General features: G+C 42.2%; 1 protein-coding gene and 1 long non-coding RNA gene across 7 annotated transcripts; both read left to right on the plus strand.

Annotated features, from left to right (window-relative positions):
- The first annotated feature begins 8,648 nt into the window (after positions 1-8,648).
- On the plus strand, positions 8,649-13,127 carry LOC108502692. 4 transcript variants are annotated; one of them, XR_001876563.1, is made up of 4 exons: positions 8,649-8,715; positions 10,104-10,283; positions 11,782-11,929; positions 12,371-13,127. It is a non-coding gene; the product is annotated as an uncharacterized LOC108502692 (long non-coding RNA). The 4 variants fall into 4 exon arrangements; XR_001876565.1 differs by having other exon boundaries at positions 11,782-11,884; XR_001876564.1 differs by having other exon boundaries at positions 8,649-8,667.
- Positions 13,128-23,881: 10,754 nt separating this feature from the next.
- On the plus strand, positions 23,882-49,986 carry HECA (hdc homolog, cell cycle regulator). 3 transcript variants are annotated; one of them, XM_017825905.1, is made up of 5 exons: positions 23,882-24,132; positions 38,690-39,730; positions 42,907-43,061; positions 45,659-45,857; positions 49,744-49,986. In XM_017825905.1, exons 1-4 carry the CDS (start codon positions 23,904-23,906, stop codon positions 45,821-45,823), a joined length of 1,590 nt encoding a protein of 529 aa, XP_017681394.1. In that variant the 5' UTR covers positions 23,882-23,903; the 3' UTR covers positions 45,824-45,857; positions 49,744-49,986. The 3 variants fall into 3 exon arrangements, with proteins under 3 accessions (XP_017681394.1, XP_017681395.1, XP_017681392.1); XM_017825906.1 differs by having other exon boundaries at positions 45,659-45,700; XM_017825903.1 differs by having other exon boundaries at positions 45,659-49,986.
- The last annotated feature ends 12,624 nt before the right edge of the window (positions 49,987-62,610 follow it).

Genomic DNA, 62,610 nt, shown 5'->3' on the forward strand with positions numbered 1-62,610 from the left:
CAGGCGGAAAGTAAGAGGGCAGAGGAAAAAGCTCTTTCAGTTGTTTTCTAGCTTACTGCTAATTCTTCTTAGCAGGTAAAAGTGCTGTCTCCAGTAGGGAGAAAGAGTTGTTGCATGAGGAAAGCAGCAGTGGGTGAGTAAACTGCTTACTGCTCTTTGCTTACACTCTGCAGCTGCAGCTCTTAAAGTTGCAGGATGGGTGAATTTCCTTTTACTTAGCAGCGTTATGCAAGTGCAAAGTGCTTGAAAAGTGTGTCCTTTTTTCCAGATACAGGAAAAGCATGCACAGTTATGGAATTTCTACAAAGCTGTGTCATTCCAGCTGCCATCCCTTTCATCTTTGTTTGTTCTGCTTCACACAACAGGAAGACAACTTAGATCCTGTATGCAAACAGATCTGGGCTGCCTCTGTCTGTGCTGGCCCCGGGATCTGGAGAGCAGGGAAGTGATACGCAGAGAAACTTGAGCTGTCTGGATCTAAGCCAGCTGGAGTGGAGAAGCAGAGCAGGAGCTCAGCACAGCTTACTGGCTCCAGTGCTCTGTCACTCCGATGCAGCAATGCTGCTTCCAGACCTGAGCTGGCAAGTGCCTGCACCCCTGCACTCCAAAGGCAGAAAGAAAGGGGACAGACACCCAGGCCTTCAGCTGGAGGGGTGAGACCAGACAGCTCTGCATTACCAGATAACCACAGTCTTCTGCTTCTGTTTTGTCGAAAGCCTGAGTCATTGTCTGGGTTCATAGGGTAGCCTGAGTATGCTGACTGATTTTTTTTGTGATTGTCTGACATGCCAGTTTTGGTACAGAGGGCACCAACCTGCCCCAATCAGGATGTAGTTCTCTGTACAGGCTCGTGACAGTTCTTAAAACATTGAAGGTGGCTCAGCCTTGAAAATTTAGTGAAAACAAAACAACCAAATGAGTAAGTGTAAGGCTCAGTGCTGAGTTGGAGTTGAGATGGGACTATGAAGAGACCTTTATATATCTCATTTAAGATTTATCTTAACAATACTAATAAAAGTGCTCAGAGCTTCTGGGAGCCCCACATAGAAAGAGACAGAGTAACTTGGCATTAAAACAAATCTGTAACAATCAGAGAAGAATGTGACTTGTGTACTGCCTGAGGGAGTTCAGATTCATTTTTCCTCTGCTTCTGAAAGCAGAAGAAGAACAAAATTAACAAGGATGTATATCCAAGAATTGTCCTCAGTACAAAGTTTAATGTATCTTCTGGCTCCAGAATTGTGTAGGGTTCTTCACTTCAGGTTAATATACAGGCACTGTTGATTTATTTTCTAATTTTTTTTTCCGAGAAAATTAAATACTAACGTTTCTTCACATGGATGGGATCACACATCTGTTAAGGAAATAATTACCACAGCAAATGGCCTGGACATGAGATGCAGTTCCTGGAGCACTTGACACAATAGTAGAAGGGCTGACTATAGGGAAAGCATTACCTATTTCTGTAAACAGTAGTACAATCAGCAGTCCCCTGTGATGGGTTCATGACCTTGCCAACCATGGGTCTGAAGGAGATGTGTAGGTCAGTCAGGAGCACCAGTGATTCCAAAATAGAAAGTAATTCTCCTGACTGTGAGGAAGTAGGAGGAATTAGAGATCTTTTGTAACAGCATAAGAGGTGTCAGTAGAGCTGTTACCTGCATGTGATAATGCTGGGAAATTAGCAAAAGTATAGCTTAGTTAATTCAGACTCTATAAGATCCGAGAGCATGGTGGAACCCTGAAGAGAGGTTAGATGAGCTCCAGGCAAATCTAGCTGGTACAATGTAAGATGCTATCAGTGCATATCTTCAGCTGAGACTGTTAAAAGTAACTGATTGAGTGGAGTGTGTGCACTTACCTCACCTCAGCTGTTTCCGTGCAAAATGCAGTGACTGGAGATAAACATGCTTTTCAAAGCAGTTTTGACTAAGCTGTGAAGGTGCTGAGGTGCAGGTCATCATAACCGCTTGTGAGAGGTGGTGACATCTTAAACTTTGCAGCTATTTCTCCTGTGAGCATAGTTCTTTTGCTGGGAGCATGAGCAAAGCAAGGGTTGAAATGTACATGACACTATCTTTTACATGCATCTCTCATGTTGGAATGAAGTTTGAAAATGAATATTGTGTTTTGCTTGTTTCTCATCTCTCGTCCAAAGATTTGCTGGAGGTATTCTTTCTGCTTCAAGGGATTTCTCTTGGTGACAGCAATGTCACTTTTGCCATTCATAGCTGTGTAAAGCTGATTATCTTTGCCACAAAAAAATACTTGAAGGAAAGAACAAGAGTAAGAGGAGCAGGAAATTCTTACATGCTGAAAACTTATTATATTGCCACTGATATTAGTGGTTTAATTAAAGTTAGTTGGATGTTTTAGGAACAAGCTGAGATTCTCCTCTACTCCAGCAGCACAAAATGCTAAGTATGTTTAAACAGTTGCAGAGCATTTGCCAAGGAGACACAACATGAACCAATAATTGTCACAGGACTGGCCTTAGAGCTCCATATTAAAACATTAACCCTTAATGTTATCTTTGTATCACCTCCACCTAATATAAAAACAAGTCCTAAACATTTGTTCCATACTCTGCAGCATAACTGATGTTCAGCATTACTTGAAAATCCTGTCTGATAACTGTATTATGGGAATCATGCTTTCAAGGACTTAAAAAAACCCCCAAGGTATTTTTTTTGGAAGCTGGCAAAGTCAGTAATTTTGCAAAATTCATGTTCTTGTTCATGTTCATGTCCTTCTTGAGAAAGTATGGGACGTTTGGTCTCTTATGGATCTTTTTGTCTGATGTGTAAGAAAATGATTTATTCCAAAGTCAGCCACAAAAGGTAGAACTAAATATGAACAAAGCAACTTGAAGGAAAATGAGCTCCTAGACCAAAAAAAGGTGTTTCAGTTCTCTGACAGTTGTTTGGAGCAGGTGATATGACTAGATTGAAGAATAGGAGTTTGGTGGCCCAGAGTCATATTTAAGCCTGGATACCTTTAAGGACCAAAGTCAGTGTGACATACTTTGTTTTGAAACCCAAGAGATGATGATATATGCCAGAATACTGGGGGGTGGGGAGGGGGGCGTTCTGCTTTCCTACAGATCAGTTAATTTTTTACTTTGTAAACTGTCAATTAAGCTTATGCAAAAGACCCAAACTGTTCCCTTCAGTGCATTTATTATGTACCAGAGTAAAAGACAAGGACAAAAGTACCGATTAGTACTCTCCAATACACGCAGGCAGGATCCTAGTCAAGACTGTTGATGTTACAGGTGATGTTAAGAAACAGTGATCTACCTTTGCTCTAAGAGCCAGCACCTATATCAATATAGATCTCCTAAGGATTTGATTTTCAAGGAAAGATCTCTTCAGCATTTTGATCTGAAATGGCATTCTCAAAAAAATCAAGAGCAGGTTGAAGAACTGCTCCAGTCCAATGATTTCCAGGAATCTGTATGGTCAAAATTTCCAGGTACTTCTGTTTTAAAAATAAGTTGAATGGATTAGTTGAGGATAAGTGCTTGATAGTGTTTCTAGAAAGCAGTGTTTTTAGGATCTAGTTACATAAACTGCTCTAATGTGAAATTATTCCAATAATTTCCTGTGAAATTTTCCTGAGGGTGGCAGTTCAGTTTAGTTCTGCCATTCTGTGTACAGCTTTAGCCAGAAATGCACTGTAGAAGCACATTTAAGCAGCTGAAGCTAGTCTGCTGGCAGGTATTTTGAATAATGCACCAGAAGCAGCATTATTTTGTGGTGTAGCCTAGATGTCATTGCAGATTATGCTTATCTCTGCCAGACCACCTGGGCGACTCGGTGAGGTTAAATAGCAGTCTGGTAACCTAGAGAGGGAGTAGCGCGACCTACAAACACTCTCCGAAGTCTTGTCAAATCAAATCCAGATGAAATGTCCTTTCAGAGAATGCTTAGAGTTATACCTGAGCATTTTCACAAATACAGCAGCATTATGTCCATCATCTTGCTCCTTTTTGGAGCTTATTCCTGCACAACCACCGTAAGCTGAGTGACAGTAAGAGTTTTGCTGCCACCTTGCCATGCTTAAAGCTGTTCTCCAGAGAGAAGAATTGTATGTACTATGTAATTGTATATGCATAATATGTGTATGTATTGGTATAACAGGTACGTAAAACCTATTTTTTTCTGAGTGGGGAAACACTCAGTAAAATGACAATTATGTTTGCATGGGAATATAGTGATGTGCATTTTCTGGTCTTTGCTAAGTCTGCTAAGTGCCACAGAATATCATGTTAGAATAATTAATATCTGTATCTTGCAGAATTAGGTCTTTTGTGAAGCTTTGGTAATAGAAGATGTATTACTGCCAGGTCTTTATGAGTGAAGAGGCCTTGCTCTGTCTGCAGCTAATGTTCTAAAAAGCTTCCTTTATTAACTTGTATTTTGGAGCACAGTATGATTTTCTTGGATATCTGTTTTCAGTTTTCTTAGAGAAAAAAAAAGATAGTCAACAGCAGTTGAAGACACCACCATTCATCAGGACTTCAGCACTAGGTAGCAGTTCACACAGAAGTCAAGATACAACCATGGAAATAATTGCATTGCAGGTACCTTCCGTGGCGTTGGAATACTTAAATTCAAGTATGTGATGTTTGCAAGGTACTCTGGTAGATCCAAGTCCACCTAAGTCAAACCTAAGGTTTGACTTGAAAAATTTACTGGAAACCTAAAATTAGGCGAGCCTCTGTCATGGTTTGAGAACCCCAAAATCTAATTCCCTAGTCCAAGCCCCCTACCACATCTCAACCCAGTGTGAGATGGTTTTCCAGACACCACACAAGACTCAAAATGGGGGAAAGGGAATATATATTACAATGACTGTACAAAATAAATACTACAATACATTATATACAATCTTAGCTATCTCTACCACGACATAAAAGTATTTACAATGGATCAAATCTCTTCTCCCCTCCAAATAAAGGTCCAGGAGGGAAGTAGGAAAAGATCTTTTTCCACTCTCAGAGCAGCAATGTCTCATAGGCAGAAGGTTCTCTTCTTCTATGCAGCAGCTGTAGCTGGATCTCTGCCAGTACACACAAGGGGGGTATCGAAGCCCCTCGGCCACTCGTCTTCAAGCGAGGGTCTTATCTTCCATGGGCTGCGTTCACCCAGACAACGGTCGCGTCACCACGTCGTACCACAAAGCACGGGGTCTTCGTGACGGTCTGTATCTTCAGGGGATTCATGTCCCCTTTGCAGAGCTCTGTGCTCTGTCTCAAGCAGCGGGGTGGGGGGGGACGACAAGGTCACCCTCTCCACATTCCTTCTCTGAGCTTTTCAGCTCCTTCTTACAGTGCATGTTGCACTTCACCCCTCCCTTCTAGGAAGTGAGAGGTCTCCAAGGAGTTTGGGGTCCTTTGGTTCAGTTCTTACCCCAAAAACTCTGTCTGTAGAGCTTAGGTCTGCTCTCTCTGCTGCTAGCTCTCTTTCTCTCGGACAGCTCTGTGTCTTCCTTGGCTGCATGTTTGTTGCTGCTTCTTCAGTTATCTCTTGGCTCTTAGCCACAATCTCTGGACGCTGCTGCTGCTCTGTCTCTGCTCACTCACGGTGGAGAAAACTTCTTTAGCTTTCAGTTACAGGTACTTAGCCCAGCCTTACACTGTTCCAAGTCCCTGCAGCACCCCCCAGCTGGGGGCTGGGGGGCCAGAGCCCCCCAGGGGGCTCCTGTCCTCACTCCTCGTGGCCTTACAACATGGCTACTCCTTCAACAACAACTACAACTACCTTCTCTTCCATTCTGCTTGTGATATGTTTATATTTTGCAGAAGCCCCCGGGCAGATGGAGCTCGTCAGCCCCGTAAGGCCATCCATCTAAGAGAAGGTCACTCTAAACAAACCTACGTTCTGAGGACCTCACTGCCACTGTCCAAGCTTGCTCGGCCCTCTAAACAAACCTACGTTCTGAGGACCTCACTGCCACTGTCCAAGCTTGCTCGGCCCCGGCAGATGAACCTTAGGATTAAAGGGTGGGCTCAGTTCAGCGCACACTGGGTCTCAAAAAATTGATTGCGCAGGCTCGAAGGGTAAAAAAAGACCTTTCCCAAATCTTCGCTCGCGAAGCTTAGCCATACATTGGGTAAAACCTCAAGGGTCACCACCCCCTGGGGTTTTACCATTTTATAACTTCAGGGGGAAAACTGTTTCCCCCCACCACAGCCTCCATGCACCCAGAGGCACTGCCACCTTCTCTGTGCTGAACACCAAAGTGCCTGTCTCAGACATATGTCCATAGGGGATCAGCACACACGTCTTAAGTCCACCAGGATCTTCTGCTGGGAAGCAGGGACACTGAGTAGTCCTCAGCTTTATACAAAAATGTCTGATTTTCTCCTTAAGCATCCACTAAGAGACTTTTTATAATCTTGGCGAATGGTTCTGGCTTGAAGAGAGTGGGAGCATCAGCAGCAGGTGGGCGCAGGTTGCTGCCAGGCCCCTGCATGGCACATGGTGTGCCAAAAAACATGTCAGCAGGTGAGGAGAAATCACTACATAAAAAACTGTGCCTCAGACTCCTTGGGAAGCTGGTTTGCACTTTTGTGTCAAGCAACATCAAGGCTGAATGGTTTGCTCAGAGCCAAGAGTGGGATTCCCTAACCTGTGTCTTTGTGGTGTGGAATACAATGCCACTCTGTGTGCGTACATTTGTATTGTGTTACATTTAAGCAAGCCCAGCCAGCTGGCCTGATAGTGGGGAAGTGTCATAATGGGACTTCTCAGAATTGTTCTCTTCTCTATAAACACTTTTGGCAGTTTATAGAATCACAGAATATTTCTAGTTGGAAGGCACCCGTAAGTTTGAAGCACACATCAGCTTGGTTTCCTCTCAAACACCTTTTATAGTGAGAAAAATAGCTCCCAATCATGCTTGGGACCCCATTCAGAGTTGTGCACCCTAGTAAGGGTCTTGACAGCTTTGTTGACATTACTGAACACATCTTGTCTTAGAAGTATAACAATATGTGGCCCAGAAACCGAAGGGTTAAAAAATGGCAATACTGCAGTCCCACTGCCATTACTAAGTTTAGGCCTGTATGCAACGTGCTTCCCTTACATTTTTAAAGCAGCCAAAGACAGCAGGGTTTGCACTTCGATGTAAAAGTGAAACCTTCCCCTCTGCCATCTGCAGCCTGCGCACCAGCAGGATGTTGTGGTGGGTGACAGCCAGGGGTGAAACACTTCTGCAGAAAAGGAAACAAAACCAATTCATGTCAGCAGAAGCAAGAGGGAGTAAACGGTATAAACAGTGCAAACTAAATGATACTGGAAATTTTTGCTTTATGGCAATCCAGACTGCTAGTGATCATGCAAGCACATATTTTAAATTGCTATGTTGATAATCTCTATTTTAAACAAAAAAAGAAACATCACTGAAACTGTCTAGAAAACTCCTAACTTGAGCCATACCTTGCAAGCTGCGTTACTGTCAAGTCTCATGTAAATCTCATTTACTCTCCTGTAAATGTAAGAAACAAAACTAATAATCTTTACATTATTAGTTACAGATGATGGCAATGATCTTGGCCAGCTAGTGATGTCTTGAGAGTATGCAGACAGTTGGCACTTTATCTATTTATAATTTTTAAAATGGCAGTGCCATCCCTTCACTCCCACTCCACTTCTCCCACATACACTCAGCATTTTATGAGTCAGGCTGCAAAAATATCAAGAGGCTGATGCAAAAATTAGATTTTGGAAAGTTCTTTTTTAAAGAAGGCTTGAGGTGCTTTTTCTTTGCTTTCCTTATTGTCTGGCTGTGAATGGGTCATATTTCCAAGCCTGTACTGTCTGCAGTACAAGGACAATGTTTTCATTAAATCTAAAATCTGAGAGTATTGTATGGTTAAGGCGAGGCCATGAAAGAAACAAATATTTTTACACCAGATTTCTAAGAATGCTTTTGTATTTCGTAGAATCTTTATTTTTGCAAACATCTATAAATCAATGGGATGGTTCACATGAGATCAAGCCATGTATTAGGCTGTGGCTATAGAAGCAAGAGGACAGTCATGAAAATCATGAGTCTTATCACTGTGTTCAGTACTTATATATGTTTCCATCCTCAGCACAGGTAGTACACATCAGGCCATTCAGGCATAACATCATGATCCTGTGGCTTCATAACTACAGTAGTTAGGGATACCATACCATTAACTAGACGATACCAAGGCCACAGCTTGGACATACAATCATACTCTAGACACATTTGTCTCATGAGAGAGGTTTATATTACTGTCTTCACCCATTAGCATTATGGTTTGAAAGAATATGGCATGAAATGTGTTTCAGGTTTAAAGGTTCACTGGGGTGGTAGAGATGTGAAGGCTGCTGAGTGACCTGGTCTCCTGGTTGCTGGAAGGCAGCAATCCTGGGGGACTAGCCCAGAATAAAACTCCTGAGTAAACCTGAGGTTCCACTGGGTGCTCAGCCCAGTCCTGCCCATGATTGTGAGAAGGGGCTCTGCTCTGGGGACACTGTTGTCTCTACTGTGGGTACAGCCATGTAGCTCCTCCTCACTTAGAGGCCCATAGGGTGAGGGGTGGGCATGAGGCCTCCACCTTCTGCCTCTGAGATGTGCCTTTTGGGGTGATGATCCAACAGAGTGATATCTCTGAGCTTGTTGGAGAAGGTAAAGTGTGAGTTTGTGTCTCTGTAACACCAGCAGTCTATTTTACAGGTATCTATATTTTTGTTTTACTTTGTGGCTCTAGGGTATGCCCAAGCAGCATAACCCTACTTGTTATACTGCAAAACATCTCCATCTTTGCATAATGGGCAGACAAAATAGCCTTTTGAATTCTTAGCCCATAAATCCCAGAAAAATCTCTCATAAAGGCATCTGATCACAGAACCCATCCCTGTGGCTTTCCAGGTAGCACCAGGGCTTTTTGGTGGAAACTCTCCAGTGTAAGTATTGTACTTTGAATTTGTGCAGTTATGTGTGGGGCACAGCACAGGCTGAAGGCCATGCTGGATGCGCAGCATGGCACAGCACAGGCCCAAGACTGCTCAGGTTAGCTGTGGAGTGGATGACTGATTCCTTGATGCACAGCAGTCACAACACATGTGAACTTTAGTTGATTCCTTAACGCTACTCCTTGGCTCACTTCTGAAATGAAGTCATTTAATGTACCAGAGAAAATGGGAAGAAAAATCGGGGAAGTACTTTCTGTTGTTTTCAAATAGAGTAACTTGTCTTTGTGGGAACTTGGGTATGTCATGTATTGGAGTGGACTTTACCTTAAAAACTGTCCCAAGGGGAATTTTGCCAAATACACATTTTCTATTAAGTAAGAACTGTATTGTATCACATAGGATATTAACAGGTACTTAATCCTACTGGGTGTCATGTTCTGTTTCTGTGCCTTTCCCTTCTTACAAAGTGTTGGTCTTTTCTGATTTCCAGAGCTGCCAGACACTCTAATGTTGGCCCATGTTATACTGACCCACACATTTTCTTTTCTGCCCTGTTGTGTCTGAACTGCTGATTCACTGTCCAGGGAGCAGACTGTGGGAGCTGTGGTTACAATCAGGGAGGAAGTGGCAGAGACATGACTGAATTTCGTTTTGTAATGTTCACTTGCTTTATTCCAAAAGACATGCTCTCTCCTGTAGTCTCTTGCCTTTCCTTTTTGCAGAAGTTTCATTTCCTACATAGTGGAGCAGATGAAGCAAGGAGCCTCATTAATTCCCAGTCTTGCTTCTTTTTCTTATTGCTGTTCTCACTATATGACAAGATCCCTGTGAGAAAATAAAAGGAATAACATTTAATTAAAGGTTATCTTTCATTGTACATACACTAGGATCCAAATTAAGGTGTCATGGAAGGTATCATTTATAATTCTAGAATGTTTAAACTCAGTCTAGAACATATTATATAAATGCTGTATGATGAACATATATACTTATTGATAAGCATTATCTCCATGTTGATAAGCACTTTTACATACGAGTCTTCCATGAGGAAGATGGATAAGCAGGGTCTCACTCTGGATCCCTGTAGGAGTTGTTCTTGGTAGCATACTCTATCCTCCCTCTTCACAAAGGGCTCTGTTATTCTGGCAGGATATTGGTGGGGCAAATGCAGATGGCAGAAGGACTGCAGCAACCTGAAAAATGCTGTTTGTCATCCAAGCTTGAATGGAACTCCATGGAAGGCAGGCAGCAAACTTGTCACCACTCTCCCCTCCAGACTTGCAAGGGCTTGCTATGAGGCAGAGGTAGCACTGAGCTCCTCCAGAAAAGGTCAGATATCTTTTGCAATAGCAAAGACTAATCAAGCTAAATATGTAACTCCTCACAACCTGCACATAGAAGTTCAGTTTGCTCTCTCATATCATTCTTACTGCTGATCTAAGTCATGGCAAAAGGCAGGGAAACTTTTTCAGAAGAATGATTTTGGCATGCTTAGAAATTTGGTAAACTTAGAAATGTGTTTAATTCTTTTTTTGTGGATACACAATGGCTTTTAGAAGCAAGTGTAATGTTTAAACACATGCCATTTGATCCCATGTCACTAATTACATCTTACCGAGCATCACCAATTGACAGCTGTTTGTTCCTAAATCCTTTTTTTAGAGATTTCCTTTCTTAACATTTTCTATTAGCACAGTACTAGGTCTCGGACAGTGGAAGTCTTGCATAAATAATATAGAAACTGAATGAAAGCTGTGTTTTCCCTTTGGTCCTCAAGAATGCCTATGAGCAAGGTTAGAGGATGATAGTATTTTCCTACTCTCCAGCTGATGTTGCCCGTAGGAATGAAGCTGGTGTTCTTCCAGTCTTTTTTCACTTTCATTTTATGTAACTTCCACAATTTTGTGCATGTCCTTCATCTTTTTATCTTTTTTCTGCTTATTATAGCAAGGCAATCTCATGGAAGCAAGAAAATTTTATCTCCAGCTTCTTTCTCCTTGCAGAAGAGAGCACTTGTTCATTGTGCCTTTTCACAATGATGGCAAAATGACGTACAATTATTACTAGATTAGAAAAGGTGTTTGTGCTCAGTTTGCACAACAGCAGGTGATTACATCAAGTGTAAACTGCTGTATGATTAGGCCCAGTGTTTCTAAATATATGCAGAGCTACAAAGGGTAAGTTATATTGAAAGTTTTCCAGCAGAAAGTATTTGATCATACAGCTTGTACTTTGATGTTTGTTGAATATGTTTCAATCAGAGCTGTAAGATTGGGCTTAACATATTCAAAGCAGTTTGAATCTTTCAAGATCATGTCTTTTTTCCATTTCCAAACCCAATGGCTTCAAATCATCACATTCCACCACAGCTGAAGTGATTTATAAGTCTTAGTGCTGCAAACTGCAGTCTTCCAACCTGGAACTCTCTCCACAAAATATTAGTGTTCCCCAATGATTTCAAATCACTTTGCACACTGTAAAAAGAGCTAGGCAATTTAACACCCTTAAAAACTCCCTGTGTTTGGCAGAGATTTGTATTTAAATCCAAGGCATGTAGAAAACCAGGCTGATTCAAACCACAAGATGTATTATTTTGTACCTTTGAACGTGAAAGGTATTTCCCAAGTTTTTTTGCTCTGTTAGTCAGCTAAACGTGTCAGAGTCTGTAAAATTACTCTCTGCCTCTTAAACTTCAGCAAGTTCTCGTAAAACAAGCCAAGAAAACTGGTGGGATTTTTTTGGCATAAAATACAAACTTATATTATGCTTTCCTAAACTACATACTGTTTCTCACTACTGTTTCTTCTGTCCTTTGTCTTCTCCATAGACTATACAGAACCTCCTGTTCAGCATGGGGCATTGTTTATATAGACAATAGGGTGGCTCTGAGACCATACAAAGAAGATCCAAAGCTGCATTCAAGGATTAGAGTAAATCTGTTGGATTTCTTCCTCCTCTTCCCTTTCTATGATCTGGTAAAATGAGGGGACTTAGAGTAACAGCATATGAGGTGGGATCAGTGGGTGCTTATGTGTTGGTTGGAAGCAGATGGGCCTTCCAGATTAGTTGCCAGTGGATACAAAAGTATTTGCACAGGTGGAGTAAGAACAGTCCAGTGTGGGAATTCTCCTGTTTTGTTTTGTGGGGTTTTTTTGTTTGTTTGTTTGTTTTTGTTTGTTTGTTTTTGTTTTTTAATGCAGAACAGTCTATCCTTCTACTTTCTGGAAAGAAAAGGCCAGGGCTTACTGCCTTCCCTAACAAGTTGCAAGCACAAAATCTGTCCCCTCTACCCTTATGCACATAAATACTACCTTCACTCATGCTGGTTTTGTCTGGAGATGAACTGCTTCAGCTGGTTCAAATTCTTTTCTCTTCTTCATGTTCCTTTTGCTCTGCACTTTTGTTTCCCCATACAGCTGGAGTCCCTGCTGGTATTTTGGATAACTAGAATTTTGTCACTGACCTGGTAATGTCCACAGAGACCTAACCTTTGTTATTAGCCCTCCTGAATGTAAGTGCCAAAATCTATGTGTTTGCCTTATCTCATCAAACTGGAACCAAATTCTGGTGTCAGCACATTGCTGCCACATCACTCAGTCAGTCCCCTTCAAGGCTATAATGAAGGGCAATAGCAGCCATGGACAATACTTGTGGTGCAAGGTGCAAAGGTTCTTTGATAAAAGGATTCCTTCCTGAGTATGTGACTAGGGGATTTCAGCAAAAACCCTGAGAGCAAACAAGCTGAATCACATAGTTCTTTTATAGCACAGAGAATTACTGATGTGTTAGTAGGATAAATCAGATGTCAGCTCTCCCAGAGCACCAGATTTGGCCAGGCATCTTATTTTCTCTGCTAAGTTTGATGTTGTGTTTTTAAAATTTATTTACTTATTTATTACATTTTCTTTCTTTGTCCTGTAGTGAGAGGAAAGGTCTGCAAACTGAACCATACCTGCATGCTTATATCAATCTCATGGTCCTACAAGCAGAGAGTCTGTAAGGTGAACTGAGCCATAACTACAGGAGCAAGAAATTTGTATTGGTTTGCCTTCTAAAGGAACAGTCAGCTATGGGACCTGTGAAGCACTTACTGTTATGCCTCTGAGTTTAAGGAAAGTCCAGGCTGTTGGTTTTATTTTTTAGGGAGAATCTTTCTGTATTTGTATGCACACATAAGAAATGTTGAAAATTAAATGAAAATAAAACATTAGCTGTTCTTCAAAGCTTGTCACTGTTATTTGTTGTGCCTGCTATTTTGCTACTATAGCAGCAACCAGAATCCTCTAGAAATACTGTATAGGGCTCCTTGAGACCTCAATTCATCTCAACAAAGAAAGAACAAGTTACAAGAAGCCAAAAGTTAAGAAGTCCAATGTGCTCCTCATAAAGAGGGAGCACACTGGATACCATGACAGGTTGACTGCCACCTTCCTCTGTTTCAGAGGAGCTAACTTGAGTCTGACTCTGAAAGAGAGCAGTTCTGTTGCCTGAGGGGTGCAGGATGAAAGCTAGCATACTAGAAAGTTTGGATAGCTGTTTCCCAGTCCTGGCACTGGCCCCAGCTCTTTCTGTGACTTGTTTTTCCTGTATGTAAGGTGAGAGTTTCAGTATTTACTTACTTGGCAAGGTGAAATGATGATTAATTTGTCTTGGTTTTTGCAGTCTGATGTACAGAGTGCAATTAGTTGCAATGTGTGCACACATCATCCCCCGGGCAGGCCACCTTCAGGCTGTTCTGGCCAGCACCAGCATGAACGCCAGCAGGAGCAGCTGCTTTCAACTCCTCCTGAACCAGGGAGGGAGGTGCCTGGATTTTCCCTTCCTCAGTCCCACACGAAGCTGATTGTTTGTCTTTCACCTGAAGGTTTAGTGCAGGTGTGGGCGTTAACCATTCCCCAGCTTCTGGGCTGGCCCCGTGTGTGGGGATGAAGATCCAGTCTATGTGAGCTGGCAGTCATAGGTGGCCAATTGCACTATAGATTGCCCAGAAATATCACCCTTATCCTTCAGTCAGGACAATGCCTCCCATGAAGACAAATTTCAATCTAATTGTACCAATATTCTTTGAGTATAATGAGACATAATGCAAAAAGATTGTGATGACAACAATATAAATCAGCACAGCAGTTAATGGGAACACCCCACAGGCCATTCACGCATACGCTTCCATTAACTGGTCTTAATTCTGTGACTTCATTTTTTTCCTGTTTCACTGTAAAGGATTTGCAGGTCTGGATATTAAATCTATCTGAGTTTTGTAACAGAGAAGTGAACAACACTGCAATCTAAATTTAAACTCAATAACTGACAGCCTACTCTTTCTGATTAGAGAAAAAAAAAAGGTCATCTCTTCCAAGAAACTTCATCTCTTCTCAGTGTTTCCAAAGACTGAATATCACCTTCACTCTCTCTGCCCTTTTCATCATGTGCCTAGGGCTATACTCCATAAATTCTCTATGGATTCACTAGCATTGCTAGAGCTTGTGGCATTGCTACAGGTTCCAATGCCAGCTTCTCTTTCCTGTAATGCAGAGGTCTATAGTACAGAAAAGAGGGAAAGAGCTCTAATGATCTACCCCAGAGCCCCCAGTCCTACTTGGAGATATCAAGGAATGATGGTAAATTAGATAATGAAAAAAACCTCAATTTTTTTCTTCTTCCTGGCTCATAGAAGATTTTTTTCTGCTAGAAATTACATATATACTACAATTTCATTATTATAATTTACACTGAGTTCATGCATTTTTCCTGGTGTGAAGCTCTGTGATACTCAACCCACTTTTATTTTGAGAGTTGAAAAAGACTTCTTACAGCAAGAAGAGACCTTTCAATCTGTGACAGGAATGGCACTGAGGTTAAGTCTGGCAGCAAAGGCTGTGCCAAGTAGAGATGCTGTTGGCATTTCTGTACCACCTTTGTGTACTTTATCACCTTTACCCATTCCCATTCTGCCCACATCATCCCAACTATTACTTGTGGCAGAAGTGTATTGAGTTGTTACCTAATGGAGTCTGCTCCTGAAAATCACAGATCTCAGATGTTCATAGCAGCAGCCAGACCCAGAGTAACAAGTGCCCTCACATTAAGGGTATTTTTCTGTGGTGAAGCAAGTACATTGGATGTTCTCTTATCTTTTCCTTTCTGAGTTTTCAGATTGCCCTGAAAGCTTTTTTTCAACTTTTCATTGAAATTATCTGAGGCCCCTGTTAATTTGATGCTGTAGCCAGCAGTGGGGACTTTGAGAGACCTCAGGTTGCAATACCCACTGCCTGGATTGTGTCTCCATACAAGCAGCCCAGGAGGACCCAAGAGGGAGTAGGTAAAGCCAAGCATAGGTTAGGGTGTGAATAAGCACAGGGAAGATGGTGCTGGGAATATCTCCTGGGATCTTGCTGTTTGGAGCGCTGGCAGTTGGCCATGCCAGACCCCCTTCTGAGCAGCTGTCTCCAGCTTGCTGGTTTCTGCCTTGTTCAAGGAAGCAAAGTCTTGTACATTGTAAACAACTGGAGCTGTGTCAAAGACACCCACCTCTCTTATCATTACTCTTCCTAACAGAAAATTACTACAGAACCTTGAATTTTGGCTAAGCATTAAGGTTAAAACACAAAAAGAAGAGAAATGCTAAAATACACAAAGTATGCCTGGTTCTCTTCAGGCATCCTGCAAGATTAATTTTCTATTCCTCCTTACCCCCTGCCTGAGGCACCACATTGTCTATAATGCAGGATTCACTTGGGAATGTACTTTGTCTTGGAAGTGATCCTTGGTATTTCTGATTATTTTTTTTCCCCTGGGAACTTGTCATTTGCGGGAAATATTAATGATTTCTGAGTTTGACATGATATGGGCCAAAGCTGAAAATGAAAATAGAAAACAAAGATATTGTCCTTGAGCTGGGATTATGGCCTTTTCAGACAGCTTCATCTAACTAAAACACTCCTGAAAAACTGTATGCATTTTTGTATCATTTCAGGATAGCACTATGAGGTTCTTAGAAGTTGCTTTGTAAATGCATAATGCCAATAATTTTTCAGTGTAAGGTTTGCTTTTATCCATGGATTTCAAGGCATTTTACAAGGGACAGCCATATCATGATCCCATCATTCTAATGAACATGAGATTTTAAACTAGAGAGAATGATTTGCTCAATATCATACCATAAGTGTGTGGAATTGCTAGGAAGAGAAGGTAGATCTCCTGGAAGAAAAGTCAATATTCACAAAAATTAGGCAGCAGTCCCTATCCCTGTATCTCAGCATGAACTGAAGGTTTCATTGGCTATGTACACAATTTTGAGTCACTAATACAGAGTCTATTGGAATTGAAGCTATTTCTGAGTGACCTCTCTCAAAGCTTGCAGTTTCATTTATTCATGGGGTTTAGTACTGCCTTTACAGCATCCCATTTGTCTTGTTTTGTTGGCCTGTAGAAAAAAATGGACTATTCTGCAGACCTGAGTCTGTGCAAAGAATGATACACTATTGGCAGATAAAACTGGGAAAATATGAAAAAACTAAGCTCCCTTTGGCATCTACTGACTCAAGTTGGATTAGTACAGTGTGAAAGGTCAAAGTACTGGCAAATTCCTTCTCTCAGCTGGGGGGAAGTGAGCAGAAATCTCAGAGGCAGAAAGTACATTCTTCAATGGGGAATTTTGATGGATAATATAAATGAGCTGAGAAAGAGAGGGAGGAAAATCCCATTGATTTAAGTTAAATGTAACAGCCATAGCTATGAGTAGGTTTTGTCTCCATTTCTTAATAATGAAAAAGTATTGAAAGTAAAACAATTAGTAGAAAATTATTAATTTAAAAACAATTAGTTGAAATAGATCTGTGAATGACATCATCGAGGCTAAGAAAATATTTTCTGAGTTTGTCTTTTTTTTGCATTGTTTTCATACAGCTGCAAATTACATCTCTTCCTTTCTTACAACATGTCTTGTTCAAAGCAATTTTTAAAAACCTCACAATTAATGTTTTGGTGAACAATCAAACTTGAAACCAGATCCAGAATTTCCCTGAAAACCCAGATAGTCTTATTTGCTTTTTAAATGGGAAACGATGGATTTCATGCTTCTGAGAGCAAATGACTGGGACCCGGATCCTCAGGCCAGACTCCTGAGGCCTTGTGACATTTAACAGGCAACTTTTCTCTTCTTTCCTCTGCCATCAGTTCATTATGAACTCTTTGTCAGCAGCATCCCCTTCCCTCCCCTTTCCTTACATTTGGGAGTCCATGTAGTAAAAAGACAGAAGTAGCGTTGTCCTAAGACCTCTAAGCTGCATAATGCAGACCAAGTCCTTTGGTCACAAGCAGACCCAAGGGAATGGACTCTCTGCTGGCTCTGGGATCTTCATGGGGCTGAAATATACTTCAGGCTCTTCTTTGTCATCCACACATGTTTTTTGTCAGGCACTGGACTTGTGACTTAGGTCACGATTTGACCCATATGCTGGAACACAGAGTTCAGTGGACATCAATAGCAGGTGAGCAATTCCCTACCTGACATTATCTAACTGTACCAATCAACATCTCCCATGAATCTGGGGGAAAAATCTAAAAGCTCACACAGACCTATAAGCTATTCTACAACAGATTTAAAGCCTGGAATATGTCTTTCTGTAAAATGTACTTACCCCTCGCTATACTTAGGCATGTTCTCAGAACAATCAGTCTGGATTAGCTCTTAAAATAAAATTAAAGTTGCAGCAGCAGCCATAACAGGGTTGTCACCAGCAGGACCCAGACTTGGGGCATGCTGAGGGGAACAGCTGGTTCATTTCAGAGAAATGAATAGCCAGCTATTGTCCTTGCACCTGGCCGGTACCGGCTCCCACAGCTGGAGATGATAAACAGGGCGACCATGAAATGACTGGTGTACTTTTCTGGAGAGGAATGAATTAAGTAATAATTGTGGCAGAAGTGTATGATGTGTAGGAATTACGTACAAAGCAGGTGTCACGAACATGATCTTCCACTTTCCCCCATCAACGAAAGCTTTTTAGCTCTCTTGTCTTAGGGACAGAAAAACACTGGGGAGACGGTCTTTTCACAACATGGAAAAAAGGGGAATCACCAGACCAGGGAATGCAAATGAGCCTTCCAGACCACTGGACAAGACTCTAATCCTCATTATTCTTTGCAGATGCAGTGGAGATTTTGATTGTTGCTTTTGTTAGCTAAATGCAACTGAGATATGATTTGTACAGGAAGCCCATCTGTTTGTAAGGACGAGGATGATTGGAGAACAGCAAGGCTGAGCTCAGCCTCCCCTGCTGCTTACAGCAGAGGGTGTACGCAATTGTTCCAAACATCGGCGATGTCTTCAGGCATGGAATATGGAATAACTCACTATTATCACCACAAAGGGCTTAACCTGGTGACTGGGAAGGGGCAGGTAGGCCTGCTGTACTGGCTGTGCTCAGGAGGCTGAATAAACAAACCTTGTCCCTGTGCCTGCAGCCACAGCTGCCCTGGTTCCATAACAAGGCAATAAGGTCTGGGGCAGTGGGCCTGGGTTTCAGCACAAGGTGAACATCATGCTCATGCTTTGCTTTGGAGTCAGGGCCTTAACCTTTGATCATTAGTGCTCAAACTTCCTTGAGCACAAGGGACTTTATACAGCATCACTTTCCTTAATTTCACATACAGCTCTGCAGTGCTTTGCAGCTTCCCTACCACAGATGTCTAAACCAATCTTCCCATTCATTTGAGTAACAGCAATTAGTAATAGCGGAACCCATCTCCTGAGATCTCATTATAAATCCCCAAACCCAGGCGTTTACACATAATTAGTGATAGCAGAAGAGACCGATCCCCTGCCTGTCACTCATCCCAGGGATGGCAAGCATATCCCTCCTTACATTTTTGGAAGCTCAATCTAGTTTTTCAAAAGTAAACACCACAACAGTAAAATAAAGACTGCTCCATCCCTTCTCCTTCAACAACTGTTGCTATACCACCTTTCTACAGATGCAGAGAAAACTTGCCTGTGTGTGGCTTGGAGCCTTTGCAGAAAATAGCATCCATTATTCAAAGGATGAGTAACAGCTCACACATTACATGTTGTGTTTCCTTTTTTTTTTGTTAAGAAATGCCTGAAAGAAAGGCTAGCAACTTCTTTGCAGTGAACACCCATGGAGAACTAGAAAAATTCCCAGGTTATGGATAATTTTGTGTTTTGCAGCTTCCCAAAACTCAGGTATTTTTCACAGACACATGATATTCTCTTGGAAAATCTGTGCCCTGCCTGTCATCTCAGCAGTAACTATGTGAAATTGATATAATTTTCTTTAACTTCATCATCTACCAACTTCTGAATAGCAGCAGTGAAGGTAAAAAATGCCACCAATTTTCCCTCAGTAGTTGCAAAAGCTGTGAATGTGCTGCTCTGACACCAAAGCTCCCAGGACTTGAAAAATACCTGGCGCTTTGCAAGAGTCTGCATTCAGCCAGTTGTCGCAAATAATTTCTGAGAAGCTCACATTTTCTGATTAAACCACTTTTCCTTGGCAAACTTCACTGGCCAACTGCAACGGTAACAGCCTGTCTGCCATTATTTCATATTAGAGACAGAGAAAGATGCTTCAGGAAACGCAGCTTTTATTGTCTTAAAAGCTGGAAGGATTCACATAACACTACTCCGGAAAAATTATAAGCGACTTCTAGGACGAAGACTCCTTACAGACAGTGGGTTGAAGAACAGAAGTCACTTCATCTCTTGCTTTCAGAGTTTCAGCCAAAGCCATTGAAGAGAGGGAAGCTGCAATACAGATGTTCCCAGGCACTCAGCTAGGGGCTTTACTGACAGAGGATAGGAGGTGAAAGACCACTGTGGCATCAGTGGAAAGTGCAGACGGGAGCCACAGAGAGAGAGGATGAGAGACTTATCTCTCTTCAGAGCGGGTTTTTTTGAAAGACAACTAACCGGAGCCCAGATGTGAGTTTTTAGTTGTCTTAAGAAGCTGGGTGAGGCATAACCTGTTATCTGGAGAGGTGATGGTAATAGCTAGCAATAAAATAAACCAGTCAAAGTACTCCATTTTGTCTCCCACAAAGGATGTTTTATTTTTATTTCTTGGTTATGGGTAGTTCTGTTTGATCAGCTTGAATCTGGACTTGAATGAACGTTTTACAGTTGTGGAGAACTGCAGAGGTTTGAGTTTTCACTATTTTAATCTAATTCTTTCTTTTTAACCTTAGGCTTACATAAAAGCACCTACATAGAAAGTTCATAATACAGGTTATTTGTATTAAATATTTCTGACAGGAACATCCCAAAATGATTCACAACATCTTCCCACTAGCTTTCTCTCACACTTTTTGACAGCCATGGAGTGAAATACGTCTCTCTCTGTCAGTAATTTAAGTAAAATGGCACTATTTTATCTGCTCCCATCTCTAGTCAATTGAGTCTCTTTTCAGAGTATGTCCCTGATTTCAAGTGTCTAGTCTGTACCTACTAAGAAAGTCTTGTTGGTTCCTATACCATCGTGCTGATCAGGTGCAGTAATTTTTTTCTGTTATTGACGTTTTCAAGCTCATTTTTTAACCTCAAAGGAGATTACACCAAGAATGAAATACTGGCCAATACCTGTAAACCCAAAATATATTGCTTAGGGGAATTTTTCTTCTCTGTAGAAAACAGACTTAGTACATTTTCTCAAAATCTCTTGATCCTTTCTACGTGCAGCTCTTTTGAAGTACACAAACGTGATGCTGTTTACGTTACTACAGATGGGTGTTAAGGTGCCTTTTATGTTCTAAATCAAAATTCAGTGAGATTTAACAATTTGTGAACGGCTGCAAACCAAGTATGTAAGGTCGGCTTTCTGACTCTGTTGGTAGCTCTTTGTATAGGGAAAGAAATAAAATATAAAAAATACAAACAAATAAGAATAAAAGGCTGTGAAAGGTGATGTGTTTTGCTAACATCTTCCTTGTTTGTTTAAGGATTTATCTAGTCTGATAAAGGAACTCCTAAGAAAGTATGATAAATTGAAAAGATCTAAGTGTGAACAGAAATCTGGTTCAGTTTTCCAAAATTTGTGTGAATGATGTAACTACTTACCCGACTTCTAAAATAACTAATTTCAGAGTGAAATGGTCACAACTGATCTGTGTAGTATATATAGAAAGAAAAAGAGATACTTACTTTTGAGTTATGAAGGCTTCTGCAAAGGATTGGATTGTGAAGAGAGAATTTGCAGGACCAGTTGGTGTGAACTTGCTGCACTCGTCAGAAAGATATATCTCCAGAACAAGTCCTGGCTGATGATGTGCAGTAAGGACTTGCTTCTATGGGACAGGGAATGGGAAGGCCTTTGTGAAGAGGCTGGTGGAGACCCCTCATGTTTAGGGATCCTCATTACCCCACAACCAACCATGGGTCTAAGTAGGACATGTACAAGGGGACTGTGCCAGTCTCGTTCCCCTGTCAGACCAGGCCAGGGAAATCAGGCAGCATATATGGTAGCATTAGTACTTGCCACACTTGTGGAAGACTTTTTTCACGCACAGAACATTACAGCAGATCTCCATGACTGCTGAAATTGTCGCAAATTACTTGATCTCTGCACTTGATTTCTATGATCTCATCCTGAGAAGCTCTTGCTCACACATGGCACAACCCTTGTAAGAGTGTAAAAACTGAGTGGACATCACTAAGATTTGACCTTCCAAAGCAGGAAGCTTACATTTTGCAAAACTGATGTTTGAGATGTTACACTCCTTTACCCAACCATGAAAGTTACTCCTCCAGCTCTTCTGATTCATAGTAAGGAGCTGCTGTCTTGGCTCAAACTGACACATTTAGTCAATTTAGTGTCAAATTTAGTCTGACACACCGCACGTACTCTGGACATGAGAATCAGGCCTCTACTTTACATCCATGGGGTTTTCACTGTTTTACAGGAACTTGAAGACTTGAAAAGTTTTCCTTGGAGGTCTGATGCTGTTACTGCAGGCAAACACCTTTACTTGCCAGTGAATGAGATAGTGGAAGGGATCCTTTTTTTGTTTTTTTTCTCCTGTGTAAACTTAAAGAAGGGTAAAATCTGCTCTTGTCAAAACAAATAGAAGGTTTATAAATGAGTTGGCTGGAATCAAGGTTTGCCTAAACTTGTGGCCTCAGAAATTGGCTACACTTTCTCCATTTCTCTGGTTTCTAAACAGAAGTGCAATTTAGAAGGTTCAAAATTGTCAACCTAAGATAGGCAGGACATTTAGCTATGGCAATGCAAGATACTGAAAAGCAAATATTTTCAGAAGGTTTCCATGAACACAAGAAACTGCTTTAAAATCTCTCTAAAATGTTGATTTCTGCAAGGAAAGAGACTAGGCTATGTGACTCAAAGCTTCTTGTGATAGCTGCTTCAAGACTATTTCAAAATATGGCGGCTAATTTTCTTGCAAAACTAAGGCTCTGGCTTAGGTAGGCCCAGGTACAAGATGATCTGGGATGTATGTGCAGTGTCTCCTAGCAAAAGATTTGGAAACTGTTCCAGTCCATTTGCCCAGTCACTGTAGATAAAACTGTGACTTACAAAATACAGCACCTTCCCATCAGACTGACCTCACTTATGGCATGTTTTGACCCATCCACTTTGACTTGACCTCTAGAGCCCAGACAGCTCAGGCATACTCTTGTCCTTCCAGCCCGGATCAGTCACAGACCACTAACCATAACTCCTCAATTTCTTGCATGCCTGTGTACTTCTTCTGTGAAGAAATCATGGAAGCCTAATCTGCAAGACTTGGAAGAGAAGGAAAAAAAGTTAATCTTTGTGCAAGGAAAAGCTTGCCAAGCTCAGAATAACAGCTCATTCTGGGAACTGGTCTAATGTTCTTATAATAGGTGGTAATTTTTTATTCCCGAGTTGGATAAGCTGGTAGGTAGCAATGTGAGCACACTGGCAGATGGTACTTGTGAGCTGATGCTGCTTGTCAGCCAGGCAAAGGCATATCACGAGTGCTGCTGTTTTGCAGCTGACAGGCAGCATCTCACATCCCTGGGTGCAGGAATCCCGTGAATATTAGTTACCAATTTTCCACAGGGCCTCCCCCACTGAGAACTCCTGGACTCCTGCAGAAAATGAAGCTGCTGCCCCTCCACAAAACCTCTGTAGAGGCTCGGTGCTTCAAGCTCTGCTCCAGGCGCGTGCAGCAGTTTGAATGTCTTCATCCAACTCATATCCTAAAGGTTCGTCCCGTCATCCGTCACCCACGGATCTACCCCTACCAGGAGCCACAGAAGACGAGAAATCCAAAGTCAGGGCTGTACTGCTGTAAGGCTTTGTGCTCCTTGACCCACCCCCCAACATGAGACCGCATTGTTTTGGTTTCCTCCCATCCTTCCCCCCCCTTTTATTCCGGCACACTCAGGTGACATTTTCCAACTGTTCCTCGCTGTTTGGACATTTACACCGCCTGGGATGCCGTGGTGGGACCCAGCCCTCACCGCACGGGCTAGGGCCGGCGTGAGAAGCCCGCAGGGAGACCCCCGGCCCCCGCCTCGCCCCGCCTGCGGGGGCACCGGCTACAGCCCCGATCCCCGCTCTGGCTCCCGGCGGCGGGGCGCGATACGTCCCTTCCCGGGAAGCGCTGCGATCCCACCGCCCGCGCCGGCGGGAGCGGGGCTTTCCCTTTCCCGATAAGCCCCTCCCGCTGCCCGCGCCTGACTCAGCCCCAGCCCCCCCCCGCACACGCCGCTTCCCGCCGCCGCCCGCGCCTGCTCCGGGAGGAAGAGGGGCGGCGGTGGCGGGCGGCCGAGCGGGACACGCCTTTCGCCCTCCCCGGCCCGGCCCCCCGGGCCCTGCCGCCCACCGCGGGCGCGGCGCAGCGCAGCGCGGCCGCCGCGGCCCCGCCATGAGCCGGAGGTAGCGGCGGCGGCGCCTTCTGCAGCCGCCGCCGCCCGCCCGCCCCGCCGCGGCGGCGGCCGGGCCCGCGATGCCGAACCAGAAGGGCGGCAAGGGCAAGAAGAACAAGCGCGCCAACAGCAGCGGCGACGAGCAGGAGAACGGGGCGGCGACGGGCGGCGGAGCCGCGGCGGCGGCGGGCGGCGGTGCCGCAGGTGGCGGAGCCGGAGCGGCGGCCGCGGGCGGCGGCGGCGGAGGGTGCGGCGGGGCAGGCGGATCGGCGGCCGCGGGCGGCGCGGCGCCCGGAGACGTCAAGAGCGGTGAGCGGCAGGGCCGGGCCCCGCGGCCTCCCGCGGTGGCGCAGGCGGCGGCGGGGACCCGGGGTGCGGCGCGGGGGGACCCGCGGAGCGGGGGCGCGCCCGGCGGGACGGGATGTGCGGGCGGGTGCCCGGGGCGGAGGGCGGGTGTCGCCCCCGGCCCTGCGCGGCTGCTGCCGGCGGGATCTCCCCGGAGCGCGCGGCGGGGCGGGGGCTGCGCGCCGGGGTGTCCCCGCCCGGTGTTCCTCCCGGCGGCCGTACTGAAAGCGGCCCCGCTGCGCCGTGGGCCGTAGCCTTGAGCGGCGGGGGCCGCCGGCCCGGGAGCGCGGTCCGCGGGCAGAGCGCATCCCCGGCGGGCGGGAGACGCGGCGCCTGCCGGCAGCGGCCGCGGCTCGTCGGATTCGGTGCTCAGTTGAAAAATCCCCGCTTTATTTCATCACGATTGAAAATGGAGTCCTGCCTTTCGGTCCGTTTCGTTTGCCGTTGTACAGCAGTTGGGTTTGTCAGGGTAACGTACTCACTTTTTCATCAACCATTTTATGGTGCTTTTGGTCGATGGGTTGAGTTTTGGTTCGGAGCAATTTTGGTAAGGTGTTTTTTTGCAGAAACTTGTGTTGCTATTCGTGTTTGTTTTACTGTGAAAGGATACGTCAGGCTAAAACTAAAGGCAGGCAAGGATTTTATTACACTTTTTGCTGAGCCAAAAAAACTCCACCTCTTAGGTCTGCTGCTAGGTTTACAAACTGTGGCATGGAGTCCCTACTCTTGACTTTTTTCCTTTCCCAAGTTGGATGTCAGCTTCTTACTCTTGATGCTTTACAAAAAGTGAGAGGGTAGCTACAATTGGTTCTATGCTTTGTGGTGGTAGTTTTGCCTTGGCTGCTTTCAGCCACAAAGGCAGTTTCAAGAGCCATAGTTTGGTTTTCAAGATGTCTGATTCCTGTGTATTATTTAATGGAAACTTTTCCTTGGAAATAGTAGCAATTAATTACGAATCACTTCAGCTTACAGGGTGTTTGCCAGACTGCTTTTGTAAGAGTATTACTTACTCCAGAGAATCATGGAGAAAGCTTAGAATTTCCTTTTTCGGTTTGTTTTGGTCTTTTTCTTTACTATTTGCTTTAAGTGAGTGAACAATGGGGGGAAAAAAGAAAAAGAAAGGTTACCAGGAGTTAGGGAATTTCTAGAGCATTTTTATCATAACTTCAGTATGGTGTCCAACGTTCACTTTGCAGGTGATGTCTCATACATGGCACCGTTGGCTTTCATTTAGGTGGGGAAAAGCAGTGTTTGGAAATTTTTTTGCTCAAGCACAAGTGGCAGCAGAGGTGCATTTCTGGTGTGGCTTTTTGCCTGTGGATAATGAGGTGGTGTTCCATGTGCAGATGCCCCAGAAGGTGATGCCACTGAACACTGGGTGGTGGTACACCTCTCTAGCTGGACAGGTTGTTAGTCTTCTTCAGCTGTGAGACTGTGTGTGCCAGGTGCCTGACTATCCTTCCTCTGTGCTGGCCAGCTTCCTCGGAAGTTGAGACTTGCCTGTTTGAGAGCTAACCTGAGGTGCTCCTTTATTCTCTCTCCCTGCTTCTGTATGACTTCAGTGTTCAGAAACATCCTTGACTATTTTGCCAAGACCCTCCCCTCCCCGTTTTTTCCCCCCTCACAGCAGATGTACAACATCAGCTTTGACATTTGCTGTAAGTGCCTGGTCAGCACACCTGATCCTTGCCTTGACATTGCATCTAGTCGTACCTTTCTTTTCAGATAATCATAAAGGCTGGAGGAGTAGATGTGGTTGCTAGCTTTATTTTACACTGGCTACTGCCCATCAGATAATCCTGAGCTGTAAGTTTCGTGAATTGTATTCTCACTGGTAAGTCCAAAGCTTTCAACAGTTTTGGTTCAGGAGATGAAAGGAGAAACTGTTCCTGACATGCTACAGAATTAGGAATCTGGCTCTCATATGCGAGGAAAAGATTAGATGATGATAATGGATTCCCTGAAGTCTTCAAAACCGATGAATCTGAAATGAAACTCTGTACTGTAGCCATGGCCTTGGAGACAACTAGCCCATTACTAGACTCAAGACATTTGTAAGAGGCTGTTCACTTTAGGGTTGCTTGATCACTAAGCAGTTTATGGAGGATGTGGCCTGCTGCAGTGAGTGGTGAGATTAATAGAGTTCTGTACACAGTCAAGCCTCACTTATTCATGGGAGACTATCTGGGTTGCGGATTAAGTGTGCTGGGTGCAGGGAAGCTCTTCATCGTGCTGCTTTTGGATTGTGCAGCTTCATGCTGTGACTCCTGCTACCCAGGTTCACTGGTGCTGTGGATCCCCAGGCTCATTCTTCTCTCCTGCATTGTCACCATATGCTGTTCTAGAGTAATTTGCATATGCCTGGTCTCATCGGTCTCCTACTCTATCTTTACCCTGGAAAAGCAAAGGATGGTCATAATAACATAACCTGTTTTCTTTCATTAATGTGACAAGACAGAAGTATGCAGAGATGAAAGCATCAGATTTAATAATTGAAAATGTCTGTGCAAACCTTGGCTTTGCATCATGGTGTCAGTATGACAGTCTAATTATGCAGTCACATCAGGACTCTGCTTCACTCACGAAGAAATAGTGATTCGGATATGGGTTTTTTTAAGTTTTCAGAGTTCATTCTATGTTCCATGTATTATTTCTGCCCCCACCCACGTGCCATAATGAAACAGAATTTTCTAATTTCGTCTGGCTTATCCGTGGAGCTTGACTAGTGGTGCTATGTAGTAGGGAACTGCTGTTACAGCACCCCTTTACGGTGGAAAGTTGTTCCCTTTTACTTTTTGATAAATTTTGGTTCAATCCCTGCACAATTTTCCCTCAAACTATCATTCAGTTTTTGGCATGATATCTGAGAAATACCAGCTTTTCCCTTACCCCAAGAGGGCATCTGTTTATGCTTTTTTGTTGTTGTTGTGATGTTTTAATTTTTACGTGTTCAGAAATCAAATTGTGCTCGAAGGGTTCTACAGTCGTACGTGGGAATCAGGAAGACAGAGAGCATAACCACTGACAGATGTGATGGCTTTTCTCCATCTTGCACTGTGATTTCTTAGCAGGTATTGGGATGATGCCTAGAAAGAGGATTCACATTTTGTGGCTGTGCCTTTCATTCCTCTCTCTTCAGTTAGACCAAGCAGGAAATCTGTATATAATAGAGTAATCTTTCTTGATGAAAGGAGTGGTCATTTTCTGCATTGAATGAGGCACAAGTTGTGGGAGAGAGAAGTGTGGGGTGTGGGTAGACTAGTTTAACAGTATCATAGTGTACAGAGAGACTGAGATGTGGTGTCACAGAAAGCCTCATTTCTTAGATTCCTTGTCTTTAGAGTGATTAAATAATGTTTCTAAAATGTTTTTAGTTTTCTTGATGGTTTTCTGGGTTACTTTTCATAACCAAACTGAAAAATCTGAGTGGTTATCATGTAACATTATGCCAGCAGCTGCATAGGATTGTGCAACCTCATTGACACCAGCATTCCTGATGGCAGTAGTTGGTTCCCTTTATCTGTAGACATAAAGAAGTGTAACATTTTGTGGATACTTTGCCCTGATCAGCAGAAGAGGACGATGATCGAGGGGGTTTACTTTCAGGTCTGAGGCTCTTGAGTAGCAAATTCCTATTCTGTTCCTGCCATGCTGAGGCTGGGCACTTCTACACCATCAGGTCCAGCTGTTTTATCCCTTTGTCCTCTGAACTTCTAGCTTTAGTCTCCACATGCTATTGTTTCTGACCCTAAAATTCTTTATTCTGTCCATTTTCTTTGACTGGTTTCCATTCTTGGTGTCCCTGTCCAGTAGACCCAGGTCCTCTTCCTCCACTTGGTGGTTGCTGTCTTAGCATCTTGCTGCTTCATCTCCTTGTCCTTGTCACTCTGGTCTCTCCAGCACTGGTGCTGTGAAGAGATGAAAGAAAGAAGCTGGCTCTCCCTACCTGTATTTTCCCCTTTAACATGGGGTTAAATAAAGCCAGCTTAATTAAATTCAATGAAAAAGCTGTTCCTGAATTGTTGTCTTAACAGTATACTGGCCACCCGTTTTAAGACCATAATTTTCCCCTTCTGGTATAGGTCAGCCCTTAAACTGCACAAGTGTCAGAGCTGGAAACTTGGTGGGCTGTCAGGTGGAGCAGCCAGCAGTCAGATTTGTGTCAGATTTGAACACTCTTTACCTAAGTTTCACAAATTTTTTAGACTTATGTACTTCCAAATAAAAATGCTAACGTAGAACAAGTGTACGAAGAAGGAAATCAGCACAACAGTGACTAATGTGTTGAAAACTGTGACTGGCCAGCAATTATGATTTACTAAAAAACAGAAATTATATCCTGGAGGTGGGATAGTTACAGAGGGCCAGAAAATTTGTCAGTGCAATGTTTAATTTAAAAACGTATTTTCAGAGCATGAATTGTAGTAATATTTAAGCCTGGATTAATATTTGCTGTCAAATGTTCCCTGCTGCATATAACATTCAGTTCCAGTTTGGCACTCTAATGATATTCAGTATTGGCACCTTCTGATTATTTAGCCTGAGGGAGTCCCATTGATATCAGTGAGGCCACCTGGAAAATTAAGTTTCTATTCTGTTGCAGTGACTACAGAATTTAATACCTATTAATTTACTAAAGGGAAATAATTTTGCTTCATAATTCCATTGCATTCGTCTAACTGCAGAAATCAATTGAATGCAAATTTTGCTGTCTCAATGCAAATCAGGCTTGAAAGGACTTTCATGTTAGTTTTAGAATTTTTAAAACTATGCAATTACATGCTTTGGTAGCAAATACAGTTCATGTTCTGCAAATCTTTGCAAATGGAATCATGTCTATGGTATTAATGAATAAAACAAATACTGTTCTTTCATGCAAGCACGTACACACCCATTTAAGGTTTTTTTTTAAAGTTATTTGCTATCAAAATGGTTATCAGTGACCTGACAGCATTCTCTGTTCATGTGATTAGTCATTGCTCAAGTGTAGCGCTTTCATGAGTAAGGGTTAGGCTTGATGTTTGTTCTGTTTCATACAAGGAAGTACAGTTTTTGAACTGATTCCTTTCTTTGTCTGTACTCATCCCATATCTTACTCCCAGTGATCTAACAGGTAGTGACAAAACGATTTCTAGTCCTTGGAGTCATTTGTAAGTTTTCTTCAGCCTCGCTTACAGCCTTGCATATTGAGACATCCTTTGAGATTAAAGTACTTTCATGACTGGCAGGCATCCATCCTTCTCTGCTTTTTTTCCTGCAGCGTGTGTGAGCGAAAAAAATGGAGGTAAACCTTGCATCCAGCTCAGAGTAAAATATTCTGCCAGGGGAGGTTTAGGTTGAATATTAGGAAAAAATTTTTACAGAGAGAGTAATCAGACATTGGAATGGGCTGCCCAGGGAGGTGGTAGATTCACCGTCCCTGGAGGTTTTTAAGATGAGACTGGATGTGGCACTTAGTGCCATGGTCTAGTAACCGTGGTGGTGTTGGATCAAGGGTTGGACTTGATGATCTTGGAGGTCTTTTCCAACCTGGTTGATTCTATGATTCTGTGATTACAGCTAATCTTCAAGGTGTATAAATTATAACAGCATTAGTAGGGCATGAGCTTTCTTTAACAGTTTTGGTAGAAATTCAAATAATTTCAAAGAGGCCTCTCGAAGCAGTAATCTAGTCACTGGACTGGGTAATTCCATTTTGAAAGCTTGTGGGATCTTGAGTGGAGCACTGGCATTTCCTGGTAGATTTTAGTGACATTTATCTTGAGAGCATTCACTTCAACCTTCATATCTTTGTCTCCGAATCTGTCAGTCCTCCTTCCCAGACTTGAGGGGGATGTTGCCGTTGTTCCTGTCTTGAATGCCTGCTGGGAGAGGAGGTAGCTTCTCTTAGAGCCTGGCTGTTTGAGTATGTCTGGCACTCTCAACCTCCACTTCTGTGCTACTGATACCCGTTTTGGGAGCAGTGTGCAGTTGAGGTTTCTGTGTACTGCACAGATGCCAAAGACAGTACATGACAGGGCTGAGAGCCAGCATAGCATTGTGAGGGAGACGTCTATGGGAACCTACAGCTCCTTGCTCAGGAGCTGCTGTCTTTCAGAGATGCTGGGTACTGCATCTCCTGTTTCCCACTGAGTTTCTACCAGCTTCTTTAGGCTTTAGCATGGGAAATTAAAGTACAGTCTGTCACACTGAAACTTGGGAAGGATAGCCCAATGACAAAAACATCCCCAGACTTGAAACTATAGGAGGTGCTGATACCACTTGATTCAACCTATTTTCTTTTCTCTTCTGCCTTCTTGTGCTTTTGGACTGGGTCTGGTGGCTAACTGGCTCTCAGTCTGGGTGAGTCCAGCCTGCTGCATTTACATCTGTACTTGGTATTAGGGTATCTACTGCATGCCACGGTTATCTCTTTATTCCCAGCATGAGTTGGAGTTTGCAGCTGAAAACTTACTAGGCAGGTGCATTAAAGTCTTGCTTTACTTATTAAAATGTCTGTTTCCTTAGGCACCAAGGTTAGTTCTCTATAACAGTTCAAGTTATTAAAAGATCTTGGAAGACTAAAATGAGAGGGTTTAGTGGTGGAAGTGCTCTTCTATGAGGATGATTCATGTGCAGACTAAGCAACAGCCAATGTTCAAAACACATTAAGGCCTACCAGGCTTGAGATAGTCACTAATCTCTGCATTCACCACAGTAGAGGTCACCAGAAAAATCCACCCAATGCTGAGGAGTGCAAGGAGTCTTCCTGGCTAGGGCATGATTGCATATGGGATGTAGAACCAGTTGTTGCCTGACCTCTTTAAACCAACTTGGAGTTCGCATGGGAGTATCAGGAGTGCATTGGCTTTAGTTGTCCTGGTACTGATACAGCTAGAGGCTTGGGTCTGTTCTCTTTGGTATGGTGAATTGGGGATATTTTCAGTTGAATTCAGGGTACTACAGCACAAGCCAGGGCAAGATTTCTCCTATGCAGAGAGGGCCTGCGCATCCTAAGCAAAAGCCAAAGCTGGTGATTGAGTTGTTGTCTGTATTTGGATGAAACATATTAAATGCAAAGAAGCTGGCTAAGTTGGCTAGATGATAACTGTGCAGGTTATGGTGACTTGTACAAGACCATGTGAATTCTCATATGATGGATTTCAGCAGTGTAGGCAGTTGGTCCAGCTTGGAGCACAGATGGCTGTGTAAACAAACTGCAGAATTATTGTGCAGATGTAAGTGCCTATCCTCCTTAGTTTGTACAGTTTTGTGCTTGACTTTCTGCCTTACTTTGGTGAGGTGATGGCTTAGCTGGGAGTGGGTGGTTGAATGAGAGCCTCAGGTAACTGACTTTGTATCACATGTTAGTTGCTGATTTCATAAACAGCCATTAGGTCAGGCTGTCCTGTAAGTTAGAAGGTGTTAATGTGGCAGGTATGAGTTAAGCCTTCATGATTTCCATGGCATCTTCCTACTGTTGTGTAGTTTCTAGGCTTCTTATTTTTTTATTGTGAAGAGATTCCCTTGGAGGCCAAGTGTGAAATTAGCATAAGTGAAGTGCATGGAGATAGTCCTGCCATCTGAATTCCCAGATGAATCAGAGTTTATCAGCTCCAAATTACCTGAAATCCTTTCTAGGGGAAGGTGATCACTTCATGTGACTGCTCACTTAATAGAATTAGTGACATCTTGCACAGGGGGTAAAGCATGTGAAGGAGCTGGGCTGCTTATGGCTTTGTTCTCCTTAAAACCCTTCTGAGCATAAATATTGATTGCGGCTTACCTGGTCCTTGAAGGTAGGATTGAACTCCAGATTGGCACCTCAGTGGCAGTATGTAGGTGCTTATGTGTATAAAGCTACCAGCCAGACCGCTTTTGTGATGAGGAGTTGTCTGGAGTCAGTGGCACTGTCTGTTGCTCTCTGAAAATGGAAGCCTCAGCTTCTCTTTCCAAGAATGTGTGAGGGAGTCTCATGACACAGAAGAAAGCCTGTGTTAAAGGTGGCTTGCCACGTACTGCTGTCTTGTTTTTTCCCTTTCCTCTTGACTGGAAGCTTTAATATTGATCAATTGGTAAAGATTGCTTAAGAAGTTTTGAAGACATATCACTTATCATCAGTGAATGTTACAAATATAAGCAGTGAGCTGAACTATTCTGAAAGACTTCTCTTACTGTTTGTTAGCTGTTGTTTGCTGTTGCTTCACTGAAGATCCAAGCCTGCCTTTTGGATCCACTTGGGAAATATTTTTTCTCATTCTATTCTTCTGCTACATTCAGGCTCTCAAGAAGGTGGCTGGTCATTTCTTTATTGCCATATGATTTGTACTGTTTAGCCAGTTATGGGTATGGCAATACCATTTTATCACATCTTGATAATCTTTTGAATATTAGATTGTATTCCAGGGTTCAACCAAGCAAACAATTAGTTCAAGTTTCTGTTTCTGTCTGTTTTGTTGTTGTTGTGGTGATTTATTTTCTATATTACAGCTGCATTACAGTATTAGCACAGTAGTATTGTGTGACTTCAGTTAAAATAAAGCTATGCTGCTGATGACAGTGGAAGTTCAGAAGATTCTTGCAGATGGTTGGTAGGGAGTAGCCTTCTGCGGGAATGACTCAGCTCTGGTTCACACTGGCAGAGTGAACAATTCCTAGTGTGTAGGGTTGTGAAGAGAGCAGTGTTCGTGGGAAAGCAGAGTAGAGGTTAAAGTGCTTGATTTGCAAAGTATGTGTCCCACAGAAAGCCCTCTGGCCTACGCAGTGTGCTGGCAAATAAAGTGTCCTTGGCATAGGTGATGAGATGGTAGAGTAACAGTAGACCAAGAGCAAGTCATAGTAAATGTCTTGCAACTGATCTGGTGCCAAGACCTTACCTTTTTTTTTTTTTGGATGATTACTTTTTCCAGACCCATAACAACCTCCTGTTGCCTGACAATTGTTTTAAGGTGACAGTAGGGCTACCTTTTCCAGCAGCCACCGCACTTCCCTCTCCTCTGCTCCCAGCCTCACATGTTTAACACCTCCCTTGAGCTTTACCAGCAATGGCAAGTCTGTGCAGTGAGCTGAAACCTGTGCTGACGAGTATGGGAAATAATTATGTGTTTCTGTCCACTGACTGAAAAACTCTGGTGCTTAACACAATAGATAATGTGGGAGCGTGGCGGGGGAAGAGCCAATTTTGCTTTAGGCATCTACACTGAGGACTTGGAACAAATGAGAGCAGTCACGAAACTGAAGCCATGGAATCATTACATTTGGCTTGCTGGATGCAACTTTGGTTTTATGATGGATGTGTAAACAGAAGTAAACAACATTCTCCTCAATTTACTTCACCGGGGGAAGTTCCTCAGGCAGCCGTTGTTCTGCTGCTTTGATTTGGGTCATGAAATGGGAAGGATGGTCTTCATATACCCCCTCTCTTTTTTATTAAAAGGTAGAAACCAGTTCATGTGGGCGTTTTTTTGTTGAAAGAGGTTTATCTCAGATGTCTGTTTCTGTTCCTGGCTTTTACTGATGTTTATAAACCTGAACAGAAAAGCTAAGAAAAAGCCAAACAACCCATTCCAGCTTCCTTGTAGTCTTCTGTCATGTCCTCGTTTTTGAAAGAAAAGTTAATTTTGTGGTAGTTCTGTCAAACATAAAACACAACCTTGTTTAAACAATGAGCTGTCTTTGCTCAAGTGTATGTTTGTGTGGAATATTGTATGTCACATCTGTTTTTGAAGAAATTTATGTACTGCTCCTTGCAACTATTCTCAGAATTACTGTTCCAAATCATTACTGAGGAATATGAGAAAACTTGTTTTGTTTTTTTTTTTATGTGGAAACATAACTTCTGGAAAGAAGCAGCACGTGCCTGTAGTTGCAACTTGACAGCCTACATTGAAGCTGTTCCACTACACAAAATTGTACTCTGTCTTGCTTTGTTCTCTTAGGCTGTGAAATGCATCTTGAAACTGAGAGGTAAATAGAAGTTCTTTTATCATTATTTTGGCATTCTTTTAGAAGGGGCAGCTGGAATAATGGATGCTGCTCTCATACCAGGTAATCTTTCATTTTTCCTGAAGTTCAGTTTCATAATTTTGGAAACCAGAAACCTGTTGAGCTGCTACTTGGAAGCAAATTATATTTAGGTGACAAACCAGCTTGAGGCTGCAGGTGTAGATGGGCAGTTTGGCCTTGTGAATTTCTATTTACTCCCCATTATCATCTCTCTTGACAGTAGTCATTGCACCACTACCATAAAATGTTAGAATGATGATGACTGACTTTTTGAAGAATATCTCAAAATACATTTTTAGTTAAGTACAAGGGCTTGATAACAAGAATTTTGAAAGTTTCGTCGTACTGTAATAAACGTTCTGTCTCATCTATAAAACGGTGATTAAATAGTCCAGCCCACTTTTGAGGATGTGAACTGATGGAAACAGGTCTTCACATTTGCTAAAAAGTGGCTCCCATACTGATCTGAATGCTGTCTCTTTTGCTCTTAAGTCATATCTGTTGCCGTGAACTGGGAAAGTTGCACAAAAATAGCTGTTTTCTGTTTCTCATTTATTCTTCATGCAGAAACATGTGGCATGGTTATGTTTGGCAGGAGACATGGATGGAGAGAGGTCTGCAAGGGATGTTCAGTCCTGTACAGTCTGTTTTGTACAGATAGACCTGCTGGAAATGGAAATGTTAGGCAGAACCAAATGTTGGCTTGAGGCTTCCGTATGCTTTTCAGGTAGTGGCGTTTTCTGCTTTCTTAAGTACAGGGATACTACAGAAGTGGTAGAATTTTCTACTGAGACAATTTTAATTAGCCATTCTGGGCTCTTCAGTTTCTCTTGTGGAAATACTGCTGTAGTTTAATCAAGGCCTTCTGCAAACCAGCAGACTTCATAATAGCAGATCTGTATCGGTGAAGGCAGGTGCTTTGACTGGCATGGCGCAAAACTGTGCTGTGGAGCATGGCAGCACGGCAGAGAGACCTGTTAGTTTTCTACCGAGTATTTCTTATGCTGCTAAAGTGATAGTAGTGAAGTGTCAGGGGAGTGCCCAGAAGAGCTGAGTAGAGACCAGCTTCTCCTCTTAGCAAGGATGGTTTCTAAAGTGATCTCAGTGCCACAGTTTAACAATTCACTGGTGTCTTTTCCATGGGGGAAGGCTTTTTCATTCTTGTGCTTTCTTCTGGCTGCTCTAGACCTGCTTTTGCTATGGTGATTAAGTGACCAGCCAATTCACACTGGGTAGATAGAAGATCAGGTGAGGTAATGTCTGAAGACTTAGTAATCATCTAGTTAACTTAAATGTTAAAGAAGACATCACTGTCCAAAACTTGAAGCTTTTTTTTGTTCATAGTTATGCTGTATGGGAAGTTCCTCAGATAATCTGACATCTGTAAGTTCTCAAGAAGCTGGAAAAGATCTCATTCCACATTATACTTCCATTGACCAACTAGGAAAAGGGAAAAAAAATATGTTGAAAGTTGCCCTTACATTAGCCTCTAGACACCCAGTACATGATCATAATGAATAATTGTGAACGTGTTCTGTGGAAATCATGGGCTGTAGTAATTTTTTTTGTATTTCAGTCACTTATTAATTTCATTTTTTTACCACTTAGTGAAAAGTCTGTAAACTTCTCAGGGGGCTAGAGATCATATGTTTTTGTGTACAAAACAAAAAATATGTTCAAAGGCTAATCAAGAAAACACTTTTTTTAGTCAGTTAACTATGCCAGTATGGATGAACAAGTGTAGGGTCTTCATTCAGTTCTAGACTTCTCTGTATAGTAACTTTCTCAGCTGGCAGCCATAATTATACCTGCAGTTGTTAGAACATTTACTATCCGAAACATGGGGAGAGTACAAGTGAATTTTTGGCATGTTCTTCCTTTCCTGCCTCCTTGCGGTGGTGGTAAGGAACATGTATCAAAATAGATGAATACAGGAAATGCGTAAATGAGAATTGTTCATGTTAGTACCTCTGGTATAGAAGGAACCTCTGAAAAGTCCCTCGGGAAAGCCTCTCTCGTCTATGTTCTCTCCAATTTGGTAATGTGTTTTTAATGACTGAACATATCCATATTTTGAAATGAAATAGGCTTTTTCTGCTTTAAAAGACAGTTTTTGGCAATGTGCTTTGCTTGCAGTTTGTAGGTGAGTCCTTGAAGGAAAAGTGTTGCAGAAAATTCTCCGTGCAATTGGTCCACTTCTGGCATTAGAAACAGAGGCCAAGAAATGAGGTGTAGGATGTGGCATCTTCCAGGGAGTGGCTCAGGAGAGGTTTTTTTGTGCTATCTGTGCCTGTTTCTTCTGTGTAAATAAATAAGTCTTAAGAGATACAGTAATCTTGAATTTACTGAAGGTAACCTTGAAGATTTTTTTTGTTTATAGCATTTTACAAAAACTTGTTGGGAAGGAGCAAAACACCTAGTGTGGTAAAGATCCCTTGTAAAACATCACGTGTATTGCTGCTGGAGGACAGGTGATGATGGGTAGTGTGTCTGTTACTTAGAGTCTGAGTAAAAGTAAACATAGCAGTGTAAAACCTATTATTCCACTTCAAATTACATTGTATTATTTATGCTAGCAGTGATAAGAATGGGATTAAAAACAGTGCAACCAAGTGATGGTTTTTTTCCCTGCTTATCAGATAGAAATTTAAGGTCCTAAGGAAAAAAAACCTGGATCATGACAGTCTCTCTCAACAAGGCTCTGTGTACCTCTGCTGTAGATCTTGGAACTCTAGCTGAGGCAGGGAAACAGCAGGGAGCTGTGCTGTGTTGTGTACATGGGGTGAGGCAGCACTTGACCATGGAGTACCCTGAAGGAGTCTACTAGTATTTGAATGCAGCCATACAGAGGTTAAAAGGCAGCCTGACAGCCATGTTGGATCAGTATCTTCTTTCTGTCTCTCGATCCAGCGTTTCCTCCAACTGCCAAAGAATTTATTGAGCTGTGTGGTGCTACCCTGAGTTGGTCTAGTGATTACTTTAATGGTCAGGGCATCTTTGCCTCTATAGGTCGCAGGAGTCAGAAACCACATTTGCAATCTGGCAATATATTCTGTCACATTTGATTCTCCCCAGATCAAACAATTTGTATGCTACCACAATAACCTTTGTACCTTATATATGTTTGCTACTGTAGAGTATTATAAATGGATAAATGAATACCAGTTTATACCACAGTCGGATATGATGGATTCCATTCCCTTATGGCTCCCTGTACTGTCTCAAATTATTTATCTAAATCTGCCCCATCCTCTCTGAAATCAGCTTCTGAAGGTGGTTCAGGGGTGCCTTCAGGAACTAAATTCCAGACAGCCGTAGTGGCTTTTCCTGATGCAGTAGTTGTGGCTAAGAAATCCTGAATCAGGTCAGCAAAGTTACTTGTAATGACCACGTGTAAGTGATGAGATTACCTTTTCCAAGTATGGATCTAAAGTTTTTTTAGCAAATTGTAATAAATCATAAATTTCTAGAAAGAAATCAGAAGTCATGAATATTTGCTAAAGCTTGTTTTACTACGGGATTCATAAGAAGAGGATCATTACAAGTGGAGGAATTAGGAAGACAGAAATACAGAGAAGAAATATTTGTAATACTTGAATAAGCATCTAAAAAGTTCATACAGAAACTCCAATAGAATATTTCTGGCCCCTTTTGTGCCTCCCAGCTGCAACAGAGCAGCCAGCAATGGGAGTCATATGTAGTCCCGGGTACTTTGAAGGACCAGAAAACGTCATGAGTCAATAAATGCAGAACATATTTTTGTAGAATATTTTTTGTGTAAAAGCTGACTTTGTTGCCAGGAGATGATTGAAGTAAACTGTTGTTTGCTCAATGGTATAGCAAAAGCTTCTACTTTGATGATAAAAGACCATGTGGCATTTGTTTTTTTTAACCTGTTGGTGCTGCAGAAGTGTTTGGTTTGTGAAATTTAGCTATCCAGGACGTCAGTGGTGATGACATAGTCTGTATTTGCCTAAGCAATGTAATGAAGGCCCTGCTTTCTGTACTAGGAATATAAGCTGTTTGTCTTGCTTTTCAAAGTAGTCTGCTTCCTCCTCTCCCTAGCTGTTGTCTCTTGCTCAGTCCCAAAGAAAAGATCAATTCCTGCCTCTCCCTGTGAATTGTGAAGCTGGGCTGTATTGCTTACTTGTTTTTCAAACAGTGTTCTCTCCATGTGGCCTCTCAGGCTTCAAAGCAACCCTCCAGAAACATTCACAAAGCTTTCTGCTTGCTTCTTAAGGTCTTGAAACAGTATCTGCAAACGCTTGAGGAGGGCTAATGCTTGTGAGGTGTTTTGGTTTTGAATACTAAACACACTATGATGTTGTTTTGTTTCTTTATTCCTGCATTTCCATATCTCCTTTCACATGCTTAACTCTTTTTGGAAAATACTGCCTTTTGCACTGACTCAGAGGTAGTGCTTGTGGCCCCTCAGTAATATGGGCCATAAGAGCTTGTGTGTTTGTCATGGTGTTTAAAAAAGTATTGCAATAAATAGACCATTAAGTTATTAATGTATCTGTTTTATCTTCCACAGAAGCTCCTTGTGCTACTCCACTGATCTGTAGCTTTGGAAGGCCGGTGGACCTGGAGAAGGATGACTACCAGAAGGTTATATGCAACAATGAGCATTGTCCTTACAGCACTTGGATGCACCTTCAGTGCTTCTACGAGTGGGAAAGCAGCATCCTCGTCCAGTTCAATTGCATTGGCAGAGCCAGGAGCTGGAACGAAAAGCAGTGTCGCCAAAACATGTGGACCAAAAAGGGATATGACCTGGCTTTTCGCTTTTGCTCCTGTCGGTGTGGGCAGGGTCATTTAAAGAAGGACACTGACTGGTACCAGGTGAAGCGAATGCAGGATGATAAGAAGAAGAAATCAGTGTTGGAGAAGAGTACGGGAAGGTCCATGGCAGAGTCAACAGAGGAGGCCAAAAAGGGCAGGCCGGCCAACAAGCCCCAGAAAGGCTTGAGTAATGACCTCCAGCGAAGGCACTCGATGGACAGGCAGAACTCCCAAGAGAAGGGTGTGATGGGTGGCAGCTACGCAGTTCGTTCACCTTGTGTCTCTCCTGGCCAGTCCCCGCCCACTGGCTACTCTATTCTTGCCCCCACACACTTCAGCGGGCCTCGTTCCTCGCGATACTTGGGAGAGTTTTTGAAGAACGCCATTCACCTGGAGCCTCATAAGAAGAACATGGCTGGTGGGGGCATGTTCAGGAATGCACATTTTGATTATGGGGCAGCTGGCTTGCAAGCACATAGGTCAGGACACTTCGATGCTCCTGTGCAGTTTTTGAGAAGGCTCGATCTATCTGAGCTGCTCACTCACATTCCCAGGCATAAATTGAATACTTTCCATGTGCGGATGGAAGACGATGCCCAGGTGGGCCAAGGGGAGGACCTTCGGAAGTTCATCCTTGCTGCTCTCAGTGCCAGCCACAGGAACGTTGTAAACTGTGCTCTATGCCACAGGGCGCTGCCAGTGTTTGAACAGTTTCCGCTGGTGGATGGGACCCTATTCCTTAGCCCATCAAGACATGATGAGATTGAATATGATGTTCCCTGTCACCTTCAAGGTACAGGTTGTCTGTCAGTCACGCTAGGTTTCATTAAATTATGGAACTGCCTTCTGTGCCCTGTCCCCCTCCATTATAGATTTTCATCCCTATTCTGCATTTTTAAGGAGTTCAGTAAAACCTAAAGTAATGTCCAAAGTACTCGCGTGGATCAAATTGAAACACTTAGAAGGAATTACAAAAAGCAAATACTCTGTAGGATCTGTAGGAACGTCCATGCCTTGTGTTTGTGTTTACAACTAAAAGATTTCTTATCTGATTTCTAGGTAGACCATGGGAATGTTTTCCAGCCAATCTGTTTTGCATGCTCCTTTATCTGTCGTGAACTTTACTCCAAGATACCCATCAACCTTTCAATTTTAAAAGTGCAGTGCTGTAGCATGGGTGAAAGTTGTATTTGTACCACTGATGAGGGTGAGGTGCCTCTCATTTGCTTTCAGACCAGAGAATATCAGTTTTGTTTTGTAGCAAACTGTTATTTTTTTCGTATGGAAAAGACTATAGTCTGACCTATGTTAACACTGGCCTGGAGAGGTTGGACATAGTAAAGGTAAGCTTTTAATATGGTGGGTTGAAGCAGCAGTGTAGTAGTGAGGGTTTTAGACTTATTTCCAAACTCCCACCTGTTTGAACTGTGTCCTCATCATGTCCCAGCTCTGAGATGAGACCAAGGCATGTGTTTTTTTTCTCCTAGAGAAACAAATGAATGTGGGCTAGCATGAGCTTCAGCTCTTCCTGAAGGCTCGAACTAAGTGATCAGGTGGTATACAGCTAGACATGCCTGTCCTGCAGCCTACTGGCAGACAGCATGGCTAAAATAAGTCAGAGTATTCATAGTTTGGAGTTCAGAAGCATAGAATTATATGTTGAAAAGTGTGTTGGTAAGTGATTAACAAAAGGTATTTTAACATTGAAGTTTCTCACCTTTTAATAAAATTTTTTGTATCCCATGCACTGTCATAATATATGTTACGTAACATTCCTTTGCTCAACAAACTTTGTATTTTATTTCTTTCCTTTCCTTAAATCACTGTGCACTAAATCGCTAAACTGTATTCATGCTGACATTATTGTTTCTGTCTTGACTAATATAGTTCAAGGAGAAAAAACAATAGGCAAATATACATGCTAAAAAAGTTCCAGGATAAACAGAATATACGTATATGAGATAACAACGCTTATTTGCTTTGGTGGGGAGTCAAGCACAAGGTGCTTGTCATTTTATCAGTACTAATAGCTGGTTTAGTAATAATGTAACTCATCATTTGTTAATGTTTGCCACTAAGAATGAAACTCTGTGAAATTTTACTTTTTGTAATTAATTACTTCTTAACTGTTGGATGATATATCTGAAAAACCTGCTCAGACAAGTTGCTGTGAATAATTAATTGTTAAAATTTTTACCTCCTTGTCCTGGGTAAAATGGTTTATTGTCAGAAGTGCGCTTTGAAATGAAATTTTTAAGCTGTAAGGTGCTGTTCCAGACTGTTATTTTCTTTTAAGTACATCAAATTACTTCTTTTATTTCAGGTGGGTTTAAGATACCAGGTACCTTGTTTCCTTTATAACAAGGATCCTGAAAATTAAGTGATAGGGAAATGTAGTATCTTAATGTGCAGAAACAGTGCATGACCTCAGATGGGGAAAGTTATGTATATTCTGGCACAACCCAACTTCTGTGTGTGGAATTATTTGAACATCACCAATGTCAAGTGCTTGCTTTAGGAACAGAGTTTATTATATTTGCGCTTTAGTCTCATTGCATCACGTTTTCTAAAGCCAAATATGCCAGTGTGGAATAACTCAATTTTTACCAGCTCATACTAGCATGTTTACTTAGTATATATATTTTAAGGAGAGTCTATTTTTTCTTCTTGTTTTTCTAAAGTAGTTGGCTTAAAAAACCAAAACAAGCTAAAACCCAAACTATTAATTTCAGAAATGTCTGATATAGACTAACCATAAATTATTAATATTTTGTTCCCACATATCTAGAAGAGATACAGGATGTGTGTCTGTTAAATTACAGTTTGTGATGTGTTCTGTACTTTGATGCTAAAAAGCACAAATTGCAATCCAAAATGAACACATATTATACACAGTCCTGTTATGTTGCTGATCTGTAACTGCAGTACTGCTTAGCTTTGTATTTTCTAGCAGTGCAAAATATGGTATGTTACAGAATTAGTACTCTATGTCAGCCCACTTCTAATAACCAACTATTAAACTACTAATCGCACCTGTAGCAAATGTGGATAGAGCCTTCCCAAATCTTCGTTCGCGAAGCCTAGCCATGAGAAACTACTAAACAATTTAGTCATTACAAATCAGGCATAATCTGTGTGCCAGATCTTTGTAATTTGTGTAGGGTTTTTTTGTTTTTTGTGAAATTTGATCTCAGATTTTGCATTGGTGATTTTAATCACATGTATGTAGTGAAAATATTTGATTTCCAAGTCTGAAACACTTGATTTTTTGAAAATAAATACAACTCAGGCTTTGAAAGTCATTGTGCATACAGAGCCTAAAGTCATGATAGAGCTCAATATATTCATAGTTCATGGCATGTTAAACTCTGTATGTGTAATACGTAATGTTTTTAAATATTCTTAATGAACGGTCAGAAGAAAAGACATGAAAAAAATGACTCTTTTAACTGTTGCTTTTTCTATGGGGATTATTAGATCCTTAGTTCCCTCTTTGCTGGAAGATTCTGGCAAGTTGTGAAATGAATCTGTACCAAGTTTGCTAATAAACTTCAGCACTTCACTTCTTCTGTCAGGTGGGGATGAAGCTAGGGCAAAATCCTGGTTTTGGAAACACAGCAGCTGATCTTACAGCTTAACCTGGCATCTGTTCTTGGAGGTTTAGCAACTCCTTTTAGAAAATATTTTGCTAAGTTCTACCAGCAAATGATGGAAGGGAGAGTGGGCAGGGTGATGACTAATTCCTGAGTTCTGCATGCATGGAAAATAGCTTTAGTCAATAGATTTAGTCAAATCCTATGTATTTCCCATAGAGAAGCTTTTTATACTTTTATCATTCATCCTTTATAAAGGAAAAAAAAAAAAAAAGGTGTGATTTGTGTCACTAAAGATCAGATAGCACATTGCAGAAAATGTGTCTGTTTTAATCTTCTGATTTATCTCATGAAGATATGTCTTTCCTGTCCACAGGAAGGCTTATGCACCTCTATGCTGTTTGTGTAGACTGCTTAGAAGGGGTTCACAAAATTATCTGCATCAAGTGCAAGTCCCGATGGGATGGAAGCTGGCATCAGCTGGGAACTATGTATACCTACGATATTCTGGCAGCATCTCCCTGTTGTCAGGTTAGTACTATACATAAATAAGACTCTAAGGTGAAATTGCTGCTGATGATAAAGTCAAGGTTTGTGTATCTCTTCTCCCTTTCCTCCTTCCATCCTTCTTTTGCAGTCTCTACCTATGAGTGGAATACAAGAAAGCTGGCTGGGTCCCTGTCCCTTTGTCTTAAGAGGTACAACAGCCTATAGCTAGACAAAAGGCATTGCAATGGTCAATGGTTAATACTTTTGGTTTTAAATAAGCCCCCTTAAATGCATTTGCTATGAAATCCAGTGCCGCATCACTAGCATCAGATATAATCCACATTTTCAGCAGCTGTTTCATGTTTTCAGATTTTTTTAGTTCATAAATCATGTTTTATCATAATTGTAGCAAAAAAGCTCCAAGGGAACAGAAAGGTCTAAAGTGTCTTTATGCTTGGAGATTACTCAGCTCTCCTTAATCTTTGCCGTGACTGATTCTGGTGATGGTGCTTCATCCACCACAGCCTGAAGCAACGTAGTTTTTATTAAATGCTCACCTAATCTATAACCTTGAGTGAGAAAGATCCAAGGCTTGGGGCTACTCCAGAGTAGACATGTGCCCAAGACAGCAGGTTAGTTAGCATTCAAGAGAATTGTCTTTGTGATGGACAGAGCATTTCTGCTGTGCAGGTAGGGGTAGTCAGCTGCAAAAAAAGCATTTGTCTGGGAATGATCTCAGTGGTCCGCTCCAGATGCTCTGACACAGAGGTGTTGTTGGTAGGTTAGGACAGGAGCCTCGCAGAGATGCACGTGTTCAAACTGCGCTCACTTCGTGGTGATGTGCGTACTTAAGAGCAATCTAAAATACCGTTTTGTCAATATGAAAAATGGCAATTTATTTTAAATCTAACATATTTACGAAAATGCATTGCTGTAAAGACAAGTGGTGTTTCTGCTGCTAGTTAAGATGACATTGATAGCAGTTATAACTACAGCCAGATACACTGCCTCCAAATTTAGTGTTTCTTGAAAATGTAACTTTAAAAACTAGGGACTTTTAAAGATAAAACACTGATGCTGACTTACTATCTTTGTAAAAGGTAGCAACTTTAAATCTGAATTGCTTCTGTAGAATGTATAATACAAGAATTAAGAGCTCATTAAGACCCTTAATTACATGATTAATGGACAGTGTGACAGTACATGGTTCAGAACTGATTATAAAGTCATTAACTGCAGTGACTGTAGTTGCCAGATAATACACATTATTGTTTCAGCATGATTGTTACAGGTGATTCCATGCATACAGAGGAATGACATTTAAATATGGTATATGACTTAACTCCAAATTGCCTTGCTGATTTTATTTTGAATAATTTCATGCCTTATTTCAAAATATTTAATTCTACACCACAAATTTACATGAAGGATAAAGCCTCTGTCAGGTTACTAACACTTAACTGATGTGCTGGACAGTAGCAATGGAGAAAACACTTTGGTTAAGAAATTAATAAAAATACATAATCTAATAGATTGTATTTCTTAGAATTTCTGCTTTTCAAGCAGAACAGATGGCTGTGAAGCTGTTGATTAGTTTCTTTTTGAGTCTGGTCTCAACAGGAATAGTACTTTAATAATTTCCTCCTCTCCTCATCCAGGAAAATCCCTTAAATCAAGGTGGCCATAGACAATACTTTTTTGTTCTTTTCAGTGAAGAGCTGAAGCTTTCATTAGCGTATTGGGCTGTGAGGTTAAGCTACAGTACAGCTCAGACCCTTGCTCTTTAGCTACCTTTACTCTTAAACTCCTTTACAATCCCTTCTGCTTCTTCTGAAAGACCTGCTGAGCTTTCATGCTGCCTGTTGCTTTCTTTACATCAGATGGGCTGTATTTCTCAGCTAGATTCCTTCTGAAGACTCACTTTTTTGTAACAGCTGAATATTAACGGCTCTGTCTGTCCTCACCTTTGACCTTTAATTTCTCATATCCACCAGTTAATGTTGCTTTTTTCTCAGTTGATTTTGTAGAATAGTTTGTGTGCTTGAAGTGATGTTTAGTTTGTGTATCCTGATAAGTATTACAAATGGTTAAATAGCTACTTAAGGTGACAACAATATCATGTTGTGCTGATAAAGTAGATTGAGTTATAAATTTGTTAAGCCAAAGGATTAAAATGCTGATATATTTCACGGACAGATGATGTTCAAGTGTCAGCTGAAATGGTTGAATTGCGTGGCACAAATTTAAAATTTCTCTCTGTGCTTTGGGACTTCATTAATAATTTATTGAGACAAGCACTTCTTGTGCTGGAGATCGAGGAATTGGTTCAGAGATTAGGCAAAACAAAACAATAATTTGTGTAGATAAACCTTGAAATTCTCTGCCTCTCGTCAGTCAGAATGGGACTTGACCTACTCTCCAGAATTTGGTGGTGATATTTAATGTGAAATATATGGTGCATACCTGTGAGTTACCAGTCCAGGTGAGGAATGTCCTTGCTAGCAGATCCCATTACTGCCAATTTCCTGACTGACCCATTCTCCTGATGGGGAGGGCAAGGGGCTGCCTCTGGCGGCTTCGTTTTCCAGAGGTGAGTTTGGTTGTTTAAAAAGTGTTTTTTGTTTGTTTGTTGTTTACAGGCTCGACTGAACTGTAAGCACTGTGGGAAGCCAGTAATAGATGTACGGATTGGCATGCAGTATTTTTCTGAATACAGCAATGTCCAGCAGTGTCCTCACTGTGGAAATCTAGACTACCACTTCGTGAAGCCATTTTCTTCATTTAAAGTTTTGGAGGCTTATTGACGAAAGCTTTGCTTTAGTAATAGCTATTTTATGGGTATTTCAACTTTATTACATATCTTTTTATAGGATTCATTCTGTGATGAAATTTAGTTTCTTTTCTAACTGAAAGAGCAGCTTCTTTGTCAGTGTACATATTAATATGTATATATATATATATATGTTGTTAAAACCAGAATCCTCCTGACATGATATCTGTGAAGGTTGGAGGCAAGCCAATTTAATGGCCTTTGAATATACCCCAAGTATGGGGTAAAGATCAGCTAAAAATGATTTGGGTTTATTTTTTTGTATAATTGTAATACAGTTTATAGCAAGGGTATGGGGAGACATACAGGACAGAGAAATATGTCCAGTTGAAAAATGGGTAGTTGTGTAGGGTCGTTCCTCCAGCTTGGTGAAAATGGGAAATCCTTGGAAAGAAATGGTTCTGTTAGTGCTGAATTCATTCAGCCTTTTAATCGGTCCTCACAGGCGCCGGAGCTGGCTTTATGCTGCTAGTCCTGCCAGTCCCCTCAGCAGGCTTTCTTTCAGATTTCCCAAAACAGGAGTAAACTAGGGTATCATGACAAGTGAATGTAAATTATGCCAGCAGATGCAATCTTGAATGAGGTTTTTTGTTTTGGCATAGCATCTTCCTGCTATGTGTGTTTGATGTGCATTGCCCTCATGGCAATAGTGCTGCTTCCAACGGGGCTGTCATGTGCCCAGCTGGGTCATCTGCTCATACCAAAACAAGCTGGAGATCTTAAAATGCTTTATTTAAAGGTATTTCTTCACAGACATATTAGAGAAGGAATTGGCTGAGCTGAGTGGGTATGTGTTTGTACGTGCCTGCTGGGGCTGAGGCTTTGCTGCCTGCTCTAGACTGGTGTGACTGATGTGGAAGGGGAACCATGAAGTGGGATCTTGGACCCTCAGATCTGTAAGAGCTGAGAGGTACTGAGTACAAAACATGACATCACTTTTTAAAACAATTAATTGCTGCATCTTCATATTTCAGAATTGTGTTCAGTTTAGGATCTAAAAACATGGAGACATTTTAAGAAAGCAAACTTAGCATATTTACTTTCTACATGCCTCTGTGCTGTACATAACAGACTGCATTAGGCAGTGAATTCGTATCAGAGAGTTTGGCCCTGTAGACTCTGCAGTTGTTGTTTCTTGATTCCCATTTCTCCTTTGCTTAAATAAATTTTTTTAAAATAGGTCATTATTCTTTTGCTTGGTTTCTCAAATCAGTTGAGACTTACAGGAGGTTTGGTTTTTTTTGCTTTTCTCTGTAGTGTATTTATGGAGTGTTTGTCCACGTGAGAAGTATGGGGGTTGTTTCTGTTTACGAGATGGGATTTTTTTTTCTTAAGTTTTTTTGTTTTCCAAATTAGAATCTTTTTAGAGAATGTATCTGTCAAAATCACGGTCTTGAAAATGGCCCTGATACTCTGCCACACTGGGAAAGAAACAAAAAAGTCAGAGGCCAAGAAAGTGTTTTTCCCATATTGGACTGGGAATTATGCTTTCTGCTAAGTTAAGAAATGGACATGCACATAAAACTCAAGCTGAATACCCATATTTCTTTGTGTGTAAAAATGCCAAGTTCACGGTTTTATTTCCTGGCTGTCTTCACTGCAGAATTAGGTTGTTTTAGCATTAGCTACTCTTTGAGTAATACTCAAGTTGCACAGAGGGTTTACGTGGGCACAAGTGACTTACTGCTAACTTGAGTGGTAATGTCCTTAAAAGCCACCCAGCTCATGTGATCCATTGCTAGTCTAAACAGCAGTGTTAGCAGGCTGTGGTAGCCTTCTTCACTGGTGCTCTTCTCCTTCAGTCCTCGCTCCTGAGCTTGGTTTTGGGTCTGCAGCACATCCTTGGGTTTTGTTCAGTTGTCCCCTGTTTCCTCTTCAAGGAGAATTATGGGAAGGACTTTGAGAGACTTCTAACACTGTCCCATGGCTACCACAACGTTACACCAAGCCCAGTTGCAGTGGGACCAGCACTGTAAAAATTGTTCATAGGAGCAGGAGCTGGCCTGGGCATACCTGGGCTGGAAGAAGGTTTCTAGGAGATAAAACCTAATTAGCTGTGCAGTGTAGACTTCCCTTATGGAGGGCAATGAAATTATAATTTGGATTAACTCCTTGGGAAGGATGAGCCCTTCAGCTTTGATGGTGCACTGAGCAGGCTCATGGAGTTAGGGTGGCTAACAAGCTTGGAGTTGCATTTACTGGCAGTACCATGAGAACCACACCAGACAGACAATGGCTAGACTGCCCCAGCAGCCTGAAATCATGCAGCAAAGACAAAGCTCCTGTAATGAGAAACGTTAAAGGATACATTTCTTCCTCTAGTGTTCGGTCTTGAGTGCCAGTCACACATGCCAGGAATCTAGGGTGTTACTTCCCACATAGACTAATGGCATTGTGTGCCCACTTTTTCGTGCACTGATGAGGAGAGGTGTCACTGTACAATGCACATGGTAGGGGAGAAGTGGTATCTGGAGTCCTGGATGCTTGTTCACTTGCTTCCCCTAGAGTAGCTTAATTTATAATTCTGTTCTTTAAGTTCTTAGATGTCTCTCTAAACATATGTGTGACAATCAAGAATGAGTAGATGTGGAGGAAAAGGAATTTGGCCAGCTTTAAAAACACAAGTGTATAGGAGATTGTACAGTATATCCAAGTCAAAAGTAGGAATGGAGCAGACTGAGAAAATGGGAAGGGAGAAGTGTATTTAAAGTCTTAGCAGTGACAAGGATTTACATACAAATCTATCCAAGAAAACAGTTTAGTTCTCCATCAGCTTTTCCTTTTAATTCTGTTGTTAAGTGAGTCTTACCTGCTGCTTGAGGAAATGCCTATTTTCTTGCAAAACACTCTCAACTGGAGGCTAGCAGCACACGTAGCACTGTAAAAATGATCCTTGATGGAAACCATCTGAGCTACAGAAAGATTCCTCTGAACTTTCACTCCAAAGTAAATTGTCCCTAATTTGTAGAGGCTTTCCCTGCTTCTTGCTGGTGCTGAAACCTGTTCTTGGGTTACTGCAAAATGCAGTATTTTTTGTAACTGCAGATTACAGTCAAGGAGTCAGCCCCTGCCTCTGGCCATGAGAGTTTTGTAGAAGGGCAAATGTAACTTCTTTGGGACATAATGGCTACTTTGGAGGTTAAACTAGACCACAATTGGCTTTGCTTTCTGTCTTGACAAGCATTGGAAGTAGTTATGAGCTTATAAATGTGTCAAAAGGGAAATTACTTCCCTAGCTAGGGAGCTGCTTGCTTTGCTTGTTCGGCTAAAGTTTATTCTTCATTACCTTTCATTTTTCTGGTGCTGTGTGGTTTTTTTTAAGCTGGCCCGTGGTCAGATTAAATTTGCCTGAAATATGTTTTGTAAACGAGAATACAGTCCAAACCTCCAAACCTCTGGATTTGGAGGTTCATTCTACTCTCCTTAAGTGCACGTTACTCCTTGTGATAGTAATAGGAGTTGCATGTGCAAATGCTTTTCTTTCCAGTAGTTAACTCTCCTTTCCATAGGAGAGGCTTGCATTTAGATAGATTTCATATTTTGGATGTGTAAAAATGATTTCATCCATCAGTAGGATGTTTCCAAGTAAATTCTGATGACCATAACTAACCAAATGGACATCTTTTACATGCTGATGTGTAATTTGACATCTACCAAGGTGAACAGCCTAAAATTGTTGTTCCATCTAATGCTGCGGAGTCATTAAAACTACAGTGTTCTGTAGCCAGCCCATAGACTATCTAGTCTATTTGCATTAACATCTCCAGTAGTGAGCAGTGTATTCATGAGTTTAATTGGGAAAATAGGGAATATTCCTACAAGGGAGGCATCTAACCCAATTTCTTTCTTTTTTCCCTTTTTTCCCCCCATGTACTCTTCGCTTTGCTGTAACAGGTAACCAAGGACAAACATGTTGTAAGGCCACTGGTGAGAAAACCCCTCGAAAATATACTTGTCCAAAAGGTTCCTTGTTGAGACATTCTTGGATTGCACTTTTGCAGATGGAAGAATATGTACATAGCAAATGAATGTTGATGAAACTAAAATAATTGGTTATGATATCAATTACATGTGTTGTTAGAGAATATTTTGTTGTGGCTTCTCTGTATTAAAAAGTAATAAATACCAGACAGCTAATGGTGTTGGTTCTTCTTTCCCTGTTCTTCTCTGGACTAGTCCTGCTCATTCTAGAATTACTCTAGTTGCCTTAAGTTTAAAGGGCACAATAAAACCAGGTTTTTGGTGTCAGTTAAAGTGAAACTTAATTGTAATAATTTTGGAGACTGCTGTCCTAAAAGGGTGGTGGTGGGTGATGTGATGTGCCACCTTGCCAAACTGAAGTCCTGTTCACTTTGTTGACGTTAGAAGTGCTCCGTGTGTAGCACAGCACATCCTGCGGGAGCTGTTTCAGGAATGCCCATGTGCTATGCCAGCTGTTGCCAGTGAGGCTGCATAGAGGACAGAGTGCTGAATCCTTCACTTCTGGCTGAGTCTGTTAATGGAAATATTCCCTCTGGTGCCAGTGAAATATCAGAAGGGCTTCTGGAGGGGAAAACACAATACAATAGCGCTACGGTAAAAGGGTTTCCTATGTTATGACTGTACACGTAATCTCTGAAAGCCAGTTGCAAGGGAGGGGACCTCAAATCCTTGCTTTCTGTGTCAGTTTTTTCAGCAGTCTGACTAATCATGGAATCATGCATTTTAGCAAACCTTGCTCCATGTGCTTGCAGCATGATTTTTCAGCCTTTGCATATTACCACAGAGAAGTTCAGGAAGGATGTAAATGATCGTGGCCATCTGGACATACAAAAAGTAAAGCAAATACTGCTGAGAGGGATGGAAGGCCATAGCTCAGGAGAGATGAGGTGTGATTTGGAGATTTGGGAATGCTAAAAGAGCCAGCTCTAGCTGTGCACGTTTAATTTTGGAAGCAGGTGCCATGGCTGATTTGAATAACCTGACACTGACAACCTGTATGTTAATTGTGAAAAGCACTCCGGATAGCTGCTTTTTAAAATATGAGTATTTGCTCATGAGGTGAAAATATAAAAAAGCTGCCATCAGCTAATTGCTAGTGAATGCGGTGATTCCATATCGATATTTTACTGAAACAATAATGGGTAATGGTTTAACGCTTAAGCCTATGTGGGAAAACTAAATGATAACTAGTAGTTCAGGGGGACTGTTCCCCTAGCTTAATTACTGCAGTCCTTGGTACTGAGTACTAAACTACAGAACTTGAGGTTTGATCTTCTGTGGTACTTACTGTGTTGCTAAAAGAAACTGAATAGCATTGTGAGAATGTAGAGAAAGGAAAATGTCTCAGAAAAGAAAGCTTTTCAAGCTGTTACATGATATGGTATGTAGGTAAAATAGGGGTGGCACAGGCAGATTGGGTTAGGAGCATGCCTGGGCTCATATTCTGCTGGAGGCATCCCTGATTGTGTCAGAGGAGGGGAATGAACTATTCAGACTGCATATGCGTGTGGGTGTTTGCACCTAAAAATACATGTCCAGGTTTCACACAAATATATTTGTATTTAATTTCTATTCCTACAGTATTCTGTGAAACAATTTCTGTTCATTGTGATGCTAGTAAAACCTGGCCTTATAAAACAAAACCAGCTTTCCAAAACAGCTGCTGCTGCAGTATTTTGTCATTGACTTGCTACATTAGTATTTTTTGGCCTTAAATACATGCATTAGTCACTGAGTTTCCTGCACATTTGCTTTTCATTCAGTGATGTCCAACCACCATCAATGGGATGTGAAGAGAAGCTAAAGCAGCTGGTATAGCTCCTTAACCCACAGACCACCTGATCCGAAGCTCATGTGAGCCAAGCTTGCAGAGCCAAACCAACTGTGGTAGCATCCAGGAGGAACTCTCAAGTCATGCTTCAAGAAGAAATTTGCTCCTTCCTCCTTTGAAGAAACTACTTTCCATTTTGTAATGTACCTGCTTGAAGTGCTGTATATTCGAGAGTTTGCATTTGGCTCCATTATATAATGTAGCCCTGGAGCTACTCCCTTTTGTTAAACATGTGCTGCACTTGTTTTCTTGTGAGAAAAACACACATGCAGATCCCATCCATCTTACGGCTTCTGTGTCCCATTTTCCTGGCTACATACTCATTTAACAAGCAGTTGAAAAAAATAAAAAGCTCTGGCAGGATCTTTTCAAAATAAAATTCTCCCTGGTTATCAAGATAGGGTTAGAGAATAACAAATCAATGCGATGCCTGCATGACTTTTATTAATACAAGAATGGTAACTGTGGAATGGGGTCTGTGGAATAGAACGTAATCTAGCCATAAAAATCAAGGGGACTTAAATAATAATACATATTGCCAAATACTTCAGCCTTTTTTTCCTTATTTTGTGTTTTTTTCAGGACCTGAGCTTTTAAATCAGTCTGGCTCCAACTGAAGTAATACTTTATGTTTGGAATGTGATTAATGTAGGCTCAGTTCAATTGCCTGGGACTTGTTCTAAGAAGCATCCCTGCTAACTGATTACTTGTATAGTGTTTGCAGACTTCCCAATCCCCATGTGACAAACTGATCCTTCTGTTTTTGTGTGTTTAGGAAGCATCATTCAGTTGGTACAAGACACAAACACTGGTTGAGGATACTGAGCTGGGCTTTTCCTTTTCCATGTCTTTTATAAGACCTGTAGGCAGACAGCACCTCAGGTCAGAAACGAGAAAGATTGAGAAACTGAATCAGAAACTAGAATCAATACTTTAAAAACTAGGGAATATTTTCTTTAAAGCTTTGTTTAAGTGATTGCTGTGGTTACAAGCTCTGTAACCAGGATATTCCAGTTACACAAATAGTAATTGAATTTAGTATGCTTTTAAATTTCAGTCTTCTGCCAAAGAATATATTGAACTGTGTGGGAGTCTTTCCTTACCATTGGGCAGCCTTTCCATTTGGTGCAGTCAACACTAGATGGACTGCCGTGTTGACGGCAGAAGGGGAGCAGCTGCAGACCTTGGTGTACGGCTGGGTGGAACATAGGAACCTAATAATCAGGGGCAAAATACCACATAAAGTGTAATTCACTGCTGCAGGCAGCTCGGCAGCCACATTGGTTCGAGTGGAAGTCAACTTTACAGTAAGGGACGAAAAGTTTTATGGCAGTTCTTCCTGATGATTTTGTAAGCAGTCCTCACTTAAAAATTGACAATGCTTGTACCTTGTTGAATTTAAATTCCTCTGGCTCTGGCTGGAAGAGTCCCTGTTCCACTTCTTTACCTCTGCCCTCCCACTCATGCTGGAGCTGAAGGAATGCTCACAGCCAGGGAGATGATGGACCTGGCTCCCTCCAGACCCAGTGAACTGGCTCTGCACCTTAGTGCTTGCAGGTACAAGATGCCATGTGGAGAGTCTGAAGCCTTGAAGAGAGCCAGCATGGGTATGACTGAGCTGAATTATTTTGCCTCTGCATTCTACCTCATCTGTGGTATCCTTGTGATGTGCTTCTGAGAACTATTTATCTAAAAGGCTTGCATGGAAAAGGAAGGCAAAAGAGGAGCAGGACTTAACTGCCCCCGTTGGTGCATGTCAGTGTCATAAGACCTGTTACCCAGGGGAACATAAAGCATCATGAGCTTGCTCAAGTTCTCTGCAGCACACAGACATTTGGTGAGGGTCCTTGCTTCCTTAGTTGTGCCCTGGAACAAGATCAGTGGGAGCACGCTGTCACTGCCACGGTGTGACTGCTGAATGTGAAGTGTTGTGCTCATGGAGGTGGAGCAGCTGTGCAGCAGGTGGAGCAGGATCACCCACCCATCTTTCTGCTTTTGTGGGAAGATCCTAACAGAAGTAGGTCTCAGGAGCTGCCTATTTGTAGCTGGAAAAAATGAGAAACGAGTCAGTTGCAGTAGAACCAGGAAGCCAAGCTGGGATTTTGGCAATGTAGTTGTCCTCTGTCTCCTGAAGTCTGTGGAAATGGGGTTGTGCCTGTTTATACCAGAAAAAGATATGTGCTAGTGCTTTGGATAGTTGATGGATGTCAGAACTTCAGAGTACAGCTATTGCTGAGAACAAGCGCTGTACAAATTAGTCTAGTCATGTGTTTTGCAGATCCCTCATTAGCAAGGAATTCTTAATAAGAATTATAATATTAATGAGAGTTTATCCTCTAAATCCCTTTCAAAGGAAGAAAAGAATCAGAAAATTGACTCATACAGTAAGGTGAGGACATTTGACTGAAGGCTGAAAGCATGAAAGAGGTGATGGGAGAATTAACATTTCACTTCCTCTCTGGAGAGTGTACAGCAGAAGAGGGCTGGAGGGAGGAATGTTCTGACTCAACAGAAGTCAAGTACAAAAAGCTTCTTCCACTTGTCTCTCTGTCTTGTCATGGTCACTAGAGCTGGTGTGAGTTACTACCCATAGCACCGGGCACAGCCCAATGCAAGAACACCATGAGAGGGGAGTTTGCGTATTGCAGTCAGCTTTTGCTGAGGATTGTGTCTGCACGCTGGCACTTTCCTTGTGGGGATGGCAGTGTTGTCATGACCTTACTGGAGGTTTGTTATTTGTGTGGATTTTGGTGTGCTTCATGTCTGACCTCTGATGAAAATGTGCTGGCAGAAGAGGAGCACTGGAGGGCCCAGCCCTGCTCTGCTACCGGTTTGAGAGCACAGCTGCCCTCGTGTCCCTTTACCACTCAGCTGCCATGTCTGTGCAAACACACACGTACACCTAAAGCAGCTGGACTTTCCAGGCCAGCTTATTATTGAATCCTCTCTTCCTGCCGTGCTCAGCTGCTGACTAGTGGAAATGCAGTTCTGTGAGCCAAGTCAGAGAGAGTAGGCCAAATTTTAAAGTGGGTGTGTATAATCTTCAGAAAAAATACTGTGTAATTGTGAACTCTGTAATTTTCTTCTGATTGTTTTGATGGAGGTCAAGGCATGATAAACATGCATGTGAAAGCTTGCACTAGTTTAACCACTTCAAATTGAAAATGTACAGGCATGAACAAGACCCAGAAATGTCAGTATTACACTTTTGAAAACCTGTAGTGTAGTGGTGAGGACCCCAAAATAAGTCTGACTTTCCTCCGTAGCACAGTTGCTCCCTCTGACTGCTGTAGGTGCACACTGCATGGGCATAGTGGAAGATATTTCAGACAGGCTTCAGTCCTGGAATTGATAGTGCTAGAGCACAAACCATGTGAACTTCATCATGTTGTCTTAAGCTTGCCCCTGGCTTTTGGAACCAAATGGTTGATGCTTCACAAGTCTTACCAGTTACGTAGTTGATCGTCAGCTGTAACTATGACTCTTAGCTAAAGTCGTTTCAGTAGAAGTTTTCAAAACAAAAATACATATACAACAGACTTCAAAAGGGTTATAACACATTTATTGTTCCGACTTTGCTGGTTGGAATTCCCCTGGGAGATGCCCTGTAGGGTACATTTCTGTTCAATGTACTTGATCTGGATGCAGGAGTTGAATGCCCCACTAGCAAGTTTGCTGATAATACTAAACTGGTCATGACTATGAGAGGTTTTGTAGAGGGCTCTAGACAGATTGGAGTACTGGGCAATGATTAAAGGGGTGAAGTTTAACAAGTCCAAATGGCAGATTCTGTACCTCGGATGGAGTAACATCAAGCACAAGTATAAATTGGGAGAAAGTAGTCTGGAGAGCAGCCCTGCAGAAAGGGATCCAGGGGTGTTTTTTGGCAGCTGGCTCAGTGTAAGTCAACAGGGTGTGCCCTTGCTGCCAGGAGGGCAAACTACATCTTGGAGTGCATCAAACACAGCTGGTCAAAAGAAGTGATTATCTGTCCCTCTGTATTCAGTGTTGGTGTGGCCTCATTTTAAGCACTATGAGCAGATCTGGGGCCCACAGTTTAAGGAGGATGTGAAGGTCCTTGAATTCATCCAGAGGAAAGCAACAAAGCTGATGGAAGGGCTGAAGGCATGTGCTGTGAGGAGTGGAGGAGGACTTTGGGCTTCTCTAGTTTGGAGAAAAGGAGTCTGAATTGTTGCTATCTGTAGCTTCCTGAGGAGGGGATGTAGAAAGGGAGATGCTGATCTCTTCTCCCTGGAATCCAGTGATAGGAATCGTTCAAAGCTGCACCAGAGGAGATTGAGACTGGATATTAGGAAGCATTATTTTACCAAGAGGGTAGTCAAACACTGACACAGGCTTCCTAGAGAGACAGTTGATGCTCCAAGCCTGTCAGTGCCTAAGAGGCATTTGGACAGTGCCAAAGTGGTCAGGCAGTTCAACTAGATGATCATTGTAGGTCCCTTCCAACTGAACTATTCTATTCTATTCTATTCTATTCTGTTCTATTCTATTCTATTCTATTCTATTCTATTCTATTCTATTCTATTCTATTCTATTCTGTTCTATAGGGCTTCTCAATAGGAGGCTGGTGTGACAAGATAAAATGTCTTTATAAGATTGACTTAAGCTTCTTGACCTTTAAGGATTAGAAAAGACTTTTGTTTATTTTGCTTTCTCTGGTTGAATGTAACACACATGGGTGTGCTTTAACCAGGTTCTTCTGGTGCTGCATTTTTGTTCTTAATCCTTGTAACATTTTGCCCGACAAGCAGGAATAGTACGTCGAAAGTTCATACACCTGTGTAAATGTTATTGTTAACAATTACTGCTCTGCTGAGGACTCGGAAAGTTTTGCCAAAACCTCAGGAGAAAAACTATCAAGTACAGGAACCTGAGCTTATGGGAGGTAGGTCTCAAGTAGCTGTCGCTGTGTCACACATCCTATTGGAGCTGCAGCTGCAAAGGGGTGAGGCTTTTGCATTCCCAACAGACCTGGATGATCCCACCTGTTTGCCAACAGTTGTTTCTGTGCTCATCTGGCACAGCTGCCTACATAGTCATCCCCTGAGCAAAGCCAGGTCAAAATGATCTGGTTTGCTTGAGCATTTTCATAACTAAATCTAAAGCTGTCTTATGTATTTTCGCCAGGCTGGCTTAGAAAATCATCACACGAGCTGGTACGCTGGCAAAATTGGTGAGGGTTTGACCGGTGATGGAGTTCATGGTGAGGTACTAGGAAGACTGGTGTATGAAGGGGGAGTGATGGCTGCTTTGCTTGGATAGGAGCAGTTCAAGCAGGCAGGGAAGTCACTGCTGCAGTTAAACACATACGTGGGTTCTCTTGTTATGAAATCAGGATGTCCCATGTCTTCTCAACAGAAGAGCTGGTTTTGTTGAGCCTGGAAAAGGCTCAGAGGGAATCTTAAAGTAATGATGGGAGGCTATAAAGAAGATGGTGATACATGGTGGCAAGCAGAGAGGCCAAGGACATGAGCTACATTAAGGAAGATTAGATAGAAGGAAAAAAATTTTACTCTGAAGAAAATCAAACATGGGAACAAGTACCCAGAAACATGCTGTCTCTATCCTTGGAAATATTCAAAACTGACAGGACCTAAGCACCCTGATGTACCTTCAAAATTGGTCCTGCTTTTAGGAAGGGGAGGTGACCTCTAGGGATCTATATCAGTATAAAATATTACATGATTATAATCTTTAATGGCATTTTAAATTAGATGAAAGCAATCCTACTGAGCAGTAAATGCTGTGCTCAATAACTCACAACCACATTCACTACTCAAATTTTACAAACAAGAATATGAGGCACAGAGATCATTTATTTGTCTGAGACACAGGGTCCCAAGAGCAGGGATTATAATGCAATAATTGCAGGAGTTCCAGGTGCACCACCTGGTGTCTGCATTCTGTGTTTCCCCATGCTATCTACCAGTGCCAATGGGATTCTTCAGGGTGCAGCAGGGACCCAGCTCCTCCCTGTAGGAGAAGAGCACCAGGAAGAGCAGAAGTGCAGCTGTGGTGTTACAGAGCTTATACCATTAAAGTGCCTTACTACAGCTCTTCAGGTCTGTATGTTTCACAGCTATAATAGGACATTAATATAGAATTAAAATGTTAGTATGGTATATGTTCATTCACCAACATACTGAGATTTAAAGTACAACTTTTCAAATTCTGTTTTCAGTCCAGGAGATGTCTCTTAAAATAGTCAAGGAAAGGCTACCATTAAGAACAGCATTATACTCCAGAGTTAACATCCAAATGTGTGGATTCCTTTATGAGCAAAGGATGGCTGAGTTATGATGACCAGGTTGTAGTTTCCTGAGATATTGTCACAAAAAAAAACCCCAGTGGAATTACTGCAATGATCTGAGTTAATATTAGCTCTTCCTGGTGATGGTGGTGGTGTATTTTTAACCTGAATTGCTTGAGTGACCCAGTTCAAGTGCATCTGTGCAGCACCATGCTGGTGAGGTGTCTGGGTGGGAGTGATGCCTTGAACAGAGGGACAGGCCAAGAAGCTGTAAGTCATGTTAGTGCTAGAGCTGGCATTTTATTTTTAATTCTGTGGAAACTGGTGAAAACACCCAGGAAAAAATAGCTGAGTAGCATGATGAGTAGCACAACTTGACTCTCCTTCTGGGACTCTAGGGGTTTTTTCTGTGTATGATTGGCTGTGACACTGGAGGTGTTCAGCTTGTAACTTTTTTTTTTTAGAAACTGAACTAGCCGGCAGTTTGTAGGCTGAAGCCTTCCAGTGTTAGCCATAGGGCACCAGGACCACCTAAAATGAGAAAACAGAAATTCCAGAAACCCAGTGAATCTCAGTAAATGCTGATTTTAAAAAGCTTTGTTTTATTTGTTGTTATTGTCTTTAGTAATGCTCTCCAAGGGATGGATCGAAAAGGGATTACCACAGTGCCCAACTGTAATGTTGCTGATAACTGACAAATCATGGAATGAAGCTAGGAGGGACCTTGAAATATTCCCTATCTGGGTGAGGTCTGTTGTGGTCCATGTGCCCAAGTCATACAAGCCAGCTCTCCCGGCCTTCTTATTTTGGTAAGGTTCCCAGCTCTGTGTCCACAGCAGATCTCACTGAGCTGGTACATGGGGATGGGACCTTAGAATCTCTTCAATCCCCTGGTGTCTAGACCATAACCTTTTCTTTAAGGGATTCACGGTGTTAAACAGTGCATCTTTTCCCTCTGGGCTGCAAAGTCAGATGCTGCCACAGCCTGGCATTTGAGGTAGCTTTTTTTGCCTAGAAAACTGCCCAGCTTTGCAAACTAGAAGTGATGTGAAATAAGAGTGTTCTGCCAGAAGGGCTTTTCATGGCCTGAGTGTTACTGATGTGTGAGGACATATGGACATTCAAAAGCTCTCTGCTCCTCTCAGCTTCTGCGGTGAGTGAAGCGGTAGCACCACAACACCATAATAAGCCATTTTTGAGAACCACAGTAGCAAAAAAAAAAATAATAATTTTGTTTTCTTTTTCAAGATTGGTTGTTTTCCAGGTTAAACTGTAAATCAGCCCACAACTGGGTCAGGAGGTGCCAACACCCAAACAGGAGAGGAGGCTGTGATACCCAGCAGAAGTGGAAGAACCTCTTTTGTGGTAGCTAGAGTTTAAGAAATAACAAATACTCTACTGCTCACAACAGTCATCCATATAGTCCTATATTCTATCTCTGTCTCTGGCTATAGGAGAATCACACTTTGTTTACAACATGCTGTGTTGATGTAGTAAGAGAGCAGGATTTCGGTACACCTGAGCTGACCTAGCAGCTTGCTGCTGCCTGAAGAACTATTCCCACTTTTTTCCATCAGCATTCTTAACATACTGGAAAATAATCCTTTTTTCCTTAGTTGCATTACTTTTCTGTTGGGCTAGTGAGTTAGATTAGTCCATCAGAGAGCCTGACAAGTGCCAAAGCTGGCGCAGAGAAGGGTCTGTGGAGCCATAAGCTTGTGAGAGGAGCAGAACATCTCTTGATGTAGAAACAGAGAGTTGTTGCAGCAGCTCAAACAGTATTGTCAGCCCTGACCTAGATGTCATGTGAAATGAAATCTGAATTTAATCATATTTTGTTCTGTTTTTAACAATGACTATCCAGCAATCTGCAGCAAGCAGAACAGGTTTAGACCAGCCATTAGGTGGGAGAAGTGTGAGAAAGAGCGAAGAGCTGCAGGAAGTCAGTGAAGTGATTAAAGAAATCATAGAATCGTACAATGGCTTGTGTTGGAAGGGACCTTAAAGATCATCTGGTTCTGACCTCCCTGCCATGAGCAGGGACGCCTTCCACTTGACCAGGTTGCTCAGAGCTCCATCCAGCCTGGCCTCGAACACTTTCAGGGATGGGGCATCCACAGCTTCCCTGGGCAACCTGTTCAGTGCCTCACCATCCTCACAGTAAAGAATTTCTTCTTCATATCTTGTCTAAACCAACTCTCTTTCAGTACAAAACTGTTGCCCCTTGTACTAAGAGTACACATCCTTATGAAAAGTCTCTCTCCATCTTTATTATAAGCCCCCTTTATGTACTGGAAGGCTGGTACAAGGTCCCCTGGGAGTCTTCTCTTCTTCAGGCTGAACAACCCCAGCTGTCTCAGCCTGTCTTCATAGGTGAGATGGTAGTCTGCCTTTCATCCTTTTTGAGGAGAGAATGTGAGCTGGAGCACTGCAGCGCTTGGTGTTTGGAAGAGCTGCAACATGGAGGGTGTGGCCCCTTGTGATCAATAAAAATTGCTTTTTTAGCACTTTTTCTAAAAGTAACTTCAGTAAATGCAATGTGTTGGCTAAATTCTAATTGAGTAAATCCATTCTGTCTCTATCAGGGCCCTTGAAGTATTTTCTGGGTAAAATGTTTGCTTCATAGGAAGAGAGGACTGGCTAATGGTCCAGTAATTCAGTCCCTTTGGATGGGATTCTTGCTGGAGTCAATGTGTGGAGCTCAGCTGGCTCCAAAGAAGCTCCTCTGATTTACACCTGCAGATAATTGGAACTTAATTTTCTGCTGTGGCAGTGCCAGAATTATCAGGGCAAGAAACAAAAAAACCCCCACCCCAATTATGGAATAAACTCATAATTGGAAGGTTTCTTTCTGTTACCAGTTTCTGGATGGATTCTCCTCTTACGATTTATACCTAGTGAAACCTCTGCCCTAACTCTAACTGTCTGTATTTCTGCAGTGTATTGCTGTTGCATCACAGCCCAGAGCAGGTGGCCCTCAGCCCAAAGTGAGGTCATAAGTCATTCCTTAACGCTGAACATCCCTTTTTTCCCCCTTTTTTCTTTTCTCTCCCCTCTTGGAAAAAAAAAAAAAAGAAAAGAAGAAAAAAAAAATTATTCTACTATTCTAGTAGTATAGAACTTACTTTCTTGATCCGTGAACATATTTTCTTTATCTCTTCTGTGGCTCATGGCCACAAGGTGCAACATCTTAGTACAACCTTAGAATCCTTTTTTTGTGCTAAGCATAGAGTATTCTTCTAAGGCTGCTTTTCTCTCAGTCTGTATTGCAAGTATTTTATCTGCACCTCATAGCTGAAGCCTACTAACTTTGTCAGAGACAGACTTGCACTAAAGCCTCTACCTTTTTTTTCTTTTAGGCATAAAAATACTTTCAATGGGATAAACAGGGAAAGCAATCTCAAATCAGAGATGCATATAGAAAAAAAAAACAAACCTAGTATCCAAATACAGTGAAATGTAAAGCTTTTTCCAGTTTTCAAGACAGGGCTGCAAGTAGTTGTGACAGGGAAGGAGGATGACACGGTTGTTCCCTCTTTATGGTGACATCCTTATGGTGACAAAGAGCACATACCTCATGAGGCAACACGGATGGGTGTACATGCATCCCTTTGTGGCATCCTCAGGGTAAATCCAGAACTTCCCTAGCCTGGATACAGGAGTTCAGCTGCTCTGTCTGGGCAAGCTTACATCATATGGCTCCCTTGAGTAGGAGCAAAGAGCAAAGAGCATTCCCTTTAGACTCTTGTTCATATACATGTGATGTAGATATAGTAAAGTACGTTATTCTGGCCTTATTTCTGAACTATCACCTCTTTTGGCTTTTTGTATGCCCTTTCTTTCAGAATATCTCTAAATATCAGAAGGAATGTGGAAGCTACTTTGCTCACAAATGATGGATGTCCTGTCATCTTCTTTGCCACTCCTCTCTCAAAGTCAGGACCAAAATGTAAGACCCTCCACTGCCCCTCACTATGCCTGTGGAGATGGAGCTGACCTATGGTTTGTGCAGCCATCTGCAGCCCACAAGCAATTACCACTTGACCTGCTGCGTGGGGTCAAGTGTGATAAGCGGCCAGGCTGCAGGGTGGCCTGAGCTGTCAGCCATGTGAAGCTCTGAGCCAGTGGGGGCTTTGCATGTTGACATTTTTGGGTTTCCCTGGGATTTGAGCACTGGCCCAGCACTGTCCTCCCATAGCCATGATCATCATCTCCTCCTGCATCTTTGACAGGGGTGTGATAAGTATTTTCCAAGCAAAAAAAACAGCATTGCACAGCAGTAATGATGTTAGTGCAAAAAATTCAGGGGTAGGGGAGACCACCAGTGCAGCAAACACCCTTTCTCTGTGTCTGCCCTTCCTGTCCTCCTGACTCATCCAGCTGGTGTGTGCTGTGTTGCTGGGCAGGCTGCCTGGAGGGAAGGGTTATCTCTGTCCCTGGTGCTTCCCCCTTGTCTCAGCAAAGGTCATGGGTGGATGTTGGCATGAATGGCAACACAGGGTAGTGTGTGGGCCCAGATGAAGAACAAGTCCTGCTGCTGTTTCGCGATCAAGTAAGAAGAAAAGTCTAAATTCAATACTGATGAATGCAATGCTGTTCATTGCAAAGAGAGAGGCGGTGTGAATCTGAGCATGAAACTACATATGCAGTTGATTGCAATGTGATTGACAGTGAATTT

The sequence above is a fragment of the Lepidothrix coronata genome, unplaced genomic scaffold (assembly GCF_001604755.1).
Source record: "Lepidothrix coronata isolate B3197 unplaced genomic scaffold, Lepidothrix_coronata-1.0 Scaffold123, whole genome shotgun sequence".
In the NCBI taxonomy this organism is placed as follows: domain Eukaryota; kingdom Metazoa; phylum Chordata; class Aves; order Passeriformes; family Pipridae; genus Lepidothrix; species Lepidothrix coronata.

What these genes read in the sequence shown, in the direction of transcription:
- HECA (XM_017825903.1), top strand. Translation starts at nt 23,904, where the DNA reads ATGCCGAACCAGAAGGGCGGCAAGGGCAAGAAGAACAAGCGCGCCAAC. An exon ending in GCCCGGAGACGTCAAGAGCG is followed by an intron (nt 24,133 to 38,689) that starts GTGAGCGGCAGG and finishes TATCTTCCACAG; the next exon opens with AAGCTCCTTGTGCTACTCCA. An exon ending in CAGCATCTCCCTGTTGTCAG is followed by an intron (nt 43,062 to 45,658) that starts GTTAGTACTATA and finishes TGTTGTTTACAG; the next exon opens with GCTCGACTGAACTGTAAGCA.